Raw genomic sequence first — 72,089 nt, 5'->3', positions numbered from 1 at the left:
TAAATCACACATTCCCGACAGTGACAGGAGAAAGCTAAATTTTCGCTAATACTCAGCAAGTCCATACAGTGTTAGAAAATGTAGATTCAGCCTCCACTCACTGCACAGTCGCATAGTTTCTGTGTCGACAAACACAAGTGCGTTCTCTCTCCCTGGTCAGACTTCTTTCCATAGTGCTAGATTAAGGCAGCGCAATGCTTAAGACACTGGACTCGTATTCTGGATCAGTGGGGATAGAATCCCTGTGCAGTCACCCTGCATTATAGTTTACTTGGTTCTCCCGCGTCACTTAACGTGTATGTTGAAATCTACATCTACATTTATACTCCGCAAGCCACCCAACGGTGTGTGGCGGAGGGCACTTTACGTGCCACTGTCATTACCTCCCTTTCCTGTTCCAGTCGCGTATGGTTCGCGGGAAGAACGACTGTCTGAAAGCCTCCGTGCGCGCTCTAATCTCTCTAATTTTACATTCGTGATCTCCTCAGGAGGTATAAGTAGGGGGAAGCAATATATTCGATACCTCATCCAGAAACGCACCCTCTCGAAATCTGGCGAGCAAGCTACACCGCGATGCAGAGCGCCTCTCTTGCAGAGTCTGCCACTTGAGTTTGTTAAACATCTCCGTAACGCTATCACGGTTACCAAATAACCCTGTGACGAAACGCGCCGCTCTTCTTTGGATCTTCTCTATCTCCTCCGTCAACCCGATCTGGTACGGATCCCACACTGACGAGTAATACTCAAGTATAGGGCGAACGAGTGTTTTATAAGCCACCTCCTTTGTTGATGGACTGCATTTTCTAAGGACTCTCCCAATGAATCTCAACCTCGTACCCGCCTTACCAACAATTAATTTTATATGATCATTCCACTTCAAATCGTTCCGCACTCATACTCCCAGATATTTTACAGAAGTAACTGCTACCAGTGTTTGTTCCGCTATCATATAATCATACAATAAAGGATCCTTCTTTCTATGTATTCGCAATACATTACATTTGTCTATGTTAAGGGTCAGTTGCCACTCCCTGCACCAAGTGCCTATCCACTGCAGATCTTCCTGTATTTCGCTACAATTTTCTAATGCTGCAACTTCTCTGTATACTACAGCATCATCCGCGAAAAGCCGGATGGGACTTCCGACACTATCTACTAGGTCATTTATATATATTGTGAAAAGCAATGGTCCCATAACACTCCCCTGTGGCACGCCAGAGGTTACTTTAACGTATGTAGACGTCTCTCCATTGATAACAACATACTGTGTTCTGTTTGCTAAAAACTCTTCAATCCAGCCACACAGCTGGTCTGATATTCCGTAGGCTCTTACTTTGTTTATCACGCGACAGTGCGGAACTGTATCGAACGCCTTCCGGAAGTCAAGAAAAATAGCATCTACCTGGGAGCCTGTATCTAATATTTTCTGGGCCTCATGAACAAATAAAGCGAGTTGGGTCTCACACGATCGCTGTTTCCGAAATCCATGTTGATTCCTACACAGTAGATTCTGGGTTTCCAAAAACGACATGATACTCGAGAAAAAAACATGTTCTAAAATTCTACAACAGATCGACGTCAGAGATATAGGTCTATAGTTTTGCGCATCTGCTCGACGACTCTTCTTGAAGACTGGGGCTACCTGTGCTCTTTTCCACTCATTTGGAACCTTCCGTGCCTCTAGAAACTTGCGGTACACGGCTGTTAGAAGGGGGGCAAGTTCTTTCGTGTACTCTGTGTAGAATCGAATTGGTATCCCGTCAGGTCCAGTGGACTTTCCTCTGTTGAGTGATTCCAGTTGCTTTTCTATTCCTTGGACACTTATTTCGATGTCAGCCATTTTTTCGTTTGTGCGAGGATTTAGAGAAGGAGCTGCAGTGCGGTCTTCCTCTGTGAAACAGCTTTGGGAAAAGGTGTTTAGTATTTCAGATTTACGCGTGTCATCCTCTGTTTCAATGCCATCATCACCCCGGAGTGTCTGGATATGCTGTTTCGAGCCACTTACTGATTTAACGTAAGACCAGAACTTCCTAGGATTTTCTGTCAAGTCGGTACATAGAATTTTACTTTCGAATTCACTGAACGCTTCACGCATAGCCCTCCTTACGCTAACTTTGACATCGTTTAGCTTCTGTTTGTCTGAGAGGTTTTGGCTGCGTTTAAACTTAGAGTGAGTCCTTGAACAATGGTACTCCAGATTTCCTTCCCCATTCTTGTTCAAACACGCGTATGATTCATTGCTAATGATAAAGCTATCAGAAAAGAGAAAATTTTCTTTATATTGGTTTTGCAATAAGTTGCAAGAGAGACTCTGAAAGAAGGAGTGAGTGACAAATTGTTTTCACTCTCGTTTCTTTCTTTTGGCTAAGAGTATAAGAACAGAATGACACAACTCTCGATGAATAAACAAAGATGAAGTCTTAATTGTGTCCACTGATAATGGAAGTAACTTTGGTGAATTAGATATCGTGTAAACATGATGTCCTGATGTGATGTGATGTGACGTGATGTACTGTGATGCCAAACTTACTGACCGCGCTAATGGACTTGAAGAGCAGCTTGTGAGCCCATAACAAGCCGGCCGGCTGGTCGATACTCCTTCTCCTCCATGTGATGTAATCCAAACGATTTATGGGCACACAAGAACACACAATCTCGACGCCCTGCTATAAAGGTGCTAGTTCCACAGCTGGTGCAGTGGCGTCTACAAATATTATTCTGGCTTGTGTGATTTAGAATTTCCTCGGTAAACCTTAACTCTGAATAGAAATAAATTCTCTACACAGCCTTTGTTGCGTCATCAAGAGGTGTTGGAATAATAAAACAAAGTAATGGTCTCAGCTCATAATGATCTCAGTTTTGTCCGATATTACACGTAAACATGTAAAATGGTCTGTGGGTGTACGTGCGACAGAGAGAGAGAGAGACAGAGAGGAAGAGGGAGAGAGGGATTTCGTACTTGCCGAGCTTTCTTCTGTATGATCTTTGACGAAACTCTGCATAATATACATGTAGTGCAAGCTGTCCGACATCTCAATATTGCCTTCAGCGTAGAGCACTACTACATATATACAATACTGGCTGAGATCCCGACGTTCCCCAGGTATGTATTTATTCTAGTCATCTATTAAGCCATCTCCTCTGCCCCCCTGCTCGTTTTCTCTCTGTCTATCTCCTCCTCCCTCTCCAGTTCCATCTACTCCTACCCTTCTCTCTGTCAAATCAGAGAGATTAGAGCCCACACAGAGGCATTCCGAGAATCTTTGTTTCCACGGACAATACGTGACTGGAATAGAAGGGATAACCGATAGAGGTACTCAGGGTACCCTCCGCCACACACCGTCAGGTGGCGTGCGGAGTATGGATGTAGATGTAGATGTAGGTGTCCTCGTCCCCCTCTCTCTGTTCATCTGCTCCTCACCAAGTCTCTTGCCATCTCTTCGTCTCCCACCTCTCCATGTGCATCACCTCCCCTTTCCTTTCCTTTCTGTGACAATCTCCTCCTCTTCCCTCTCTCTGTCCATTTCCTCCTCTTCCCTACCTCTGACGATTTCCTCTTCCCCCTCTGCCTGTTTATCTCCTCTTTTCCCATCTCTCTGCCTGTCTCTTCCTCCTCATGTCTCTGTCCATTTTCTGCTCTGTCCATCTACTCCTCTCGCCTCTCTCTGTCCATTTCCTGCTCCCCTATCGGTGCCCATCTCAATTTCCTCTTTTATGTAACTATCTCTTGCTTCCACCTTGCCAGCTCTCCATCCCTCGTCCTCCCTTATCTCCAGGCGTTATCACACTCACCCCACCCCAATAGGAGGCTGGTGGCTCTTACCCCAACAGTATTTCTTTCCAAACTGCAAGTAATATGTGTAGCAAATTTGGTTCATTTCGTTCCAGGAGTTTAGGATGAGCTTTCTGCTCATAACTTTTCACACATGTTTAACATATTTCATGAGTATTTGTACACATATTTTACTAGTATGTCTAGTGAATTTTGCCCAGCAGTTTTTATTTTCACGCAGCCAGGGGCGAAGATAATTTTTTCTTCTCGGGATGGCTGGGGGGGGGGGGGGGGGGGGGGCGAGGAAGGGGGATGGCAGTTCGGTTCAAGTACAAGATGTTCATTCAGATCAATATTGCAGAATACCAGTAGCTGAATTTTCATAAACATTACTAAATATTCTGGTATGATGGTGGTAGATAGAAGTCGTAGTGCCAGGTTGAGAAGTATGCAACAAGGTCCATGAAACATTTTTATTGAGCACACAAGCACATGAAGTCTCAACTGACATACCAGAATCAAGAGACGCTACCCTCCCCCACCCCAGATAGCCATTCAATACAATACATAGCTTGTATGGACCTCAAAACCCGTCCACTAAAGCAAAATACAGAAGAAAGGTCCCAACAGAACTAGATGCGTACCATCTCGAATTAAACAATATGATATGCATATCTGATGACGAACTACAGTTTCAAATACTGAAATTTATTCCTGTAATTGAACTTAACTGTAGTAGGTTTAGGTGTAATATCTAAAGTGATACATGAAAATTTGTTCCGGATCAGTACCCGAACTGAGATCTCTCGCCTATCGCGAGCAGTCGCCTTACCACTGAGGCAATCTGAGCGCACCCCCCACAACGACCATAACTGCCGTATGTCACACGCCTACCTATTTCTTCTCATAAACTACTGGCCATTCAAATTGCTACACCACGAAGATGACGTGCTACAGACACGAAATTTAACCGACAGGAAGTAGATGCTGTGATATGCAAACGATTAGCTTTTCAGAGCATTCACACAAGGTTGGCGCCGGTGGCGACGCCTACAACGTGCTGACATGAGGAAAGTTTCCAACCGATTTCTCATACACAAACAGCAGTTGACCGGCGTTGCCTGGTGAAACGTTGTTGTGATGCCTCGTGTAAGGAGGAGAAATGTGTACCATCACGTTTCCGGCTTTGATTAAGTTCGGATTGTAGCCTATCGCGATTGCGGTTTATCGTATCGCGACACTGCTGCTCGCGTTGGTCGATATCCAATGACTGTTGGCAGAATATGGAAACGGTGGGTTCAGGAGGGTAATACGGAACGCCGTGCTGGATCCCAACGGCCTCGTATCAGTAGCAGTCCAGATAACAGGCATCTTATCCGCATGGATGTAACGGATCGTGCAGCCACGTCTCAGTTCGACGACGTTTGCAGCAGCATGGACTATCAGCTCGGAGACCATGGCTACGGTTACCCTTGACGCCTGCGATGGTGTACTCAACGATGAGCCTGGGTGCACGAATGGCAAAACGACATATTTTCGGATGAATGTAGGTTCTGCTTACAGCATCATGATGGTCGCATCCGTGTTTGGCGACATCGCGGTGAACGCACATTGGAAGCGCGTATTCGTCATCGCCATACTGGCGTATCACCCGGCGTGATGGTATGGGGTGACATTGGTTACACGTCTCGGTCATCTCTTGTTCGCACTGACGGCACTCTGAGCAGTGGGCGTTACATTTCAGATGTTTTGCCACCCGTGGATCTACCCTTAATTCGATCCCTGCGAAACCCTACATTTCAGCAGGATAATGCACGACCGCATGTTCCAGGTCCTGTACGGGCCTTTCTGGATACAGAAAATGTTCGACTGCTGCCCTGGCCAGCACATTCTCCAGATCTCCCACCAATTTAAAACGTCTGGTCAATGGTAGCCGAGCAACTGGCTCGGCATAATACCCCAGTCACTACTCTTGATGAACTGCAGTATCGTGTTGAAGTTGCATAGGCAGCTGTACCTGTACACGCCATCCAAGCTCTGTTTGACTCAATGCCCAGGCATATCAAGGCCGTTATTACGGCCAGAGGTGGTTGTTCTGGATACTGATTTCTCTGGATCTATGCACCCAAACTGCGTGAAAATATAATCACATGTCAGTTCTAGTATAATATATTTGTCCAATGAATACCCGTTTATCATTTGCATTTCTTCTTGGTGTAGCAATTTTAATGTGTATATTTTTGAATCATTTACACACCCTCGCACATCTTGTGATAACCTTGCAGATTTTTAGAATCAAGAGAACGAAAAGTCATACACTACCATTGTTATTTTCGTCACAGGCCCGTCTTCGCTTTATGTATAGGATGAATCAAAATTGGCTCTAAGCACTATGCAACTTAACATCAGAGGTCATCAGTCCCCTAGACTTAGAACTACTTAAACCTAGCTAACCTAAGGACATCACACACATCCGTGCCGAAGCAGGATTCGACCCTGCGACCGTAGCAGCCTCGTGGTTCCGGACGGAAGCGCCTAGAACCGCTCTGCCACAACGGCCCTCGTGTTGTAGGCTACGATAGTTTCCGTCGTGTTTCAGTGCCTTATTCTACAGTACTGTCAACCCTGGGTACGTATTATGGTGTTTTAACTTCTTCCAGACACGAATTCACTTATGTGTTTACTGTTATTGCGCTGTTTGTACTTACAAATGGTGTAGTACATTTACATTTTCTATCTTCCGGCACTTATTACCAATAGAAACCTACTAATTGACAAGTGAAATGGCGGATATGATATTCTGCTATGGTTTAGCAAACGGACGTAACCTGTGAGCCCATGCCCTCTAATTCTTGAACAATTGCTGTACCCATTGATGTACAGCACTTTCCGTCCGGGCCATAAGGCCACAGGATCATCATTGCAGACGGCGGTTCTGTCAATGGCTGTTGGAGAATTGTGCCACAGATCCCCTGTTCACATTCAAGATCTGACACAGACGTTTCAGGACTGCTGGATTGGTCGAGAATGGGGGAGTGGGCTTGGGGGTGGGGGGGGGGGGGGAGAAGAGGGGAAACACACCTTGGCCTGCCTCTTCCCAGACCTCAGTCCCCTAAACTTTTGGTTATGGGGACACTGGTCAGAGGGGGGGGGGGGGGGAGAGGGGAAGCACACCTTGGCCTGCTCGTTCCGAAATATCAGTCCCCTAAGCTTTTGGTTATGGGGACACTTGGAGGAATTGGTCTACACCACGCCAGTCGACGACGTGCGAACAGCACACGGTCGCGTCTTCAATGCGTGCCAGCAAGCACAACAAGAACCGCGTATACTTCAAAGGATGCGTAATTCCTTACGCCGAAGGGCAGAGGAGTCCATTGTCATGAATGGACGCCACATTGAACACCTCCCGTACACCTCAGATAGTATGCATTTCCAGATCAACTTTTATTGGTATTAAGTTTTCTTGCTTCGGTATGTACTGCCACCTCTCAAGGTACTCAATACTTTCGTTTGAACACACTGTATTTATGCAAGCAAAATCTCATTTTTTTATGTTTCTGCCGCCATAATGGCACACTTGCCCGTCGTGAACTTTGTAGAAAATCACAACCTACTAGCTGCAGGCCAGGGCGGTGTAGCGCGGGCGCCTCCCGTTTGACAGGGACGATGCCGTAGCAGCCTTAACGCACTCGTACGTGGGATATGTTATACATGTGGTCTAGTAGTAAAATACGAATTTCATGAAAGATACAAATATTTGTCAACAATTTGCTAATAAATTATTGAATGGCTGGGTTCTGACGCAATAGCACTAAAAAACTGAACTAAACTCCATCCGAACAGGTCTTTGAAGACCGTGTCATCATCAGCCCACAGGTGTCACTGTGGATATGGAGGGGCATGTGGTCAACACACCGCTCTCCCGACCGTATGTCAGTTTACGAGACGGAAGCCACTACTTCTCAATCAAGTAGCTCATCAGTTTGCCTCAGAAGTGCTGAGTGCACCCTGCTTACCAACAGCACTCGGCAGACCGGATGGCCACCCATCCAAGCGCTAACCTAGGCTGACAGCAGTGTTATCACTGCGGTAAGGCTGTTGGCCAGTGAACACTAAAACTACACATAAATTTTTTTCACTACCGGCCATGACCTGAAGTCGTACACGAAGCGTCCCTACACCATAACGCCTTAAGTAACACAGATGTGCTTCTCCTAAACATTAGAAGAATGGTAACTCTTTCCAGGTTGGCAAAGTACTCGCCGATGACTGTCAGACGGGGTGGTGTAGAGACGCGATTCGTAGTTGAAGACATGCGGCACCATTCAGCAGTCGTAATGGCTTCCCGGTCACGGTACCAAATCAAGCGTAGTCTTTTGTGTTGCGGTGTTAAAGACAGCCGGGATCCTCTAGCCCAGGTGCTTCCAGTCTCCGACCAGCACTGCACGATGAGACAAAATATTGCATGGAATCCATAACCTGATCTCGAATGGCAGGCGCGGATGTGCCGGGGCTACGACGTTCTTAATGCACAATTCGGATATTCTCCCTCGTGGCGGTCAGACTTCGTCGGCTGGAATCTTGACGACGAGGATGCTTGCCCTCACGTTTCCGTGCGGTCCAACATTGGGCCACTGTCGCACCCGAATGCCCCACAAATCTGGATTCTGTCTGTTCGACCAGCCAGATAAACGCCTACCCACAACGAGGCCACTTTCAAATTCTGACAGCTGCTGTGACGCTCTCTTATACGACTACGTGGCATCCCCGTGTTCTTCATAGTAATCTCTCAAAACATGATACAGTTCACGCCCCTGATACAGGGTGATTCACGAAGATATGCAAATATTTTGATACATTACTCAATAAGTAAAACTAAAAAAAAGGTTCATATAAACATAAGTCCGCAAATGTTTAGTTGCGGAGTTACGGCTAATAAAACATTTTGAACGAAATTTAGCAATTTCGCTATCATGAAGCCATCGCAAAACTGTACGAGTTTAAAGTCAAGCACGGTTTCCATTTATTTTGTTGTCATTGGTCTGGTGAATGTAATAAACCATGTCCCAGAAATGTATCTGCAGTAGTTTTCTAGAACATCCAGAGAAGCGAAGATTATTGTACACTATGTGATCTAAAGTATCTGGACACCTGGCTGAAAATGATTTACAAGTTCGTGGCGCTGTCCATCGGTAATGCTGGAATTCAATATGGTGTTGGCCCATCCTTAGCCTTGATGACAGCTTTCACTCTCGCAGGCATACGTTCAATCAGGTGCTGGAAGATTTCTTGGGGAATGGCAGCCCATTCTTCACGGAGTGATGCACTGAGGAGAGGTATCGATGTCGGTCGGTGAGACCTGGCACGAAGTCGGCGTTCCAAAACATCCCAGTGGTGTTCTATGGGATTTCGGTCAAGCCTCTGTGCAGGTCAGTCCATTACAGAGATGTCACTGTAGAGTAACCACTCCGCCACAGGCCGTGCATTATGAACAGGTGCTTGATCGTGTTTCGTGTTGAAAGATGCAATCTGTTGTGAATTGGCAGGAGCCAATTACGGGGTTTGGAGGAAGCCGAAAGGCACGCGTTTAAGCTCACGCAGGCGGGCGTGAGGTCTGGAACATTACAAGGAAATGAGAACTTAGAAAAACGGACGCAGTTGCTGTAATACTTAACTTTAATCCATAATTGTAGAACATCACTCTTGATGATACAGAATTATAATCTCAATATAAACTGATAATGGCGCCTTGCTAGGTCGTAGCAAATGACGTAGCTGAAGGCTATGCTAACTATCGTCTCGGCAAATGAGAGCGTATTTGTCAGTGTAGCATCGCTACCAAAGTCGGCTGTACAACTGGGGCGAGTGCTAGGACGTCTCTCTAGACCTGCCGTGTGGCGGCGCTCGGTCTGCAATCACTGACAGTGGCGACACGCGGGTCCGACGTATACTACCGGACCGCGGCCGGTTTAAAGGCTACCACCTAGCAAGTGTGGTGTCTGGCGGTGACACCACACAATCTCCATTCCCGAATTGCTCTTCAAGAGTGGGAAACAAGAAGGTGTTTAAAATATCAATGTAGACCTGTACTGTCATAGTGCCACGAAAAACAACAAAGAGCCGGTCGGTGTGGCCGTGCGGTTCTAGGCGCTTCAGTCTGGAACCGCGTGACCGTTACGGTCGCAGGTTCGAATCCTGCCTCGGGCATGGATGTGTGTGATGTCCTTAGGTTAGTTAGGTTCAAGTAGTTCTAAGTTCTAGGGGACTGATGACCATAGATGTTAAGTCCCATAGTGCTCAGAGCCATTTGAACCATCTGAAAACAACAAAGGTTTCAAGCCCCCTCCAAGAAAAACACGAACACACCGTAACACCAGCGCCTCCGAATTTTACTTTTGGCACTACATAGGCTGGCAAATGACGTTCACCGGGGCATTCGCCATACCCACACCCTGCCATCGGTCGCCGCATTGTGTACTGTGATTCGTAACTCCACAAAACGTTTTTCCACTGTTCAGTCGTCCAATGTTTACGCTCCTTACACCAAGTGAAGCGTTGTTTAGCATTGACCGGCCTGATGTGTGGCTTATGAGCAGCTGCTCGACCATGATATCCAAGTATTCTCACCTCCTGCCTAACTGTCATAGTACTTGCAGTGGATCCTGATGCAACTTGGGATTCCTGTGTGAAGGTTTGGATAGATGTCTGCATATTGCACATAATGACCCTCTTCAACTGTCGGAGGTCTCTGTCACTCAACAGACGAGGTCGGCCTGTACGCTTCTGTGCTGTAGGTGTCCCTTCACGTTTCCACTTATCACATCGGAAACAGTGGAGCTAGGGATGTTTAGGAGTGGGGAAATCTCGCGTACACACGTGTGACACAAGTGACACTCAATCACATGACCGCGTTCAAAGTCCGCGTTCAAAGTCCGTGAGTTCCGCGGAGTGCCCCAATCTGCTCTCTCGCGATGTGTAATGACTACTGAGGAAGCTGATACGGAGTAACTGGCAGTAGATGGCAGCACAATTCATCTAGTGTGAAGAACATATGTTTTTCGGGATGTCCGGATACTTTTGATCGCATAGTTTACGTCATGCCCTAGCACTCTTTCCTGCCATGGTAATTGATAATGTTAAATCTGATTTACTTCTCTTGCTGACTCACCTTGTTGTGGATGTGATATATCGTTGTACAGAATGGTTCCGTATTCGAATTGAGAGCCTGCCGAAATGGTATTTACTTGTGGAGAGGCAAATGGCAATGGACAGTGAGCAGCGAGGTTGTATCAGGAGACTTATCCCTGCTGACAACAACCACAGAATTCAATGTTTACAAGAGTGTTCGGCCGTTTGTCTGAGACAGGGTCGTTTCAGGAAGCAGGAAACCATGAAGGACGTACCCGAAATATTCGGACACCATACTTGGAGGAAAATGTGATTAACACCAAGGAATGCGACTGCCGAGTCAGTACCGGGCAGTTGCCCCGCCAGAACAGGGTAAGCCAGACGACAGTGTGGAACTTTCTCCATGACAGTTGTTACTGCCTTAACGGGTTACTACCTTATCGTTTACAGAGTGTGCAGGCCTTATTAGCGACAGACTTACCACATCGGAAGCAGTTTTGTCACTGGTTTCTTCGCCAGGCACCCATGATTCCGGGATTTGTGACATCAATCCTATTCACAGAAGCCACATTTACGAGGAGTGGTATCTTCGACATTCATAACAGTCATTTGTGGCATAGTATGCGGAATCTCCGTGGTATAGTGAAAGGGAATCATCAACATAGGTGCAGCCGGAACGTGTGAGCTGGGATAATTGGCGACCGTATTTTGGGACCAGTTTTCCTTCCACGTCGCCTAACAGGCCGGAACTATGGGCGTTTCTTACGTGTGACTTTGCCTCTCCTGCTGGAAGAATTGCCATTGATGATTTGAAGGGTTATGTGGGTGCTACATGACGGTTCTCCAGTCCACTTCGCCATTAACCTCCGGGCGCATCTTAATCTTGTCTTCCCTGGTCTATGGATCGGACGAGGGATTCCAGTTACACGGCCTGCTCGTTCACCGGCTCTCAACCCGTGCGATTTCTGGTTATGGGGCCTTCTCAAAAGAATCGCATATGCAGAGCCCGTTGCAGATGTGGAGACACTGGATCAGCGTATTCATGCTGCATTTGAAACTGTTTGGATACAGTCTGGACAATGTGAACGTGTGAGACAGAACTTGCTTCAGCGTGGACACGTATGCTTTGAGGAACACGGAAACCATTTTCAACACATGCTGTAACTGTGGCTGCGTGGTACAGCACGTATTAGACCAAAGAGGACCATAGACACGGGTTCACAGGTAGATGCCGTGTTTCTTGACTTCCGCAAGGCGTTCGATACAGTTCCCCACAGTCGTTTAATGAGCAATGTAAGAGCATATGGACTATCAGACCAATTGTGTGATTGGATTGAAGAGTTCCTAGATAACAGAACGCAGCATGTCATTCTCAATGGAGAGAAGTCTTCCGGAGTAGGAGTGATTTCAGGTGTGCCGCAGGGGAGTGTCATATGTCCTTTGCTATTCACCATATACATAAATTACCTTGTGGATGACATCGGAAGTTCACTGAGGCTTTTTGCAGATGATGCTGTGGTGTATCGAGAGGTTGTAACAATGGAAAATTGTACTGAAATTCAGGAGGATCTGCAGCGAATTAACGCATGGTGCAAGGAAGGGCAATTGAATCTCTATGTAGACAAGTGTAATGTGCTGCGAATACACAGAAAGATAATTCCCTCATCATTTAGCTAAGCAGGTCAGCAACTGGAAGCAGTTAATTCCATAAATTATCTGGGAGTACGCATTAGGAGTGATTTAAAATGGAATGATCATATAAAGTTGATCGTCGGTAAAGCAGATGCCAGACTGAGATTCATTGGAAGAATCCTAAGGAAATGCAATTTGAAAACAAAGGAAGTAGGCTACAGTACGCTTGTTCGCCCACTGCTTGAATACTGCTCAGCAGTGTGGGATCCGTACCAGATAGGGTTCATAGAAGAGATAGAGAAGATCGAACGAAGAGCAGCGCGCTTTGTTACAGGATCATTTAGTAATCGCGAAAACGTTACGGAGATGATAGACAAACTCCAGTGGAAGACTCTGCAGGAGAGACGCTCAGTAGCTCGGTACGGGCTTATGTTAAAGTTTCGAGAACATACCTTCACCGAAGAGTCAAGCAGTATATTGCTCCCCATACGTATATCTCGCGAAGAGACCATGAGGATAAAATCAGAGAGATTAGAGCCCACACAGAAGCATACCGACAATCCTTCTTTCCACGAACATTACGAGACTGGAATAGAAGGGAGAACCGATAGAGGTACTCAGGGTACCCTCCGCCACACACCGTCAGGTGGCGTGCGGAGTATGGATGTAGATGTAGATGTAGAATCTCTGTAATAATGTATGACTGAATAAATGGTCTCCAGCATGGAAACCACGCATTTCCGGACATAAGTTCGGTAGACCTTTTTCGCTCCGTATCCTCTGATCGATAAAGTTCTAGAGTTTGTACACTGTGGAAAAATTGACTCTGTAGAAACGTAGCGCAGGGAGACTCAGACGTCAGCGGGGGGCTGGTGCCGACCGCACGTGGTCCCATCCAGCTTGTAAGTAGGCTGTTTTGGTTTTTATATTGGTAACGCCAAGTAGCGCTCTGTATGAAAATCACTGGCTGTGCTTTGTGCACTCTGTCGCTGGTTTGCATTGTTGTTTGCTATTGTAGTGTTGGGCAGCTGGATGTTAACAGCGCGTAGCGTTGCGCAGTTGGAAGTGAGCCGCCAGCAGCGGTGGATGTGGGGAGAGAGATGGCGGAGTTTTGAGAGCCGATGATCTGGACGTGTGTCCATCAGAGACAGTAAATTTGTAAGACTGGATGTCATGAACTGCTATATATTATGACTTTTGAACACTATTAAGGTAAATACATTGTTTGTTCTCTATCAAAATCTTTCATTTGCTAACTACGTCTATCAGTAGTTAGTGCCTTCAGTAGTTTGAATCTTTTATTTAGCTAGCAGTAGCGGCGCTTGCTGCGTTGCTGTAGTTCGAGTAACGAAGATTTTTGTGAGGTAAGTTATTTGTGAAAGGTATAGGTTAATGTTAGTCAGGGCCATGCTTTTGTTGGGATTTTTGAAAATCAGATTGCGTTGCGCTAAAAATATTGTGTGTCAGTTTAGTGATGATCAGAATAAGTAAAGAGCGAAATGTCTGAGTACGTTCAAATAACGTAAGGGGTTAACCAGCACTGTAATTCAATAATTTTTCTAAGGGGACGTTTCAAGCTGAGCGGGGTGACGTAAAAATCATGCGAAGGTAATTGGCGAGGAAGGTGCGGTATCGCAGTCGGTGCTCCATTTCATTGCCGGCGGTTCGTAAGTAGTGCCAGAAGTCAAGGCGTGATTTATCACCGTCATTATGCAGGGAAGTGATCGTCCTTCCCTTGACCCACACAAGAGCGTGACTCTTGATGGCGGGGATATGAGTGTCCTCAGGATGGATGAAAGTCCTTGGGTCAAACGAATCCGACGGAACGCGGAGTTAGCAGGAAGCGAACAGTCGACCCAGTTTGCAGAAGTCATTGGTGGCAGCACAAATCACGTGGCAGTCATCATCGTCCACGAGGTGGTACCCAACAATCCGATTGCGTGAAGACATTGATTTGTGGCGCATTTTGTACAAACAACATGATAACATGTTGGAGGGAAGTAAAGGCTGGTGGACATGGCGCCAAACCGTGGACCACCACGTCGATGGATGTTTGATTTCTACGTTGTTGACAGATATGCAGCGCAGTAGTGGAGTGTAGAAACCTGTGGTTCGAGGAAGGCCCGTGTTAGACGAGTGAGAGCGTTACTGAAGTCGATGATGAAGTCAGAAACGTGTGCCATATAGGGCTGATGTGCCTACTGATACCGGCGGTGATATGGTTGTGGGCGTAAAGATATCCAGCAAGCTTCACGTACGGGAGGCGCCCGTCACAAACCTGGTGCATGGTGGTCACGTACAGTCGTGTTCAAAAGTATCCGAACGATCTGAATTGCATTTCGCCTGATTCGCATGCAACCCACATAACGCAGCTCTCTAACAGGTCCTCTAATCGCTCCTTCGTACAGTCGTTTGACTATAGAAAATGGCTCCAACAATTCACCACTAGAAAATTCGGCTCTGTATCGCAATAATTCAAGATCTAATGTAATACCATGATACTACAAATGTCAGGGAACGCCTTATCACAGATAAGACTGTCCTTAAGGCTTGTAAGCTCACATTTATTGCAATAAATGACATACCTGAAATGTTACCACTCTAATTATTACGTCAGATAGGTAATGCATGGAGTAAGTTCGTCGTATTCATGATTTCCTATTCAAAGTAACATACCGTACATGTTATTTAACACCAAATGATATTAAAAATTTACGTTAATCACGAGCAGCTAGTAGAGAATATGTATGAACTTCAAATGACACGACGAACCATCTCGTTCTGTATTTGGATTCAAACACAGGTCATGCAGACTAAGATTTCGTGACTGACGGAAACTAACAGTAATTCCTGACTAGGCATACAGAAAGTGATATACCACGATTTTAGACAGTATCAGTTAGCAAATATCAACTTTAAATTACATAACGTAAACATTTTTAACCGACGCGAATTCCTACCCAGCATCTATTGTCCCCGTTAACGAGCAACGAGAGATGTTAAATATTGCTTCTTCACAAGTAACTTACTTGAAACGCCGTGATGTAAAGCTTTGTGTTAGACAGGGATTCGAACCCAGAACCTAGTCGGATTGTTATCGAAGCACAATCAACTGTGACATATCGGATTTTCTAGGCAGTAGCTAGATGTTGTAACTGAAATGACGAGACGAAACATTAATTTTTTCCTTCCCAGGACTCCAACGCGGAACCTGTCGCTGCTATTTATTAGAGAAAACGAACGTTAAATATGGGTTTGTTACATCAGCAGCGACATGTGAGCATGTTTGAACTAGAGAAAATATGACGAAGAGTTCAATGCTGACTGGGAATCGAACCCCACACATACCATTGTTGACTACACACAAAGAGACGTCAGCTACAGAATTTTTCTCCACCAGCTGCTCGGAATAACTTCCTTGAACTTAGCGTGATCTCTCAAATATTTCTGTGTCTCACTGGGAATCAAAAACGTCAGATATCGTTAGTGTTGACAACGAATGAAAAGGCGTTAAAAATCAAAATTATTATCCATCAGCAGATAGGTGTTCTCATGCTAGAGCTTGATAATACATAATGAAAACTTTAGTGCCGGGCCAGCATTCGAACCCATTCACGTGCAATATGTGGAGATGTTGAGGAATCTGCAGTTTTGAACAAACAACAAATTGTAGTCGAGCTGAATTGTCTCGAAGGGACCAAATTCCGCATTAAGGGCGGTCTGAGTTGCATTCCAAGTTCAGAACCAATTTTATCGACACACAGAAGCTCAAATAAAAGATGGAATATGGGTCCTGTGACTCTACATAGCATTTGTTTCGTCACTATAAATAAGTAACTAGTATAAGAAAGGATACTGGTGACTGAGTTCCCACCTTCCCTCACACCTGACTTTCTTGTGTTGCAACCTAACGACTACTTGGTAGAGAAGGAATATCATGTTTAATGTGAATTTCAGACCACAATGCCATTATACCTTCTTCACTTGGCGTAGCCAGAAGAGAATAGAATCTGTCTCTCCCTGTTAAAAATAATAGACGGAAGTTGGAATCAAACCCGGACCATCATCATAGCAACATATCATCAGTCCAACATACCACCAAATCGTCTTCTGTGTGCCTCATTTTTCTTTCATAACACCGTTGCGGCACACTCGATGAGAATTCTGACACACAGGCACCCTGTAATGGTTGGCAGCATGTACAGTACATTCATTTACTTGGTTGACCGAATCGCCATGAACTACCTCCCTCGGCTCCCCAGTGCATACATTCGACTCTATTTTGTAATCACCGAAATAAAATCATATAACTGCCACCTACACAGAACTGCCAACAGTGTAGGATGCAGAAATTTAAAGAGGAAGTGTTCCTTTCCATTTGAGCTACTCCATTGCGTAATCTGTTTGTTGAAAACGTCGTGCAGTGCAAAAGAAAAACTGTAACTGTCTGTCTATCAGAAGTCTAGATCCAGCCATATGTATTATCTCATAGCACTGTGGAATGCAGAGGTTCTGGAGGAACTATTGTTGACTCCTGGAGCTGCTGTAGGTAGGTGACAGCTAGTAGCGTCACGGTAAGCGTCACACGCCGTAGATTAGATGTCGCGAGTTCCATTTCATTTGCTGCTACATTTTTTACAACGCAATTCTGCTGTCTGCTGAAGTTACCAATTTAATGGAACTTTGAACATAATTACCTTCACTTCTCAACACAAAATAGCCACATGTGGAAAAAGGGCTAACTTCTGCGACATTTTGTTCTTTTCAGGTTTAATAGACGGCCAGGCAGCAGATGCATCTCGAAGCTTTTGTATTATGTATGGGGAGAGCGCATCGTGCCAAACTAGTCAGATAAGTATTTTCTACATTAGCTGTCGTCTGGTAGTGGCATTTTATTCTTCTTCAAACTTTGTTTGACAGCTTTAACTCAGAATAAGTTTTCTACATGCATGTAATGAATAAACTGCATGTGCAATGTCAGACTGTTATAGATCACATCAGAGAATTCGCATATATCGTTGATGATTAATTTCTCTCTCATGTTTAGTGTTGTTTTAACAACACTAAAAGAAACCTTAGGAAAATTGTCACTGTATTAAAAGAAATGAAATACCCTTGATAACCTTACAACGAAAGTCTGTTTTGTTAAAACTGAGTATCTGTACACAAGCGTGCCTCTATCGGCACGAATTAGTAAAATACTACTCACTTCGATTTCGATTGGGTCTGTGTTTAAATGGTATGCTGTGTCATACTCAACAGGTATGCAAATGTGGCATTTCATAAATAAAGTTATGTATTCCTAGAGACCCAAAATTTGCTTGTCAGCAGCGGAACGAGGAGTTACCTGCTGTGCAGCACTGTAAGGTTTTCACCATTGCACTATGAGCTGAAAGTATTTTCTTGCGATTTCGTTACCGATGTTTGATCTGACTGCTTGTAGTTCTTTCTCAGAAGGGATAAAAACGTTACATTCAGCGAGATTACAACCGCGAACCACAACTAACGCTTTTTTAGAGGTCAGCACGTCACCACAGAGCTAGCAAAGAGGTATGTGTTGCGCATTTCTCTTACGAGGCCAGTAGAGTCTAGAACTCGTAAACCGCTATTTAAAGGACCAGTTTAGTTGCGATTTACACATGCAATGACTTTCCTGGGCTGAAAACCGTAAATTTACAATCTTTTGTTACACCTGAAGCGATAATAACTCAGATTATGCAATGGAAATGACAGGAGAAATCAAGTGAACTTTGAGGCTTAATTCCCTGCACACCATGAAGTAACTCGTCGATCACAGAGTTGCCAAATATACCTTGCCTTGTTGCCAAATCTCAGTTACAGTACTAGCAGGAAGAAGACGAACTGATGTGATCCTACAGTGGGCTGGGAAGTGACCACAGCTGGCCTTTCAAAGACGCGGCTGTGACGGCCTGCAATACGTAATGCGTCTGCTTCGCATTGCTGTAACCAGGTTTAGGGACTGGAGCGTAGTTACAAATAATACTCAGAAATGACTGCAAACTAAGCATTATAAATCAGTCGCTCTCATAGTTGTTTTTATATTTCTTTCGTAACTATACTCAAACCGAAGAAACTTATTCACGGACGTTTTCGTGCCTCGCCGATACTCGAGCACACCAAACAAATAAAAATAAAAAAAGAATGAGTGTGTGTGTGTGTGTGTGTGTGTGTGTGTCTGTGTGTGTGAGAGAGAGAGAGAGAGAGAGAGAGAGAGAGAGAGAGAGAGAGAGAGAGAGAGAAAGAGAGAAGAGAGAGAGAGCGAGAGAGAGAAAGGGAGAAGAGAGAGAGAGCGAGAGAGAGAAAGAGAGAGAGAGAGAAATAAAGATAAAGAAGAATGAGAGAGAGGGTAAAAAATTGTTGTAAGGAAATTGAATAACGGTATGTAAAGAAATCTTTCATTAAAATAACACGTTCCACATCATTACGAAGTGTCGTATTCATGATCTATAGAACAAGTATTAATCCAATCTAATCTAATCAATCATATTGCTCACTAGCCTTGAAGTGTCATGAATTACCGAAATTTTCGCCAATATCAGTAACCAAATCTAAACTTGGAAATAAAAGACGACACTTTTTGAAATATACCGGGGCTCCTATCAAGACCCTTTCATCCCTGTTAACTAACCACGAAAGATGTCTGATATACCTCCATTCAGAAGTAACAAAGTGTGTATGCATTTAAAGATGAAGTGCATGATGTGAAGTTCTGTGACAGAGGTACGTACCCATCACGTAATCGGTTTGTTAACTAAGTAAAATCAAATGTTTCGTTTCGGTTTGAATCTAAAATAAGGATACAAATTTTTGCGTCTGAGCGACAATCGAACCGCACTCCTATCGTTCTTCTTTATCGTCCACGAATATAGCTTAAGTATCAATTGCTAACTCACCAGCAGTAAGATGTGTGCGTGTTTGACCAAAAATTGTTGGCAACACTTGAACAGGCATTAAAAATACACTTTAATTTTCACTAGCAGGTCGGTGTGCACGTACGTGATAGAGCTTGAAATGAAATTATGAATATTTTTGTACTGGATCAGGAATCGGACCCACATACTTACCTTTAGAGGTGACATAGAGAAGATTGCAGTCTTGGAAAGAGGAACGAAATGATTGAACTATCCTGTTCCGAGAGATTCAGATCCTCGAAAGAGGAGATACGAATTCGAATCATATTCCAGCACCAAATTTTTCAACGTCTCTAGTTCAATGAAGTACAAGTAAAATAAGAGCCATGTTTCTTTAAACGGCTATCGGTTCATCAAATAAAATAAAATTTTGTGATGTACGTAAGTTTACTGGCGACAGTATTTCTGTTTACAGTGACCTCCGCCTACGTCATTTCCCAAAGGAAACCGGCTCTGTCCAGTTGGGCATGAAGGAACGTGATGTTTAATGCGGATTCTTTATTATAACGTCTTCCTCTTGAGGTTACCAGAACTAAAGTAAATCTGTTTGTGCCTCTTAAATGTAAATGCTTGTACCGACGCACTGCACTTGTGATAGTTCGTTCCACCAGACCACATTTCCCAGTCCCAGGAGTGTGCTGTAACGGATGATGTACTTATCTTACAAAATTAGTCACGGTGGAAAAAATGAGAGTTTATTATGTGGTTAAGTAGAAGGAAGCTTGTGACGCGGATATTATGCTATTCTCACGTCAGCACTATGTAAAGACGCTACTAGACATCATAGCCTTGATGTGAAGCCATTTTGAAATTGTCACTAATTCAGGAAATATCTTAATTCGAGAAAATCTACTGTGAAGTGTGAAGTTACCGGATAATTCAATTATTACCGTACTTATTATTATCACTTTCTTCATACTGCTGCTGGAACACATTTGCTTGGAGATCATTTAATGCCTTTTAGTCATTATGGAAGTAGTTGCCCATAACAAGTTCTTTCCCTGTCTACGGTATTCTTTTCATGTTAATATCAAACATCAGCAATTACTCGTAGATTACATCGAAACTAAAGTAATTGATGAAGACATAACTTGCTAACAAAAACGCGCTGCCTTTCTTCATTCACTTGCGGCTAGAATTGGCTGCCGAATACTTCCAAACCAAAAGCCAAGTGATCTTACTGCCTCCCGAAATACGTCGCTGTCAGTTCTTCCATATGATTTGGTCGACGTGACCTGTTTCAAATTGAGTATGACAGAGAATGTTACAGAAAATCAATTGTATTCCTTTGAAATAAACAGAAAGATTTTCATTCTAAGCTATCCAAGTTCAAAATTTTCGGAATATTAGTTCAAATTTAATATTCGCTTCTATAATGTAGGAAAGTATTTCACAGTTGCAAAACCTGCATCCGACTCATTGTCCTTACACTTAGTCGCTGACCATAAATTCTAGCTCAGAGTGACACCAATTTAAGTAACCTAATGTAGCGAAGACTGCTTCCCAGTGCTCTTTCTCATCGGAAAATATGCAATTCACTCATTGGGCTCCATTAGTAAAGTGTAACAGTAAGTTCTGTGTGTATGCAATGCATACGGGTTGTAGAATTTAGTGGTGCTCTCTGTTCCACTTCTGTATGCAATATGCCTGACCCAAACGGGCCCTTTATCATTACAGGCCCTGGGCGGTGCAACATCATACTCACAACAGCAATGTGCTTACTTACATTACAAAATTTTATTTTATTTGATGAACCGATAGCCATTTAAAGGAAAATGGCTCTTATTTTACTTGTACTTGATTGAACTAGAGGCGTTGAAAAATTTGGTGCTAGACTATGATTCGAATTCGTATCTCCTCTTTCGAGGATCTGAATCTCTCCGAACAGGATATTTCAATCATTTCGTTGCTTTTTCCAAGACTGCAATCTTCTCTAGGTCACCTCCAAACGTAAGTATGTGGGTCCGATTCCTGATCCAGTACAAAGAGAGTCATAATTTCATTTCAAGCCCTATCACGAGCACACCGACTCGCTAGTGACAATTGACGTGTATTTTTAATGTCTGTTCATGTGTTGCCAACAATTTCTGATCAAACACGCACACATCTTACTGTTGGTGAGTAAGCAATTGATACTTAAGCTGTATTCGTGTACGATAAAGAAGAACGATAGGAGTGCGGTTCGATTGTCGCTCAGGCAAAAAAATGTATACCCTTATTTTAGATTCAAACACCTAGCAGCTGGTAAGAAAACCGATATGTAACATTTGATTTTACTTAGTTAACAATCCGATTACGTGTTGGGTTCGTACCTCCATCACAGAACTTCACATCATGCACTTCATCTTTAAATGCATACACACTTTGTTACTTCTGAATGGAGGTATATCAGACATCTTTCGTGGTTAGTTAACAGGGATGAAAGGATCTTGATATGAGCCCAGGTTTATTACAAAAACTGTCCTCTATTATTTTCAAGTTTAGATTTGGTTACTGACATTGGCGAAAATTTCGGTAATTCATGACACTTCAAGGCTAGTGAGCAATATGATTGATTAGATTATATTGGATTAATACTTGTTCTATAGATCATGAATATGACACTTTGTAATGATGTGGAACGTATTATTTTAATGAAAGATTTCTTTACATACCGGTATTCAATTTCTTTGCAACAATTTTTTACCCTCCCTCTCACTCTTCTCTATCTTTATTTCTCTCTCTCTCTCTCTCTCTCTCTCTCTCTCTCTCTCTCTCTCTCACACACACACACACACACACACACACACACACACACACACACACACACACACATTCTTTTTTTATTTTTATTTGTTTGGTGTGCTCGAGTATTGGCGAGGCACGAAAACGTCCGTGAATAAGTTTCTTCGGTTTGAGTATAGTTACGAAAGAAATATAAAAACAACTATGAGAGTGACTGATTTATGATTCTTAGTTTGCAGTCACTTCTGAGTATTATTTGAAACTACGCTCCAGTCCCTAAACCTGGTTACAGCAATGCGAAGCAGACGCATTATGTAATCCAGGACGTCGGAGCCGCGTCTTTGAAAGGCCAGCTGTGGTCACTTCCCAGCCCGCTGTAGGATCACATCGGTTCGTCTTCTTCCTGCTAGTACTGTAACTGAGATTTGGCAACAAGGCAAGGTATATTTGGCAACTCTGTGATCGACGAGTTACTTCCTGGTGTGCACGGAATTAAGCCTCGAAGTTCACTTGATTTTTCCTGTCATTTCCATTGCATAATCTGAGTTATTATCGCTTCAGGTGTAACAAAAGATTGTAAATTTACGGTTTTCAGCCCAGGAAAGTCATCGCATGTGTAAATCGCAACTAAACTCGTCCTTTAAATAGCGGTTTACGAGTTCTAGACTCTATTGGCCTCTTAAAAGAAATGTGCAACACATACCACTTTTCTAACCCTGTGGTGACGTGCTGACCTCTGAAAAAGGGTCATTTCTGGTTCGCGGTCCCAATCTCGCTGAATGTAACGTTTTTATCCATTCTGTGAAAGAGCTACAAGCAGTCAGATCAAACATCGATAAGAAAATCACAAGAAAATACTTTCAGCTCATAGTGTAATGGTGAAAAACTTACAATGCTGCACAGCAGGTAACGCCTCGTTCCGCTGCTGACAAGCGAAATTTAGGTCTCTAGGAATACATAACTTTATTAATGAAATGCCACATTTGCATACCTGTTGAGTATGACACAGCATACCAATTAAACACAGACCCAATCGAAATGTAAGTGAGTAGTATTTTACTAATTCGTGCCGATGGAGGCACGCTTGTGTACAGATACTCAGTTTTAACAAAACAGACTTTCGTTGTAAGGTTATCAAGGGTATTTCATTTCTTTTATTACAGTGACAATTTTCCTAAGGTTTCTTTTAGTGTTGTTAAAACAATACTAAATGTGAGAGAGAAATTAATCATCAACGATATATGCGAATTCTCTGATGTGATCTATAACAGTCTGACATTGCACATGCAGTTTATTCATTAAATGCATGTAGAAAACTTATTCTGAGTTAAAGCTGTCAAACAAAGTTTGAAGAAGAATAAAATGCCACTACCAGACGACAGCTAATGTAGAATATACTTTTCTGACTAGTCTGGCACGATGCGCTCTCCCCATACATAATACAAAAGCTTCGCGATGCATCTGCTGCCTGGCCGTCTATTAAACCTGAAAAGCACAAAATGTCGCAGAAGTTAGCCCTTTTTCCACATGTGGCTATTTTGTGTTGAGAAGTGAAGGTAATTATGTTCAAAGTTCTATTAAATTGGTAACTTCAGCAGACAGCAGAATTGCGTTGTAAAAAATGTAGCAGCAAATGAAATGGAACTCGCGACATCTTATCTACGGTGTGTGACGCTTACCGTGACGCTACTAGCTGTCACCTACCTACAGTACCTCCAGGAGTCAACAATAGTTCCTCCAGAACTTCCGCATTCCACAGTGCTGTGAGATAATACATATGTCCGGATCGAGACTTCTGAGAGACAGACAGTTACAGTTTTTCTTTTGCACTGCACGACAGTTTCAACAAACAGATTTCGCAGTGGAGTAGCTCAAATGGAAAGAACACTTCCTCTTTAAATTTCTGCATCCTACACTGTTGGCAGTTCTATGTAGGTGGCAGTTACATGATTTTATTTCGGTGATTACAAAATAGAGTCGAATGTATGCACTGGGTAGCCGAGGGAGGTAGTTCATGGCGAATCGGTCAACCAAGTAAATGAATGTACTGAACATGCTGCCAACCATTACAGGGAGCCTGTGTGTCAGAATTCTCATCGAGTGTGCCGCAACGGTGTTATGAAAGAAAAATGAGGCACGCACAAGATGATTTGGTGGTCTGTTGGATTGATGATAAGTTCCTACGATGATGGTCCGGGTTTGATTCCAACTTCCGTCTATTATTTTTAACAGGGAGAGACAGATTCTATTCTCTTCTGGCTTGGCCAAGTGAAGAAGATATAATGGAATTGTGGTCTGAAATTCACATTAAACGTGATATTCCTTCTCTACCAGGTAGTCGTTAGATTGCAACACAAGAAAGTCAGGTGTGAGGGAAGGTGGGCACTTTGTCACCAGTAACCTTTCTTATACTAGTTATTTATTTATAGTGACGAAACAAATGCTATGTAGAGTCACAGGACCCTTATTCCATCTTTTATTTGAGCTTCTGTATGTCGATAAAATTGGTTCTGAACTTGGAATGCAACTCAGACCGCCCTTAATGCGGAATTTGGTCCCTTCGAGACAATTCAGCTCGACTACAATTTGTTGTTTGTTCAAAACTGCAGATTCCTCAACATCTCCACAAAATTGCGCATGAATGGGTTCGAATGCTGGCCCGGCACTAAAGTTTTCATTATGTATTATCAAGCTCTAGCATGAGAACACCTATCTGCTGATGGATAATAATTTTGATTTTTAACGCCTTTTCATTCGTTGTCAACACTAACGATATCTGACGTTTTTGATTCCCAGTGAGACACAGAAATATTTGAGAGATCACGCTAAGTTCAAGGAAGTTATTCCGAGCAGCTGGTGGAGAAAAATTCTGTAGCTGACGTCTCTTTGTGTGTAGTCAACAATGGTATGTGTGGGGTTCGATTCCCAGTCAGCATTGAACTCTTCGTCATATTTTCTCTAGTTCAAACATGCTCACATGTCGCTGCTGATGTAAGAATCCCATATTTAACGTTCGTTTTCTCTAATAAATAGCAGCGACAGGTTCCGCGTTGGAGTCCTGGGAAGGAAAAAATTAATGTTTCGTCTCGTCATTTCAGTTACAACATCTAGCTACTGCCGAGAAAATCCGATATGTCACAGTTGATTGTGCTTCGATAACAATCCGATTAGGTTCTGGGTTCGAATCCCTGTCCAACACAAAGCTTTACATCACGGCGTTTCAAGTAAGTTACTTGTGTAGAAGCAATATTTAACATCTCTCGTACTTCGTTAACAGGGACAATAGATGCTTGTTAGGAATTCGCGTCGGTTAAAAATGTTTACGTTATGTAATTTAAAGTTGATATTTGCTAGCTGATACTGTCTAAAATCGTGGTATATCACTTTCTGTATGCCTAGTCAGGAATTACTGTTAGTTTCCGTCAGTCACGAAATCTTAGTCTGCATGACCTGTGTTTGAATCCAAATGCAGAACGAGACGGTTCGTCGTGTCATTTGAAGTTCATACTTATTCTCTACTAGCTGCTCGTGATTAACGTAAAATTTTAATATCGTTTGGTGTTAAATAACAAGTACGGTATGTTACTTTGAATAGGAAATCATGAATACGACGAACTTACTCCATGCATTACCTATCTGACGTAATAATGAGAGTGGTAACATTTCAAGTGTGTCATTTATTGCAATAAATGTGAGCTTACAAGCCTTAAGGACAGTCTTATCTGTGATAAGGTGTTCCCTGATATTTGAAGTATCATGGTATTACATTAGATCTTGAATTATTGCGATACAGAGCCGAGTTTTCTAGTGGTGATTTGTTGGAGCCATTTTCTATAGTCAAACGACTGTACGAAGGAGCGATTAGAGGACCTGTTAGAGAGCTGCGTTATGTGGGTTGCATGCGAATCAGGCGAAATGCAATTCAGGTCGTTCGGATAGTTTTGAGCACGACTGTACATAGACGCCGCTCGGAGTGGCACTTTGACAAGGCCGAAGGCGACCTGGATGCTGCGTCCAATATCTGATGGCAGTTTGATGTGGACCATCTTGGACGTCATATGTTGATTGAGGTATTCGACACTTTATAAGAATCGAGTTGGAGGAGGAGATTTTGTCGCATTGTCATGCGGATAAATTAATAAGTACGCTGAAAATTAGGGGCAGTGGAGCGGCGCACCATCAGGGTGAAAATAATAGCAAAGTATCGTAGGTTCTGCACGCACTGGAGAGGTGCTAAGTCGTCGTGTTAGAGGCCGCGTCCAATGGACATCGCCGAGGCTTTAGCGACATGCATGGTACTGTCTGCTGCAGCTCCGTACACTGCTATCAAGTTGTCTCCCATTTGCGTTTTGAGCAGCGAGCGGACTAAGAGGAGAAGCACGTCCGCATACGCACGACAGTAAAACTTCTGCTATTGCAACGTGAGACATGAAAGGTACCTTAGCTAAGGAGATGGTTAATCGCTCTTTTCACCGCTGAGAGATTACTTGTGCTCGGTATTCTTCATTATTTATTCATCCTTATAACACATGCCCATCAAATAGGGTCTTTTGTAACAGTTTAAATTTCATGTACATTTATTACCTATTACACTTTTGTAGCAGACATCTGATACTCTCATTAAATGCTCTGATCTCTTCAGCATGAGCTATCCTGACACTCTCCGAACCTGCACGGAACCAAACACGCTCCTCAAATGGTAGGAGAGAGTTGCTGGGAACAGTGAGTGGATGTCATAGGGACGCACAACAACCAGTACTTCCAGCATGGCTGATACGTAGCACATCACCTGGCCTTGGCCGGAGGGTTGAGCGTGGGAGGAGCACGTGGCTGTCTCCATTGTTCCGGCCGGTGCGGACAGCTATTGAGCGGGTGCCAGCGCCGGCGGTGGATATGCTACCTTTCATATAATGAGTAACTTCACGTTTACGAACTGCGCTGAATTGCAACGTGGATGTCCTAGACTGGAGTCCCTACTTGAACTAAGTTTGTGTTTTAAAATGCACATTACTGAGTGAATCCTTCAGACTGACAGAAAGCACTCACGAAAATGATTGCAGATATATTTCAGTAACGAATATAAGATTATGCAACTAAATAATCAAGATTATAAGGTAGTGAATAAATTTATGATGAGTGTATCAAAAGATGTACTGTCCGAATGGCCGAAAAGCGAAAACTCAATACAAGATAAAAGTAATTTTAGGAGAGAATACGTGCACACTAGAAAGATAAGCCAAGGGCATCTGACCCGTTATTGTAATTTTCTGAACAGAAAACATATAGGTACATAAATAGTTGCTGGTGCTGAAATTTATATTTCGAAGTATGTCATTTTGGAAAAATTTCAGTTCACGATACGAAAACTTTCAGATTAAAATTATTTTCGCCTTCTGTGAAGTAATCCATGCAAAATGAGTTGTAAAACTGCTAAATTTATCGTTTTCATTTGTAAGGTAACGTGTTGCTCACCAGATACCCAGCGTGTGGAGTTTTGTTGACTCTTAGCAGCAACACTGGTACAGTGTAAAGAAAAATAACGTCTTTCCAACTCTCTTCTTGAAGAAATTCAAACAGGAAACGCTTCATACAATAAATTCTAGTTTTAAGTAAAAAAAAAATTTCTGTCATCACTCTGTACCTTAAGAAACATTGTTTGTTACTCATGGGACCCACTGCTGAATACAACGATAATGAGAACATTTCCATAAATTAAAAATCGAAGTTAGTATTAAATACTGAATACAAGACACAATTATTGTTGTTCATAATCGTTCACATGCTGTTAGCTAAATTTATATTCCACGGCTGTGTGAAACATGATGCGTTAACAATTTTCCTAGTTACTAATAGGTTCTCACTAAAAGCAAGACTGAGTTTATGCTGCATAACATGCAGATATTTATTTACATAATTGATTACAATTGACAGAGTGTAAAATTAACTTCGAAATAAACATACAGGATGCAAGAAGAATAATTTCTAAATTTACAAACCCTGTAAGCTATTAGTTTGAAGATGCTTTTATAGAAGAAGCAGAGAACTTAGGGTCAAGCGTTATAATTGGCCTTGGAATAAGAGAGAAATATAAAAAAGACATGGTGACAAGGATGACGGAAGAATTCAATAGCCTACGAAATTTGAAAATTAAATGGACAGCACTTGAGCAGTATATCAAACAGAAGGGATGGAAGTTGGAACCCACAATCTCTCAAAAATTACGTGACATATCAATCTCGTTGACTTATTCGTCACAAGAGTGGTAAACTGATTCCATTTTGTAAAACTAATCAGAATACTTGAAGAAGATACACAACTATTTCATCAAAATACCAGTGTGTGTGTGTGTGTGTGTGTGTGTGTGTGTGTGTGTGTGTGTGTGTGTGTGTGTGTGTGTCACGGCGGTGGGGGACGTGAAGCTGGGTGAGAGGCGGAACGAGGGATCTAGAATCATGTTCAAAAGTAAATGTCCAATCAAAATTTCAAATGGATTTCTGTTGAGAATATATAAGGGAGGAATAAGAGAGTCGTGGATACTGCCTAAAGGATGGGCAGTGAAGGCGCTTGTACAAAAGTATTACTGCTGGACATTATGGGGCGTGTCCACCCTTCACCTTTGTCGTGAAATGACAGTTGTAAGCAGCGAGTTTCATTCTAACACACTCTTTAGTTACAAGTCACAGAACATTTACAACAAAAGAGTTTACAACAAGTCATGTCTGCAAAAGTGGGTATTGCAAATTAGAGATACAAATGTGTTGAACACCTCAATTTCCAGCGTCCCACCCACCCTCGTCAACCTCCAGGCTGGGATGACAAGCTGAACCGGACGTACTGTCTTCTGTCCTCTCCGCTATACACAGCTTTCCATTTTCCCTTTCCTCCACATGTGTCTCGGGCGTCCGTCCTCTTGAACCAACGCCAGATCACCCAGTCGGAAGGCAACAGATCTAGCAATGTGCTTCTAACTTCGTGGTATCACCTAAGCTCCTGGTCCACCTTTGCCAGGAGTCGTCAGCCAGTTCCTATCGTAGTTTACATCCTTTGGGCAGATTGTGGGTGACAGTAGGTTCTGGTCCAGTGGGCAGTTTTAACAAGCCATCACCAACCAGAAATAGTGCTGGCGTCAGAGGTTCTGTATCATCACCCAGAGAGATTGGCCTCGAGTTTGCTGCGGCTTCAGTGATGGCCAGAGTGGTACAGAGTTGTTCTGTAGTTAGTCCTGATCGTCCCAACACCCTCTGTAAGCTTCACTTGACGGCGCCCTTCATCCTCTTCCACCATCTTCCCCATCAAGACGCTTGTGACGTAATCAATTTCCAAGCGATCCTGTTATTGGCGAAGAAGCGATGGGTCTCTCAGGTGGTCACTGAGTTTCATAGTTCCAACATTTCTTTGTGGAAGAGTAAAAGGTCTCTGCGTTGTCGGTGTAGATTGTGTGCGGCAGTCGACGTCTACAAGCCCATTTCTGTGAAACCATCAAAAATGTGTCGATGTTCATATTAGAGCAAAGTTCTAAATGTATTGCACATGTTGCTGCACTTGCGAAGAGAGCTGTACAGGCCGTTTCCATGGTCATGCATATCTTGATGTAGAGAGGCCCTGCAAAGTCTATGCCATTGACAGTAAAGAGCTTAGATGGTCTCATTCGATCTGCAGGTGGAGGTGCTTCAATTTTTTGTGCTATTGGATTCTTCATGATCTTGCATGGTAAGCATGTATACAGGACCTCTTCAATGGTTTGAGGACCTTTAAATATCCTAAATTCTTTCCAAAGTTCGAATAACACTATTCTGACACCAAGATGATGAAGATCAACGTATTTGTAAAAGGTGAGGTGTCTCGTAAAGTGATGTAACTAATCTACAAGTATTGGATGTATTGTTCCCAGACGGATGAGTCCATCTTGAATGAATAGATGAAAGTGTCCAATTTTAGATTCTTGCTAGGTCGGTTCACCGTTCTGGAGTGCATGAAATTCCCGCGTGAAACATTGGCGTTAGACTGTTTTAATCCAGTAAGCGCTTGCACACGTAAGATTGATTTTTGTGAACTCTTCAGAAAGTTTTTCTTTGTAACAAATGTTATGTGTGAAGCATAGGATCCAACTTGTCGTACGATTTGATCTTCAGCAGGAACTGATTTAGGAAATGCCTATGAGCCAAGAGGCAATGCCATCACAGGTTTTTTTACATTCTTCCTTTCTTGCGGGAGATCATGACTTATGCTTGGAGTACCAGATGGCCAACTTCTTCTGGGCGTGTAAGCTATGGTGGTTCCTTCCACCAAACATGTGAAGATTGGACTTGATTACAAATAAGGCCCTGTGTTAGGTGACCCGCTGTGTTGTCACGTCCAGAGCAATGTCTCCACTGACTAGGCGACGTGTGTTTATGAATATCTGTCACTCTATTGCAGATAAAAGTCTTCCATCGATTCGTGTAACTGCGTATCCAGTCCAAGGTCACCGTGGCGCCCGTCCACAAAGTTGCCCGAGCAATGTTGTACCTTGCAGTTGTGAAGAAATAAATTAGCTTCCAAAAGTTCACCTAGAAGTTTCAGACGTGACAATATTATCCTTTTGACAGGTACAGGTCTGTTCTTGCTACAGTCTAAGTGAATCATTGTGATGTCGTGTAGAACACTGTGGATGAACAGAGCTGCCCCATACGGTCGTTCCGAAGCTTCACAAAATACTTGAGTTAGGACATCGTGATCATTAGTAGTTAATATCCATTGCGGCATACGTAGAGATATAGAGGTACAATGGACACCCAAGTATTCCATCATTTTTACCAGATTGTTGGACAGCAATTAACTACAGTCAGTTCCCCTACACCAGGTTTCTTGGACCAATAATTTTACCATGAGTCACACTTGACAGAATAATCCTAGTCGTAAAAATTGGCTGTAGGCTGTAACAGTTTGTTTTGGGTAGTAGGTCTATCAGATAAATTTTCTGTGACGTCATCCATGTTAACGTATAAACTGTCGATTGTTGTGTCCCAGTATACGCCTAAAACTTGAGTAGCTGCAATGATCTCTCAGCTTCCGGTTTTTCATATGTTCTGTAACTAATTTGAAGTAGTGGCCCATTGCACTAATACACTGAAGCGCCAAAGAAACTGGTATAGGCATGCGTATTCAAATACAGAGATATGCAAATAGGCACAGTATGGAGCAGCGGGCGGCAACGCCTATATATAGCAACAAGTGTCTGGCGCAGTTGTTAGATCTGCTGCCACATTGGCAGGTTATAAAGATTTAAGCGAGTCTGAACGATGGGACACAGCCTCTCCGAGGTAGCAGTATGTACCGTGAATATCTCCGACATCGCTGCGCCCGGAAAAAGATCCTGCAAGAACGGGACCAGCGACGACTGAAGAGAATCGTCCGTGACAGAAGTACAACGCTTCCGCAAACTGCTGCAGATTTCAGTGCTGGGCCATCAACAAGTATCAGTGTGCGAACCATTCAACGAAACGTCATCGATACGGACTTTCTGTGCCGAAGGCCTACTCGTGTACCCTTGACGACCGCACGACACTAAGCTTCATGCCTCGCCTGGGCCCATCAACACTGACACTGAACTGCTGGTGACTGGGAACATATTGCCTGGTCGGCCGAGTCTTGTTTCAAATTGTATCGAGTGGATGGACGTGTACGGATATGGAGACAACCTCATGAATCCATGGCCCTGCTTGTCAGCATGGGACTGTTCAAGTTGGTGCAGGCTCTGTAATGGTGTGGGGCATCTGCAGTTGGAATGGGACGCCTGATACGTCTAGATACGACTCTGAAAGATGACACGCACGTAAGCATTCTGTCTGATCATCTGCATCCATGTATGTCCATTGTGCATTCCGCTGGACTTGGGTAATTACAGCAGGAAAATACGACATCCCACACGTCCAGAATTGCTACAGAGTGGCTCCAGAAACACGCTTCTGCGGTTAAACACTTCCGCTGGCCACCAGACTCCTCACACATGAACATTATTGAGCATATCTGGGATGCCTTGTCCACAGCTCGTGGTCGTGCGGTAGCGTTCTCGCTTCTCGCGGCCGGGTTCCCGGGTTCGATTCCCGGCGGGGTCAGGGATTTTCTCTGCCTCGTGATGACTGGTAGTTATGTGATGTCCTTAGGTTAGTTAGGTTTAAGTAGTTCTAAGTTCTAGGGGACTGATGACCGTAGATGTTAAGTCCCATAGTGCTCAGAGCCATTTCTTTTGGGATGCCTTGCAACGTGCTGTTCGGAAGAGATCTCCATCCCTACGTACTGTAATTGATTTATAAGCAGGCCTGTAGGATTCATGGTGTCTGTTCCTTCCAGCACTACTTCAGACATAAGTCGAATACATGCTACGTCGTGTTGCGGCACTTCTGCGTGCTCGCGAGGCCCCTACACGATGTTACGCAGGTCTACTAATTTCTTTGGCTATTCAGTGTACAAAGTTCAATATTTTCATGAGGGCTGTTAGTTCACAATACATAATACGGCTAATGAATAAGGATTTTGCCTAACTGAGAAAATCATGAAACACTAGCTTTCAGTTTTAAACTTCTGATTTGAAAAACTGACATCATAAAGAAAGACTGGATATGAATTATGTGTAATGAAAATAACAAAGTAATATTCGCCTATGTAACGAGTAAGTAATATCACACGGCCAATGGACAGTTATTGTGTGTAGATGTTCCTGCGCTTGATTCGGGGTGCATTTAAGAAACTTGTCTATTGTTAATGGACAACTCCAGAATTTATATCGTGTAGGTACAAGCCAGAGGATTGAATATTATTACAGTTATGAGTCAGTATTCTGAACTTATGGTGAGTACATAATATTTTGAGTAGAAACCCCTGTGCAGAGAAGTACTGTTTCCGTTCTACGTCGGTTTTCATTCAGAAGGTTAACTCATTCACTTCTGCTTGAAGACATGAGTTAGGCGTGACGCAGTACAATTATTTAGTGGCAGCTGGAAAGAAACATAACGAAACATCCACTTTAACTTAAGCACATTTTTTTGTATGAACGCCGGCCGGGGTGAACGAGCGGTTCCAGGCGCTACAGTCTGGAACCGCGCGACCGCTACGGTCTCAGGTTCGTATCCTGCCTCGGGCATGATTGTGTGTGATGTCCTTAGCTTAGTTAGGACTAAGTAGTTCTAAGTTCTAGAGGTCTAATGACCTCAGAAGTTAAGTCCCATTGTGCTCAGAGCCATTTGAACCATTTTTTGTGTGTGAACACTTAAACAGTACGTGTTTACGTTCTTCCAAAACAAAAATAACCCACCGTACAGTACGTGCAGACAGCACTGACGCATTACAACAGCGGCTCGATGTGGCGACCACCTACGCTGTTCCAGACACTGTGCCCTACGAAGTACGTTCTGTTACACACTCTCTCCATTCCACTTGGTGTCTCTTCAGTTTCTAGTGCAGCGGCCAGAACTCGTGCCAGCAGATGTTTCTCTGTCTCTGCAACAGTTTCGTAGCAAGGCAGACGTTAAGTGACATCAGGTGATCGCCTGACGCAGTACACGTCATCCCGTCTACCCTACTTCATACCAGGATAAGTAACTACAATTTTCTCTTCCCGCTGCAAACTTGTTCGCGTTACACATCTGAAATGAAACCGTCGTAGAACGGATACGGTACGTTTCTGGACATGGGTTCCTATTCAAAATATTATGTACTCACACCCCTCTACAAGTTCTACAAGTTTGTTATTGTAAATTCCGAACTCCCTGTAACAGATAAAACGTTGCAATGAATCTCCTTAATTGAAACAAATTTATAATTGTGGAGGAAAACGAGAGCGAAGAAAGATTGTTCAAAACCATAGAGAGTTGGAAAAAGGTCCTCGACAAAGAATTGTTCACAACGCAGAGTCTGAGATGTCCTCGGATTGTGTGGGAGAGGACTTATCAATAGGGGGCCAAATGATTTTTTATTGGCTTTCTGGACATCTTCATATAACCATCTCACTAGTGGAATGTCACTTATGACGATATGAACGTTAGGACAACACAACATCTAGTCTCCGGCGTAGGAAATCTTCTAACCTGCCAGGAATCGAACCCTGACCCCTTCGCTTAGCAATTCGCCACGCTGATCGTACAGCTACCAAGGCGGACTACCAAACAGTTCCAGACACAAACTTCAGTGTGTCAACGGATTATCGATAACGACACTTCAGTGCTAAACCTCCTACCGTTTGTATTATTTCCATCATGTTCATGGGGTTTCAGCTGCCACAGTAGCCACATCTGGAGTGATGTAAATTCATGTGCTGCACTCATATCATCAGCAAAGACTCTCTGTCAGCTCGTGGATTGGTGCAGCATAAAATCATCTGATAGGACTTTATTTGTTGCCACCCAGTTTGAACAGTACTCATTATCTGCTGTTCCTTTGAGATGTAATGCCAAAGTTGTTTGAGACTGTGTCTATTGCTATCCATGAGAGAATATTATTTCAAGATAATACTGCACGATCCCACTTCGATATTATTCTCCATGACCACTGGCATAGCTACTCTCTTTGTGAGATTGAAAGGGGCAGTACTGCCCCATGGAAGATTTTTTCATATTGTGTTACACGAAGTTATCAGTTTACGAAGCCCAGTAGAAACTAAAGACGAAATTATTATTTTTTTTATTTTCCATTGAATTCTCAAGAAGAACTAAAAAGTAAACACTTATTTCTAACCCTTAGTTCCTTATATCAGAGTACTCAATGTAGGATCTTTTAGCACCTACATAATGTAAACTCTAAAGATGTGAAATAGCCTCTTAATTTGACACAAGTGGCATACGAAAAACTATGAGAAATCCAACTACTGAGCATATTAGCAATATAACTGGATTGTACTGAACCATGTAACTGTTTCCTGAGAGGAATTTAATTTCAGCATCTTCATTTTTCACCATCTTGACAGTAATCTATTCTCCTAAACTCACTCTGATATATGGTCAAGCCACAAGTACTTACCAAGTGGTACACATTCACTATAATTCTGCATCTCCTTCCCTACCTATGTGTTCATTACTGCCACCGAAACTGTTTTAGATTTCTCCTGTGGCAGGAATATCCCTTAGTAATCAAGCACTGATGTTTTCAGACCTTCGGTTTTTCTTCTCTGTTTTGCTTTCATATAGACACTCAAAACGTAATCTGCGAAGTTGCTGGCAGTTGTTCAGATGAAGCCAGAGTTGACTATTGTATGATATCCATGATTAGTAGCATGCAGAAATAAATGCTATGAGCTGTTTGAGTTTTCTTCCTAATGTTGTAAAACTGTTGATAGCATCAAACGGACATTTAAAAGTGTTATGCTCGTAGTAAAAACAAAAAATTAAATGAGGAATTTTGTATTAATGTAAGATCATAGTTTGCTTTCATTTTCATGTTCTCGCGGGCCTTACAATAGAAGGCTGTGACGACAATAGAACTGTTGTGCAGTCAGCCGCAAATGACGGTTCTCTAAGTTTTCTCAGTGGTATTTTGCGAAAGAAACTTCGTCTTCCCTGAAGAGATTCCCATTTGTGTTCACGAAGCACTTTCATAATACTGATGTTTTGATCGAACCTACCGGTAATAAATCTAGCAGCTCACCTTTGAACTGCTTCGATGTCTGCCTTTAATCCGACATAGTGGGCGTCCCGAAAAACGAGCACTACTCAAGAACGGGACGCACTATTGTTCTGTAAGTGGTCTCGTTTATAGATAGGCTACACTTTTCTAAAATTCTCCCAATAAACCGAAGCTGCAGACCTTAAGTTCTCACTCCACTTCACAATCCCTGGTTATTAATAAGTAAATATGAATAATTATACATAAAATTAATTATTATTAATTAATTAATATTGTTCTCATTAACAATAACAATAAAAACATGCGTTTATGTAAGATGGGGCTGTCGGTCAAAGATCCTGTATTAATGTGTTTATAAATCTTTCCAAAGGGGACACACGAGGCAATACTGACCTTGTGACTTTGCATAGAACGCAGATTGAAGAAAGACAAAGTCATGTTTATAGTACTATAGATTTAGAGGCAACATTGACTAGAACACACTTTTCGGAACCGTGAAGATTATCTACAACCTGCACAGAAACCAAACTGCAGTTAAAAGAGTCGAATGAGATGAAACTCTCTCTGTTCGAACAGGCCTCGGAAGGCCCAATGGTACAACCGACCAAGGTGTCATCCACAGCCTACTGGCATCATCCGAGAAGCGTGGGATCAGCACCCCGCTCTCCCGGCCGTTGTCAGTTTTCATGCCCTGGAGGCGCTACTGCCAGATCAAGTAGCTCCTCAATTGATATCACGATGCTGAATGGAGGGCAAGAGCGCATGGCGGCCCGGATGGTCTCCCATCCAAGTGCCAAACACGCCCGACAGTGCTAAACTTCGCTCATCTGATGAAAAGCGGTGTATCCACTGCTGCACCGTCATTATCCGAATAAAATGAAAGGGAAGAAATAATTGAGAAGGGAGTGAGACAGGGTTGTAGCCTATCCCCGATGTTATTCAACCTATACATTCAGCAGGCAGTAAAGAAGACCTAGGAGAAATCTGGAAAGGGAATCAATGATCAGGGAGAAGAAATAAAAACTTTGAGGTCTGCGGTTGAACAGATTGCAAAAAGTGTCTCGAAAAGAGGTTATGAAATGAGCAGTAACAAAAGTAAAACTTGGATAATGGAATGTAATCGAATTCAGCCAGGTGATGTTGAGTGAATTAGTTTAGGAAATGAAACACTAAAAGCAGTAGATGAGTTTTGCTATTTGGGCATCAAAGTAATTGCTAATCGACAAAGAAGAGAGGACATGAAATTCAGATTGGCTGTCGCAAGGAAACCGTTTCTGAATATGAGAAATTTGTTAACATCGAATGTAAATTTAATTATCTTCTGAATTTATTTGTCTGGAGTGTAGGCTTGAACGGAAGTTAAACGTGGGCAGTAACTGTTCAGACGATAAGAGAACAAAAGTGTTTGAAATTTGAAGCTACGGAAGAATGCCGAAGATCAAATGGGTAGTTTGTATCATTAATGAGGAGGTACCTAATTGAAATGGGAAGAAAGGAGAAAAGAAATGTAAAGCATAACTTTACTGGTGGAAGGAATTGGTTGATAGGACAGACCGTCATCCATCAAGGCACTGACTGTTTTGTGTGCACTGGAAAGAAGTGTTTGTGTGTGTGTGTGTGTGTGTGTGTGTGTCTGTGTGTCTGTGTGTGTGTGCGTAGCGCGGTGGGGGTGAGGGGGAGTGGGAGGGTCTCCTAGTCAAATTGTACTATAGTTTTCTTTTCTTTTCTCCCCGGTTCGATTGACTACCTCCTCATTCATTATACAGGGTGTTACAAAAATGTACTGCCAAACTTTCAGGAAACATTCCTCACACACAAAGAAAGAAAATATGTAATGTGGACATGTGTCCGGAAACGCTTACTTTCCATGTTAGAGCTCATTTTATTACTTCTCTTTAAATCACATTAATCATGGAATGGAAACACACAGCAACAGAACGTATCAGCGTGACTTCAAACACTTTGTTACCGGAAATGTTCAAAATGTCCTCCGTTACATGCATCCACCCTCCATCGCATGGAATCCCAGATGCGCTGATGCAGCCCTGGAGAAAGGCGTATTGTATCACAGCCGTCCACAATACGAGCACGGAGAGTCTCTACATTTAGTACCGGGGTTGCGTAGAAAGAGCTTTCAAATGCCCCCATAAATGAAAGTCAAGAGGGTTGAGGTCAGGAGAGTGTGGAGGCCATGGAATTGGTCCGCCTCTACCAATCCATCGGTCACCGAATCTGTTGTTGAGAAGCGTACGAACACTTCGACTGAAATGTGCAGGAGCTCCATCGTGCATGAACCACATGTTGTGTCGTACTTGTAAAGGCACATAATCTAGCAGTACAGGTAGAGTATCCCGTATGAAATCATGATAACGTGCTCCATTGAGCGTAGGTGGAAGAACATGGGGCCCAATCAAGACATCACCAACAATGCCTGCCCAAACGTTCACAGAAAATCTGTGTTGATGACGTGATTGCACAATTGCGTGCTGATTCTCGTCAGCCCACACATGTTGATTGTGAAAATCGAGGAAGTACAGTACATACTGACGAAACTAAAATGAGCTCTAACATGGAAATTAAGCGTTTCCGGACACATGTCCACATAACATCTTTTCTTTATTTGTGTGTGAGGAATGTTTCCTGAAAGTTTGGCCGTACCTTTTTGTAACACCCTGTGTAAAACTGAAGAGGGAAACCAAGACTTGAGTACAGTAAACAGGCCCAAATAAATGTAGGGTGCAGAGGTGAAGAGACTTGTGGAGAGCCGTATCAAACAATTTTTTACAACGGCCCACAAAAACCAATACCACCTCCCGCAAATAAACGAAATATATGAACTTTTATTTTATGTCAAGCTTCAGTGTGACGCAAATAATACAGTAAACTATGGAAGTTATGAGTTAATGAATTAAATGTGTGTGTTTAATCTTATTTGTGACAATGTTGTCTGTTATCTTACTAAATAAAGATGTCCTTAAGTAAGGATTCTTGACCCAAAATAGTGAACAGTTTCTGTGCACACTTAACACACAATAATAAGAATGGTCAGACAGAATTATTGTAAAACGTTTGGTGAAAAGAGATCTTGCTTAATCTGTTTACAACGTCTGATAAGGTTAATCTTCCAGTTGATAACTGCGGTAATCAGCTGGAATGACTCCAGATGAGGCTCGATTTCCAAGATACGCAATATTCTTTCTCTCATTACATCAGTCTTAACGGTACTACTGTTTACTAATAATCATTCCATTTGCTGTCATTTAAGACTTAGGGACCTATTGAAAGGATAGCTTCTTAGACATTCAGTTTACTGTATTACTACTGATAACTACTGTAACAGTCTCGGTGCCTTCCGATTCTCCCAGCCAGGCCAGGACAGGGAAGCGACGAGCCACGTGCCGTGCCGCCAGAGCTGACTCTGCTGCTTTAGCGCTGATGGTGCTGCCTACACAGCCGACCAGTCAGCTTCTGCGCAGTCAGATCAGGCGAGGTTTACCTGTAGCGGGCCTGGGAGGCTGCTCCTTCTAGAGATTCCTGCCCTCAACCCACGAGATCGTGACGGACAGACCCAAAATACTGACACCCAAGAGACTGAAGTTTTCCTTATGCCTGCCCTACGCAGAGCCCATTCCCCCCGTTTTGAATAAACCAGTTGTGTGTAAAGTATACATTCTTATTAATACTAAATCCTCAAAAATCTGACGCCCACTGCCAACCTTGGCCATTCTGTACACTGGTGAGCTGAAGAGCAATCACTTAAGCCTATTCGTGCCTACCCCAAAAGACTTCCAGAAAAACCCAACAAGTGTGAGTAGGAATAGCGCTCTGACTGTAAAAAAAAATTTAATCTATTTAAGATAGTTCATTTATAGGTTTTGGTGAGTGAGTTTGCGAGTAACAAAATATGCGACGTAAATGGCCGTATCTTTTGACTGAAGTGATTTAGAAATTTTTTAAAACGCCAAGGGACTATAGACTTTAGTACAAATTTCAGTATGCTTCTACACGTTCCTGAGAAAAATAGGTCTCAACAGACGGACAGACAACCAGACGAACAAAAGACGGTCCTATAAGGGTTCTGTTTTCACCGATTGCGGTAAGGAACCCTAATAACATTTTCTCGCGGAATAGAAACCTCAGAATTTCTGCAGATGATGCTGTTATCAATAACAAAGTATCGTCTGAAAGAAGCTGAACAAGTATTGAGTCAGGTATTGTTAAGATTTCAGAGATTGACAACTTTCCTTAAATACTCAGAAATGTAAAAAGGTGCATTTCACAAAACCAAGAAAACGTAGTATCGTATGATTATATCAATGAGTCACAATCGCAATCTGTCACCTCAAACAAATACGTGGCTTTAACAATTCGTTGGGATATGAAATGGAGCGACCACTAAGTCTCCGTCTCAGGTAAAGCAGTTGACAAATTTCCGTTCCTTGGTAGACTACTGGGGAAATGCAATCAGTCTACAAAGGAGACTCCATTCAAAGGAGACTCATCCTGGAATAATGCTCAAGCATATGGGACACGTACCAAATATGCCTAACAGGAGACACTGAACGAATACAGCGAAGTGTAGCACGATTCGTTCAGTCCTTAGGAGAATGTCACGAAGATACGGAAAGGCCTGAAGCGGAGTGGCCAAGTGGTTCTAGGCGTTACAGTCTGGAGCCGCGCGACCGCTACGGTCGCAGGTTCGAATGCTGCCTCGGGCATGGTTGTGTGTGATGTCCTTAGGTTAGTTAGGTTTCAGTAGTTCTAAGTTTTAGGGTACTGATGATCTCAGAAGTTAAGTCCCATAGTGCTCAGGGCCATTGGAACCATTTTTTAAAACACAGAGCAAGGACGAAACGCGAGCCTCACGAGTCGTCAGGTGTTTACAACATACACATACACATACACTCACATAACATTTCGAATTTAAATTCTTAAAATTTCTTACAATTTAAAAAAAATAAAAAAATAAATTTGAACGATTCTTAAAAATTTTCAGTAATCTAGAATCGTTCTAGCAAAGGCACCAATGAAGAGTAGGTAAGGGGTCAGCGAAACTGAACCACACTATTCATTTAAGTAATCAAAGCTAGCCAAAATTACTTTATGACTTAATTCATTTTGAAAATTAAGTGGTTGATTTGAAAATTATCTTAATGTACGGTAGATCTCCTACTGCTCGAAGATATTGACAACGTTACCCTTGCGTCCCGTACGCAAAACTAAAAAACGTCATGTAATACCAGAAGCTGAGTGACACGTTCCGGATATATTTGAACGCAAGGCATAACTGGAATACCAACCAGAAATTTGTTCCCTAAACATAACTTCCAACGACCTTCCAGTTTGATCCATATATTTCGACTGAATCATCACTTGTGATGTTGTAAGCACCTGACGACTTTTGTTGTTCACGTTTCGTCCTTTCCCTGTATTTAAATCTCGGTGTATTATTCCTAGGAATGAAACGTGCGGGAACAATATCTTTGTAGTCAACTGTATACCCATTGCATTTGAAACAGTGCCGTAGTACTGAATACTATGATAAGAAAAGACCCTAGGGCCATTCCCACCGAGCGAGGTGGCGCAGTGGTCAGCGCACTGGACTCGCATTTGGGAGGACGACGGTTCAATCCCGTCTCCGGCCATCCTGATTTAGGTTTTCCGTGATTTCCCTAAATCGCTTCAGGCAAATGCCGGGATGGTTCCTTTGAAAGGGCAAGGCCGATTTCCTTCCCCATCCTTCCCTCACCCGAGCTTGCGCTCCGTCTCTAATGACCTCGTTGTCGACGGGACGTTAAACACTAATATCCTCCTCCTAGGGCCATTCCCCTTCCCAGGGAGTAATGAAGATGAAATACCCTGTTGATCCTGGGCCGGAGCAGTCCTACGGCTCTTTCCTTTTTTTTCTTTTTTAGAAGGCTCTTGCCATTACTCGGGACAAAATGTACGTGGTTTCCATTAGAATGTCCTATGAACTAGATGGCCCTATATTCGCATTCATATGCTAGTTTACATAATGAGGTGTTATGTAATCTATAAAGCATTGACCGGAAAGCTGCCATTTTGTACTCTAGAGGGTGATAGGAAGAGCTGTGAAGAACCAAATTCGTGTTTACTGGTTACTATAAATGCCATTCTCCAAAGAATTCCCTAACGTAGTGTCCAGAAATAGGATGTTACCATTTTTGGACAAGCCAGTCACTATGTCAGGGAATCCTTTTGAGAAACGACATTCATAGGAAAACAGCAACCACGGATTTGGCTATTCACAGCTCTTCCTCCTACCATCTGGAGTGTAAAAAGACAGGTTTCTGGTCAGTACTTCATGGATTACGTAACGCTCCGTTACATAAAGTAGCTTATGGACGCTAATATAGGGCCATCCAGTTCGTAGCAGGTTCTAATGTGTACCACGCTGATTTTGCCCCGAGTATTAACAAGAGCCTTTTAAAACAGGAAAAGAGAAAGAGCCGTAGAACTGCTCCGGCCCAGGATCAACAGGATGTTTCATCTTCACTACTCCCCTAGGATCTTCTCTTGTCATAGTATTCTGTGCAACTGAACGGTTTCAAACAGAATGGGTGTACAGTTGGCTAAAAAAGATATTGACCCAGCACATTTCATTCTTAGAAATTATGGACTGAAGTTTAAACACAGAGCCGGCTTCTGTGACCGAGCAGTTCTAGGCGCTTCAGTCTGGAACCGCGAGAGCGCTATAGTCACAGGTTGGAATCCTGCTTCGGGCATGGGTGTGTGTGATGTCCTTAGGTTAGCCTTGGGAGTAGACGATAATCCTTGCTGGAAGATGAGATTATGAGACATCAAGAATGGACGTCGAACAGATGTGCAAAACTATAGACCTATATCTCTAACGTCGATCAGTTGTTGAATTTTGGTTCAAATGGTTCAAATGGCTCTGAGCACTATGGGACTTAACATCTATGGTCATCAGTCCCCTAGAACTTATAACTACTTAAACCTAACTAACCTAAGGACATCACACAACACACAGTCATCACGAGGCAGAGAAAATCCCTGATCCCGCCGCGAATCGAACCCGGGAACCCTGGCGCGGGAAGCGAGAACGCTACCGCACGAGCACGAGCTGCGGATCCTTAAAGATCATCGGATGATATTTACGCATCCGTGTATGCGCCGCGTCTCTCGGGGCTATGTTTTCATAACCTGCTAGTTCATGTATGGCAGTCGCAGCATTCCGTTCCGGCGCGGCTTCGACAGATGTACCGTTTACTCTATATTTTGTCTTTGCCCCTCCTTCATTTTTTTCGGTGCTTTTTATAATCTACTCTCTCGTTCCATTTGTTAACAGGTTCGTGTTTCACGCCACATTTCTAATCCATGACTATCGGTTTATGTGGAACTTCCCGAATTTTAAAAAAGGGTTGGGATCGGTCTGTAAAAGAGGCTTGACTACTATAAGCCTTGTGGCCACTTTTTATTACTGTGATATGGTCTTTGCGTACCACTGTCCACGGTCTCTTTCTTGTTTTTACACAGATTTGCGTCTGAGGATGTAATTTCAATTACGAAACAGGCCGTGCCTTTAATAAAGGATTTAGAACAGCTGTGGTGGATTTTATTCAATACGCTTCTGTTTTTTATTGTCTGAACGGCTTATCGCCACGTTTCACTCGCGTACAAGCCTGCATTTAAGATAAATTCGGACTGAAAAGACTTCCTAACATTTAAATTTATTATCAGTGTAAGCAACTTCACAGTACACTTTATAGTGGTTTGCGTAATATGAATGTAGAGGGAATGCTCTGTTTTATCTTGCGTTTCAAGGGCTGGCTGGACAGTCCTGGCGATATGTGCTGTCATATGTCCTCCGAGTTCATTAAGTCATGCGCGACGGCGTCAGTGTTGGCAGACTGTAAACAGTTTCTGGTTTCCGCATCGCTGAGCGCCGCCTGGCGGGGTAAGGCGTTGCTATCCGCTCACATTGGCCGGGCGCGACAGTGCGTAGAGGGAAGCCTCGTAGCGGACGGTCGTGGAATCGGATCCTGCTCCGTCACACGGCGCCCACGCATCGCCAGCCGGCTTTGTTCCGCCGCGACATCATCCTCATCGCAGCCTGAAGGTGGAGGTAGTGAGTGTTGAACTGTTATTGTTCTAGGCCACCGCGAGACTGCTGAGCCGCAAAACTGAATAAGAAGACCCGAGAATATCTATTTTAAGTTTAGCTTTATTTGCAGCTTAACAGTGTCACGAAATGGTGCCTGGCTAGGAAATACGGAAGCGTCCGATACCGCCCGTCTGCTTTGACCCATGACGTCACAAATATGGCGGAAACAAAAACACACACACACACACACACTTTCCACAAGAAGCCTAATGACACTAACGGGACAATCGCGGGAAATGAAGTGTTTTGGGTGGGGGGGGGGGGGGGGGGCAAACTAAATATAAACAAATTTAGACGCCTTGCGTAGCTACAACGTGTAAGTGAAGACAGCCATGTATGAATCCCCACCCACCTCCCCAAGGGTCGTAACCCCTGCAACCCATAGAAGATAAAGATGCTTCAGTAGCTGATTAGTGTTTTTTGTCTTTTTTTAAAAAAAATCTCATGGGATAGAACGAACAGATCAGAAAGATAAATATAATAAACTAAAACAGAAATTGGAGGAAACAGATAATTAAAATAAGAAATACGCGTTTTTAAATTTAAAAAAAAATCTCACGAGATAGAACGAACAGATCAGAAAAGTAAATAAAATAAGATAAAACAGAACTGGAGACAGCGACACTCAAACCAAACTCCGCGCCGTCATGACGTCACACACGACAATACCCTTACGTCACGGGTCAAAGCCGACGCGTGGAATCGGACGCTTCTGTCGACCCCTTACCGGTACAGGTATACGACAGAATCATCAGCAAACAGTCGCAGATTGCTGCCCACCGTATCCGTCAGGTCGTTTATGTATAAAGCAGAGTTTCACATGACCTATGCTTTCTAAACCGTTGCTGATTTGGGGACGGAAGCTTTTGTCTCAAGAGACTTCATTATGTTTGATCTTAGAACGTGCCTAAGAATTCTGCAGTGGACAGATGTTCGGGATATTGGTATGTAATTTTGCTGGTCCGTTCGTTTACCTTTCTTATATACGGTAGTCACCTGTGGTCTTTTTCCGTCGCTTGGAACTTCGCACTGGCTTTGAGATTGGCGATAAATGCAAGCTAAGTAAGGGTCTGACGAAGAGTACTTTGTATAAATCGGACTTGGGAGTCCATTCGAACTTGGCGACTTTCCCTGTTTTCAATTGTATCAGTTGCTTCTCAACACCAGGGATTATTTCTGTATCTAGTGCGACGGTTAAACGATGGTACGACTGTACGATCCTCCTTCGTGAATGATGTTTTAACCGTGATATTTAAATATTGAGCTTTCTTTTTTCTGCCTATTACACCATTTTGTTTCGACGAGTGGCTGCATAGAATCCTTCGACCCACATACTAATTTAGCTTCGGACAGAATTTTCTCAGATTGTCGCCAAGATCATTCGTTAAGGTATGACAGGGGATGTTGTATGCTTCACGCAACAGTCTTTTAATACACGTCAGATTTACTATTAACTGTTGCCTGTTGCCACTTCTTTGTTGTTTTTTTGACCGAGAATGTAACAATTTCTGCTTTCTCAGCATTTTCCTGATTTCGTTATTAAATCAGAGCGGGTAATTTCCGCCTCGGCACATACGTCTCCAGAGCACGATTTACAGTCGGGTTAAATCTGGCCACAATTCCTCTACGTCCGTCATATCGGAACTAAATGATGTCCATTCACTGCTTAGTAGGATGCTAACAACTGCTAATCTGCTCTTTCTAGCATAAAAACTCTCCCAGTATTCTTAATAGATTTGTTTACTTTGGAAATCGTCGTTATGTCATGATCACTGATACCTGTCTGACACTATCCATAAGGTCCGACTTCTTTGCACCTAGAAGGTACAGAATATTTCCATTGGGTGTGGGTTGTCGAACTATCTGCTGAAGACAATTTTCGGAAAATGTGCTCAGAACTAAACTTTCTGTCCATACCACCTGCAATGAATCTACAGAGGTCCCAGGCTATATTCTGTAAGGTAAAGTCGCATTTCCGCGTTTCTGAGTGCAGACTTCCTTTGAATGATTCTACTACTGTTACGGCGGAATCGCGTGGCCGGTAAAAACATACGATGATTATCTTTTCACCTGCGCCGGTTACACCCATCCACATGAATTTTGCAGTCAGACCTCTATAGGCACAATAATTTTGTCCGCTGCCGTTAACAGTCCCTCACCTATGGTGTCTAACCTGACTTTTCGATATACGTTCCACGCCTCGCTAAATATTTCACTGCTTTCTATTTTGGGTTTCATCCAGCTTTCGGTTCCGAGTGTAATTTGAACGCAACAACTTTCCTGTAGAGCGTTAAATTCAGGTACTTTGTTACAAATATTCCGGAAAAACTTACCGTTAAAATTTTGACAGTCTAAATGTCAGTATTTTGTACGCGGTCTGATTTAGCCCCACGCGGTCGACGAACGAGCATTCATCAGAAGACCTTAAACTATCGCATAGCCTTCTTCCTTAAAGAAAAAAAGGAATGTGCGCTCCGCACGTACTCTATCCTACCCGACTACCTGCTTGCTCTATATAGTGCAGTACAACACTGACTTGTCATGGCGAGTCCTTCAACTCTCCACCCCATAACGCAAGTCCGTAAATCTTCAGCCAAGATTTTCACAGAATCGACAGAGCCTCTGGTTCAGACGCTCCACTCGGCTCCATAATAAAGGACTCGATCAATTCTAGCTAAATTATGAACTCTGTTTGAACCCCGTGAGAGAAGCCAGCAGTCTTCATCACTTCCGCCAGCTTCACCCATGAACGGGGGATGCCCTCAGAACCCATGCTACACGCATCACTGATGTCGACATGAGCCTCAGGTTAAAGATGACTGCACTCTGTACCCTCGATATTTAGTTTTTACTATTGATTTAATGACTTGTTTAATTGTAGTGTGGCACTATGCTATTTCTGTTATTAGTTTACTATTTCTGTGAAATGGGGGAAAATTTTTAGAATATAGGTAGAGACAAGAAATGGTTACGACTAGCAGGTGTGATAGTAAATGGAGCAACACAGGTGTTACTAGTTGCCAGAGTGGCTACTATTTCTAATGTTATTTAATTAATGATTGAACTATACGTTACTCACTTTAAATACTGATCCACGAGAAAGATTTTTGTATATAATTTTAAACATTCTGTACAAATTGTCGGAATTACAATGAATTGAAATAGTTATGAAAACGGAGCCACTGCCACCTACGAGACAGAGGCCGTAACTTGAGAGAGCAACAGTGCCGTGACTTGGCAGAAAGAGTGGCCAAGTTTGCATCATGTGTTAAGGTTCTGCCTGTTCCCGCCTCTATCGTAACGCTGCGAGAGTTTCCTTGTTTGCCCTCAGTTCTGCGTGAGTAGTCGTTGTCCACGTCACATCGTGGTTTGTCTCTCGCCGCCTCGTGTTTGTTATTCCATTTTGACGCGGCGTTGTCTTGGTTCATGTTGACGTCCATGTCTCCCAGGAGCGTTCCCGCAGTTTTAGTTCTGACAAGTCCACGCATCATGTGCCTCCCAGTTTGTTAGAAATTCATGTTTGGCTTGTAGATACGATCAAGGTCACTTCAGATCAGGTTCACACGTCTTACTTAGGTTCTGAATCGTTTGAGTTTTTAGTCAAGATTCTAGGCTCGCTTTGCAGCACGGACAAGAAGTCCCTTTCATTCGTCGCCATGGCTCTAATATTTTGGTTATTGTGGCGAACGCGGAGGTAGAATACACGAACGACTGACGACAGTTTCCTCAAGATAGTTCTGCTTCCGTTTGGGGATATACGGAATATATGGAGCGAACGCTGGTGCGCTCAACATCGTTTGCAATTTCATAGCGGAGTCCGATCCGTGGACATGGGTGTCAAACTGAATATTTGAAGGGACATATAATTTACACAGGACAAGAAGATACTTGTCTTATATGTAAGGAGAGTGGACACTTCCGAACAAATTGCTCGTGTCGTGTTACGGTCTTAAACTCCACTTACTAACAACGTAAGAAGCTAACTTTAACGGACCTGGATTCCCAAGTGTCAGCCATTGTGCCTAACTGAGTTTCTGAGGGGCGAAACGAGTCATTTCGTGATGGTCCTAGCGCATTTCCGCCGTTACCTCCCGTAGGCACTTTGCCACTGTAGCTTCCGCGCCGGCACCACCTCCACTTCAAAACAAGCGTAGACGGATGCAAGATGGTGAGGAGTCAGATGATTCCTCTTCGCTGCTCCGCTCTACTGAACAGATTCCAGTGAGGAAGCCTCTCATCTCCCTGAGTTTAGATCGGATGATAACATGTCGGTTACTGTCCAAGATTCGAAAGCGTCCCGCAATCCCTCCGACTTGACTCCCTAGACAGAGAGCGCCCCTTCGGAATCACGCGAGGATAGACATGTTCCGGAGCTCCGTAATATATCTATGGACTTGCCAGACATCCCTGAGTCTGTAATATATTCCTACCATTCTTCTGCGGCCCCGTATGGGGAAAGAACGCCACAAACCGTAGCTGTTTAGAACCTGATCGGTCCAAATGTGCAAGCGGGACATGTGATGGTAAAAGACGTACCGTCAGTTTTCTTTTTCGTTGATTTCTAGGAGCCGCACCACCCACCTGTGAAAGAGTGGGGTGTATCCTCTGTACCTGATGCTGAATTTCCGCACGATTCCTCCCCCCCCCCCCCCCCAATCCCCTTCTCCACTCACATTACCCCATGAGGCAGTCGCCTTCCCCAACAGCCTCGTCAGTGTTTTCTACCTCAGCGTGCGGCATCGCAGAAAAGTAAAAGCAGAAAGAGGGTGGGAGAGAGGGTTCCACCTCTCTACAGTCAGATTCATTCGTTGACTCTGCCATACATTGTTAGCGGTCATTTGCAAGTAACTAACTGCATAGTTTTTGTACTAAATAGATGCGTGCCTATACCTTTCTTACTTTGAGTGTGAACAGAATTAGTTCCAAGCTTAGACTTACGGTGTTGCGACAGTTCATTTACGATTCGCCGGCCGTTGTGGCAGAGCGGTTCTAGGCGATTCAGTCGAGAACCGCGCAGTTGCTAAGGTCAAAGGTTCGAATCCTGCCTCGGGCATGGATGTGTATGATGTCCTTAGGTTGGTTAGGTTCAAGTAGATTTAAATTGGCTCTAAGCACTATGGGACTTAACATCTGGGGTCGTCAGTCCCCTCAAGTGGTTCTAAGTCTAGGGGACTGATGACCTCGGATGTTAAGTTCCATAGTGCTCAGAGCCATTTGAACCATTTTACTTAGGTTCAAGGGAAGACGTGATATTTTTTGCAAGAAGTGCTATTTGACAATTTTTCTCTTCCCAGTTTTTCTACTTTCTTTAATGTGGCTCCTGAACTATCTACTGGTACAGCGTTATTTTACATACAGAAAAACCCATGACTGACTGATTTCTAAGTTCTTTATATTGGACGAAGAATAAGCTGCATTTCTTGTGACCTTAATTTAATTCTTTTTTATTCCTCTTAGGAATATGGTAGTTCCACAGATCACGCTCGTTTTCATAAAAAGTATATACTTCATTTATTTGTAAAACTCCGCAGAAACTTCTGTTACGCGAAGATTTGGTTTTGCGTCCTGTGGATGAGACCCATAATTTTAATTTCAGGAAAGAAATAGACGATTTGGTCCGTTCTTCCCTAATACGAAATCGGTGGATCTGTCAACATTCCACTCTCGTGTACGCACTTTACAGCTACTTCCCGCAGCCGATTCGATGGCTTTTATCTTTCTGACACTTCATGTGGACAGCTGTTAGCGATAGACGTGATACCAGCTTGTTTCACTGATCACTGTGCCGAAGCTGCAACTTTAAATCATGTGCTGCAACCAGAAAAACTATATGGCCTGCTGCTGATGCTGAACACATCCCTCATAAAGGCCCCTTCCATCGATATTATCGTTAGAGAGGTTTGAGCTCGTAGCTTTGGTTCGCAGGACCGTTACCCTTGTCTTATGGAATGGTGGTCATGGCATGCCAAACTTTTGCTCCGGAAATCATTAATGCATTATGGCGCTGAGAGAGAGCGAGGTATCTCTGTCGGACGCAGGAATTTTATTACTCAGTCTTGCGTCAACTTTATGACGGTGCCAGACAAACTCCCTTACGGATTATGAAAGTCCTCCATGTTAAGGCGAAGCATTTTCGGTTAAATAGGCAACAACTGGAAGGACTCAGGGTGCGATCAAAATCCCGCTCCTTCCCACAGGATGAGCTGACCACCTTACATCACCTTACCCGGTGGCGGAAGCGTCGAAAACGAGCATGTATCACATCCCTTACAAAAATTGTCACATACTGACATCCCGATGTTACATTTCTAAAGCGATCTATAATTACTTAAGACCTTTACGATATCCGTGCTACTGATGCGTTTCTCCCTGATGGATTTAGTCCTCTCCTGGACTGTGGGGTTACTATCGCATTAAATGACTTTCTAAGTAATTTTACTTGTGTGGTGTCCAAAATTAAAGCGACAAACGGAAATAATTATGAGCTTCACTTCACAAGGCAAATCACAGAACCTTAAAAATAATATATCTACTTGCGAGCCTAAGAGACCGAAAAGACTAAATCTCGTCATTTAGAATTCCAGACTGTCGCTATTTGACAATTTTTCAGAAAATTATGTCACGTAAATACTTTACGAAGTCTGGAAGCCTCTCTGTCTCCAATATTTCGTTCGTTTTAATGTTACGTAGAAAAAAGTGACTTCTTGCAAACCTTTACGATTTTCTCTTTCCGTTCAGCGATGGTATTCTACACGCTGCAGTTGCAGTCGATAATTGTCTGTTACACTTAAAACGTTCCTTTCGGCCGTGCCTCGTCGTTTCCGCAGCGTAGCGCTGACTCTCACGCACGGCCGCTGCCAGAATACCCGCACTCATAACGTACATCGCGCGGAGTAAGTTACGCGATGCGCAGAGTGCCAGAATCCTGGAAACTTAGCCAAAAGTTTAAAATCTGCTCCAATATGGGCATGATGGGGGTTTTGACCCTTCTGATAACGATTTTTATATCAAAATTTAAAAATTCAAAATAGCGTATCCAATATGACGAAAATAATCTGGAATAAATTAATGGACAGGCCATGTAAGCGCCAAACGGAAAGCGCCACCGCAAACACTAGATGGGAAGCGAAAGCACTCTGCCTGGCGCGCTTTTCGAAGAGCCGGACACAACTACACCTCAACCTCCCCCCCCCCCCCCCTCCCATAGGTGACCGATTGCGATTACATCTCAATGCCTGTCTACCATGAGCGGCAGCAATATTTCGGCGCGCCCCATTCCAATTCTTCTTAATCAGACATGGGGTTACCCGCTCGGGGATTAGGTCTTGAATCCGTCACAAGTTCGACAAGCGGGAATTGACCAGATAGGCGAACAATAAAGAAGCTGAAGAAACTTTCAACGCCTCGTGTACCGCCGTATTAAGTGCGAAAAGTTGATCCACGGTAAATTGGAGTCCCACCTACTCGGACTACCTTGATGGTAAATTATAAGGGCTGATTTCAAGTTCCTATTCACCCGCTTTTTAAAAGATCCCTGAGGGTAGTATGGGGTAGTGGTTCACCATACGAATGAACTTTGCCACTCCCCGCTTAACCTTATGAGGGGGACAAGGCGCGCAAGGCTTTCGTGCGATCCTGATCGATCCGGACTGACTGCCCCGAAACGATATGGCCCAAAAAGGAAATTTGTGGTTTCGCCTGCGTAACCTTAGGTGGTTTGACTGTTAGAACGGCCGTCTGGAGCCTAGCCAGGACCTGAAGCAAATGTTCTTCAAATGACCTACTATAACTAGATCGCCTAAATAATTGCAGACGCACGTAACTTTAAATCGCCCAACAATAAACGGGTCAAAACAGCAGCCCCAGTACCAAGACCGAATGGAACGCGATTGAATTCATACAGATACCAATCGGTACAGAAGGCAGTAACATGCTTACAATTTTCAGTCAAAGGAATCTGATAATAGGCCTGATTCAAGTCAAGTACAGTAAACCAAATCGCGCCAGCAAACCAAATAAAGGAGTTGTGGAGGTCGGGAAAGGGTACTGATTCCAAAATGACTTTCTCATTATAACGTCGGTAGTCTACTACTGGCCTTAAATATCCCCCCCCCCCTTTTATGTTTGGGGACCAGAAATATCGGGGAGGCATACGGAGATGTGGAGGGACGAATAACGCCCTGGTCTAACATTTTACGTACCTTCCCTCGTAGTATTTTCATTTTGGGAGGAGACAACCGGTAGGGGGACTGCCTAACAAACGTCATCGGTCAAACGAATGTCATATTCCAGAATGTTACTCACCCCCAGTTTATCTCTCAGTAAATCCGGAAGCTCTACTAATAACTCGCGCACCTGCCGACCTCGCTGGGGCGAAAGGTGGCTAATATCCCCTTCATCAACAGAAGCTATCGGAAAGGCAAGGACCACCGACGACAACGCCTCCCAACATTCACAGAGACCAAACTTCTACAGAGGAGCAAACTTACAGATGAAAAGCCCACCAAAATAACCCAACACCAGCTGCGTTTTAGAACTAAAGTCACAGCCACGTACCAGGTTCACTTGCAAAAGCGTCACGAGAGCGAAGGTGATTGGCCAAGAGAACTGCCCTACCGAAACACTACCCTTAACCACCCCACTAGAGTCAACACATGACCATTAGCGACACATCTCCGAAGCGGGATGTTCTCGGGTTTAAGTTCAGTAAGGTGGCCGAACTCCAAAAACCAAGCCTCACTAAGTAAGGAGTACGTGCTACCAGAAGCCAACAAGGCGCAAATGGATTCGTGGTTAAGTTGAACACAAATATAGGGAAGACGCGATCTGGACTCGGCTATGACGGCACGCCCACAACAAGCTGTAAATTTACCAAACAAGGTGCGTCGCTTTCCCTTATGTCATTTGTTACTCCTACTACAACGGGGAACAGGACAATCCCTAACTAAATGACCACCCTCACCACAACGAAAACATCGCCTTGTCTCAACCCCGGTGGTTCTACCCCGACCGCGCTCCTCGGCCACAAGTTCTTTTACGGGCCTAGAAACCCTAGCGCCCCCTGTTTCCTCTAGCAACTTTAACGCAGACGCCGTGACTATTTCTCCACGCAAATCCTCCCATGTAACCGGAGGGGATTTGAAGGTAAAATGCAATTCATCTTCAGCAGCCATCGCTTGATGGCAACTTTCACCCTCTCCACATACTGCTGTAGGCTCTCGCACTCCCCTGTACCCTCCAAATGTAGTGATACTAAATGCTTCCTAAACCCGCAGTAAGTCTCTCAGTAATAATCTTCTGCCTAAGCTGAAGCAAGGACATCTGTTCAGCGAGAGCTGTGGAGACAAGATCTCTAAGACCCCTTTTGGCTAAAGGGTAGAGTAAAGCTAGAAGGGTGGAGTGCGCTACCCCAAAGGAGTGGGCGTGCTGTTCAAAGTGAACCAGCAACCGAAGTACCTCCTCGATCTTACTCAAAGAATCGACAGTTAACTCTCCTATATCCTTCAAAAGAAGTCCAATCGGGTTAGATAATTTAGCAGAAGGTTCCAAACTACCTTCCATCTTCTGGTTTTGAACACTAGGCAAGACCCCCGCCTGGGCCCGATCCGGTTAGACCTGCCCACTGAATTCCTCAGAATCAAACTCTAAATAAGCTAAGCTTAGCTGCAACGCAGCCACCTTCTGCTGCAACTCCGAAACGATCTTACGATCAGCGTCACTCGAAACTATTTGCTCCAAGTCAGAAATCCAGTTAGAATTATGCACCAAATGTGCACGTTATCTAGTAAGTTTCCGGCTAGGCTAATCTACTGAAAACCAACTAAGAGACTTTTCCAACTCACCCATCGCCTCAACGGCCGCGGCTACGCCGGCCGGCAGACCAATGACTTCCTTAGTAACAACAGGCCACTGCAAGGAATCTCGTAAACATGTGGTCAGCTCTGGAACCGTGCCCTCCTTGTCAATCCCATGAATTTTAATTTCGTACAAAAGCTGCTCGCGCCGGAGCAATCCTAAGCCCGGGCACTCCCTCGCCGCCATCACACCCTGGAATATACACTTTAAGTAAATGTGAACAAATAAAACAAAATATTAATAAATACTAACTAAAAAACTTCCACCAGCAAGTAAAGAGGATCAGGTAGCGAACGTACAACCACGCTCTGCTACCAGTAATGAACCGTCAATTAGGGCGATTCAGAAACATCTAGAGTACACATTTTATTCCAAAACGTTATCGTGGAAGTGGGGGCCAGGAGGTGCTGGTGAAATAACACACACTGCTAAAGATACCTGTTCATTTTAAACTTTCTCAATAATAAAATTTTAAGTCTGGCACTTGTTTAAAAAAATAATTTCAAATAGCTTGACAGTTTTCATTATGAAAAGATTACCAGGCATGATATTAGCAACTTGCCAATAATAAGATTTTAACTTCACACACACACACACACACTATAAAGACAACAGTAAAAAAACCCTTTCTAAAAATAGCTCTATGTAAAGGATATTGCAAGGTTTGACGTTAACAGCAGTAAGAAATCTAACTAACCGAAGGACATCAAACACAACCATGCCCGAGGCAGGATTCGAACCTGCGACCGTAGCAGTCGCGTGGTTCCAAACTGAAGCGCCTAGAACTAGAAACGCTCGGCCACGGTGGCCGGCTATCGAGAACGTTTTGAGATTTTTTGAACAGTGTTTCCCCTTTATTTATTTTATGTATAAAATATTAGCCTGTGCCCGTCTGAAGGTTCATTAGAATATCGTGTAAAAATTGGTTGAAGTAAATCGGTCAAGGAATTTGAGATTTTTGGTTACGACGTTTCAATTTTATGTATTACGTGTTTTCTATATATAGTATATATTTAAAAAATAGGTACATGAAAACAAGCTCTTTTTCGAATGCAACTTTGTATCAAAATTTTCGAGTTTTGCGAGCACAAACATACGCAGGATGAATATTTATATGTTATGTAACTGACGAACCGGCCGGCTGCTAATGGTTAGCATTAAGTATATACGGCCAGACGACTTACAGGAAAGACAGATAGATAGACAGAGAGAGAGAGAGAGAGAGAGAGAGAGAGAGAGAGAGAGAGACATCCAGATAACTTTCTTAACGACCAGTTAGTCAGCTGACCATAATTTTTTTAGCATTTTTGATCGTATGTTATGTTTAGGTAAGGTAGTAGAAGAGACTGTGTTACAAAATTGGCTGGTTTATGACTAAAGTGCGTGTTAACGGATATGCAGGCGCTTATAGTAAAACAGTCTGAATGTACCATGGCATTACTCCCAAATCTCATACGTAACCTGTCCCACAGGCAATCTTCACACTGTATGTTTGATCCAGCACTTAGCGGGTATCTCATATGGCAGTCATTTAGTATTTAATCGTCTCGTGCATTAATTTCAAGCTTGGTCAGTGTACACCCTCAGGAGTTGCAGATGTATTCCGTCTCATCCCTTAGCCATTATACTAAATATGGACCTCGTACTCAGCACATTTACTTCATTTTCGTCATTGCTACTGCCCCTGTTTACAGTAACCTTTGACGCAGGGCATGGATTTGCCCTATCCACATACGCACTACTACGACCCATTCTTATTTTTAATTTGATTGTAGCCGTCTATATACTTTTTATATTATCATTTCGATTGATTCCATAATAGACACCTCGCACCAGATAAGGCTTGCCCTTGAATTAGATTTTGAAGTACTGAAACGCAACAAGTTATTACGAGATGACATTCGTTGCAGTAAGGCACGCAGCCTTCTAGTACGGTGGCAGCAGGATAGCTACTTTTTTTCGCTCTGTTCAGAGCACAGTTGACGCTGCCTGCTGTGAGAACTGCATATCGTAAGATCCAGTCGATACGAAGATTCATCCCCTCTACGAATCTGAATCCATATTAGTTATTATCCAATTTTGTTCAAATTTGGTTCACAGCCTTTTGTTATTAATGGAATTATGCTGTCAAAATTTCAGATTTTTGTTTACTACGGTTCTTTAGGTAAACAGAATTACCTAAAACCCCCAAAACATACGCTTGTTTTTTAAAATCCAAGTTAGGAACAATAACCGATTGACTTTCATTATCATATTACGTAAAACATTGTGTACAAATGAACTGTGGGGAAGTTATGTTGCAACCAAGATTCAGGTGACGTATGTCGGTGTGTGCTTGCTTGTGTATAAATGTGGCCAGAATGGAAGTGAGAGGCGGAATAAGTTCATCAATTTGATGAATATTTCGCACTTCGTTTTTTTATTAAACAAAATACAAGAAATTGTAGTTTTGCTGATATTAGTGATTGGATAAGGCAAGATTTGCAGCAAGAATGATCTGGAAAAACTTCCTGATTGGTCGTTTAGATCAACAGCCAATCAGAATTAAGCTGTTCCCATGCGAAAAGTGGAGTGGGCATATAGGAGAGTATCTCGAGAAGAGTCGCTTGCTAGCAGGTTGTGGGGCGGCGGATGGCTATTTTTTGTTATATAAGTGTTTGAATGTAGAAACACTTCCCGGCCGATTAACCATATGTGGGGCGGCAGTTAGAAAATTTACTGTTGTATAAATGTTTGAATGTTGAAACACTTCACGGCCGATGCACCATATGTGGGGCGGCTGGTGAAATTAATTGTTTATATAAATGTTCCTGAATGCAAAACCAGTTCCTATTATTTATGTTTTTTTTTTTGCCGTTCTCAACACTGGCTCTCTAACTACAATATCGGCAACCAGAAAGTGATTAGCAAAACGTGAAGCCTGTAATTAGAATTCCTAGTGCCCACTTCATCTGAGAAATACACTTATAACTACAGCTTATAGCTCTGAGGAATTAGGAGATTGTCTGGGATTCATAATCAAAAACGATCGTGAAAAAAAACGTCTGTATTCTGAAAGTCACAGATGAAAAAAAAGAATCCACACAACCTGACTAACAGAGCAGTTCAGAGTCTAATGCGCTGATGCAACTATAACTGTCCAAATTAAATGTTTAAATGAATGCTCGCCACAATTTGATGATTAGGTTCATCAAACGCCACGCTAAATAATGGTAGAATGTTTGTCCCGCGGCGGCACGTGAAAATACGACAATACGCAAACTGAAGATAGATTATTAAAGTCAACCCAGAATTAACACTTCACTCGAAAATGATTTCATGATTACGCGTATCTCGAGTAACTTAATACGGCATCCGAGGCTGTTTGTAGCAATGATACCAACGCGACGCGACTCCCGACACAGATGGCGTGCTATTCAGCGTCTGGAGAGAACTGGGGCCTTCCTTCCTCGCGCAGCGTTCTTATATACACTCCTGGAAATTGAAATAAGAACACCGTGAATTCATTGTCCCAGGAAGGGGAAACTTTATTGACACATTCCTGGGGTCAGATACATCACATGATCACACTGACAGAACCACAGGCACATAGACACAGGCAACAGAGCATGCACAATGTCGGCACTAGTACAGTGTATATCCACCTTTCACAGCAATGCAGGCTGCTATTCTCCCATGGAGACGATCGTAGAGATGCTGGATGTAGTCCTGTGGAACGGCTTGCCATGCCATTTCCACCTGGCGCCTCAGTTGGACCAGCGTTCGTGCTGGACGTGCAGACCGCGTGAGACGACGCTTCATCCAGTCCCAAACATACTCAATGGGGGACAGATCCGGAGATCTTGCAGGCCAGGGTAGTTGACTTACACCTTCTAGAGCACGTTGGGTGGCACGGGATACATGCGGACGTGCATTGTCCTGTTGGAACAGCAAGTTCCCTTGCCGGTCTAGGAATGGTAGAACGATGGGTTCGATGACGGTTTGGATGTACCGTGCACTATTCAGTGTCCCCTCGACGATCACCAGTGGTGTACGGCCAGTGTAGGAGATCGCTCCCCACACCATGATGCCGGGTGTTGGCCCTGTGTGCCTTGGTCGTATGCAGTCCTGATTGTGGCGCTCACCTGCACGGCGCCAAACACGCATACGACCATCATTGGCACCAAGGCAGAAGCGACTCTCATCGCTGAAGACGACACGTCTCCATTCGTCCCTCCATTCACGTCTGTCGCGACACCACTGGAGGCGGGCTGCACGATGTTGGGGCGTGAGCGGAAGACGGCCTAACGGTGTGCGGGACCGTAGCCCAGCTTCATGGAGACTGTTGCGAATGGTCCTCGCCGATACCCCAGGAGCAACAGTGTCCCTAATTTGCTGGGAAGTGGCGGTGCGAACCCCTACGGCACTGCGTAGGATCCTACGGTCTTGGCGTGCATCCGTGCGTCGCTGCGGTCCGGTCCCAGGTCGACGGGCACGTGCACCTTCCGCCGACCACTGGCGACAACATCGATGTACTGTGGAGACCTCACGCCCCACGTGTTGAGCAATTCGGCGGTACGTCCACCTGGCCTCCCGCATGCCCACTATACGCCCTCGCTCAAAGTCCGTCAACTGCACATACGGTTCACGTCCATGCTGTCGCGGCATGCTACCAGTGTTAAAGACTGCGATGGAGCTCCGTATGCCACGGCAAACTGGCTGACAGTGACGGTGGCGGTGCACAAATGCTGCGCAGCTAGCGCCATTCGACGGCCAACACCGCGGTTCCTGGTGTGTCCGCTGTGCCGTGCGTGTGATCATTGCTTGTACAGCCCTCTCGCAGTGTCCGGAGCAAGTATGGTGTGTCTGACACACCGGTGTCAATGTGTTCTTTTTTCCATTTCCAGGAGTGTATAATGACTGAAGTGCACTATGCTACTTACATTGGGAATACAACATGAATCACTAGTGATATGTTGATTATCCGCACGTCGGTATCCCATCTGTGCACAGTGGAAACTTCCTTACATAATTATTAGTATGCGCCCTGCAGTACGCAGTGACCTTTTATAAAATTAAAGAGTTTAAATTAGAGCGGCTAGTCTAACGCACTCCCGCTGTGGGTCTGGGGTAAGAATAGGCCCAAGGTATTCCTGCCTGTTGTAAGAGGCGACTAAAAGGAGTCCCTCCCCCTCAAGGGGGTAGTTTGCATCTGCGTCCAGAGGTGGACGGTTCAACGACTTACATTTGTGGTTATTTTGGTTTTTCGCTTATTCTGGTTTCTTCCTTCCTTTGTTTGTTTCCTTTCTTTGTTCTCCCTGTCTCACTGTCTTCCTTATTTTTTACCTTGCCTTCTTCTCCTTGCCTTCTTGTCCACCCTATGGTCTCCACCTCAGTGTTTGAGACAGTCTGTCCTTTATCTCCCTCTCTCCCCCTTTTTTTTTTCCTATTCTTCTTTCCTCCCCGTGTGTGCCTAGAGGCCAACCCACGCGTTCACACGCACAGCCAATGATGGGGTAATGCATAATTCCCCGCCCTGGGTAGACAAGTAAGGCACGCGCGTACTCCCTGATAAAGGCCAGGCCCAGGGAGAGGCGATTGCCTGAGCTGACACCCCCGACCATGCCGATTGGTCCCTCCGTCCATTACTCAGGAGGTGTGACCTGAGGTGTAAACATTCACCTAAGGTGGGAGCGCCCTCTGAGAGGGTCCCCACAAGGAAGGAGCCCGCCATCTGAGACTCTGGCAATCATGGGGGATTCATCCGCAATGGATTTCTCTTCTTCTCTCGCGACTTCTGCCCAAAAGCAGAAACTTGTCCAGCCCCAGTGACAAAAATGCTACTGCCTGCCCCAAAGTTCCTCATAGTTTCTAGATCTGAGAACGGAAAAGATTTTTCATCTGTCAACCCTTTCATTGTTCAGAAGGGTGTAGATGCCATAGCCAGACCTGTCAAGTCTTGTACAGTTAGAAACTGAGAGCGCCTTTCAGGTATAAAAACTCCTTCGGGCCACACTCCTGTACACATTCCCTGTCCGGATGGTGGCTCACCACACTTTGAATTCTTCGCATGGAGTGGTATATACTAGATCACTCGACTTGCTGAGCAGGGCGTGACGGCTGTCCATAGGGTCATGAAAAGGGTCAACAATGACCTTGTACTGGCCCGGACCCTTTTCTTGACCTTTGATAGTGTTCAGCTGCCGTCGCGCATCAAAGTGGGCTATGAGGTTATTTCTGTTCGCCCCTATGTCCCGACACCTACGCTCTGCTACCAGTGTCAGCATTTTAATCACACCCACCAGTCGTGTTCTGATGCAGCTAAATGCGTCACTTGTAGCAGGGACACCCATGAGGGTGACTGTCCACCTCCATCTCCTCATTGTGTGAACTGTCAGGGTGACAATGCAGCATCCTCCTGCAACTGTCCCATCTACAAGGATGAACGCTGTGTACAGGAAATTTGGGTCAAAGAGAAAGTGTCCACCTCAGCTGCTCACAAGCTATTTGCTAGTAGGAAGCCAACGCTGCTGCCAGTGGGGAAATACAGTACTGTCCTCACGTCTCCTTAACCTACCAGGGAGTTGTTGACACAGACATGTGATCTGACCTTTAGTGCTACAGTCGTTCTTTCGGCGAGCGCTAAGATCGCCCGGTCAACATCTCCTCTTCCTCCCATCGCCCCTAAGACACAAGCACCTTCATCAGCTTCTGCCAAGACTAAGACCCAGAAGTCAGATGCACGGGCCTTCAAGAAGGAACCGTGCCGTGAGGACTTCCTACGTACCCCGAACTCCCAGCCATCGACCAGTACTTCAACTAAACAACCTTCCAAGAAGGCTCATAGGAAGCATAGTTCTCCTTCTCCACCACGGCGCGTTTCTTCTCCTGCACCACCCAGCGGTTGCTGCCCCAAGCTGTCATCCGTTTCGCCTGGCCGCACCACTGGTAGCCGAACATCTGGCTGTTCACCGGCGGAGGAAGCTCCCCCTCCTGGCCATCTTAACACGGTGGCCAACGAACCTATTTAAAAAATGGAGGATGACTCTCCACCTATTGATGGCGGCAACAGTGCTCGCTCGAAGCCAGGCCCTCAGTGGCCTTCGAGGTGACCCCTTCTTGCTTCTCCTTTTTCTTTTTCTTCTCATGAAGGCACTTCTTCATTGGAATATTCACAGCATTCACTCCGACTGCAACGACTTAAAGTTGCTGCTATGCTTGCACTGTCCACTCATAGTAGCTCTCCAGGAAACAAAGCTACGCCCATGTGATCGAATTGACTTCGCACACTATGCCTCTGTGCGTTTTGACCTACCCCTGTGGCAGGTATTACAGCTTTCGCAACCAACGGCCGCCCCATCAGGAAAGAGGGAAGGACAGGGAAAGACGAAAGGATGTGGGCCCTAAGGGAGAGGGCAAGGAGTGGAAAGACCCACCTTAGGGGGAAAAAAGGACAGGTACACACTTGCACGCACACACACAAGCAGACATTTGTAAAGGCAAAGAGTTTGGGCAGAGATGTCAGTCGAGGCGGAAGTACAGAGGCAAAGATGATGTTGAAAGACAGGTGAGGTATTAGCGGCGGCAAATTGAAATTAGAAATTAGCAGAGATTGAGGCCTGGTGGATAACGAGAAGAGAGGATATGCTGAAGGGCAAGTTCCCATCTCTGGAGTTCTGACAGGTTGGTGTTAGTGGGAAGTAACCAGATAACCCAGATGGTGTAACACTGTGCCAAGATGTGCTGGCCGTGCACCAAGGCATGTTTAGCCACAGGGTGATCCTCATTACCAACAAACACCGTCTGCCTGTGTCCATTCATGCGAATGGACAGTTTGTTGCTGGTCATTCCCACATAGAAAGCTTCACAGTGTAGGCAGGTCAGTTGGTAAATCACGTGAGTGCTTTCACACGTGGCTCTGCCTTTGATCGTGTACACCTTCCGGGTTACAGGACTGGAGTAGGTGGTGGTGGGAGGGTGCATGGGACAGGTTTTACACTGGGGGCGGTTACAAGGGTAGGGAAGGTGGTTTGGGGATTTCATAGGGATGAACTAAGAGGTTACAAAGGTTAGGTGGATGGTGGAAAGACACTCTTGGTGGAGTGGGGAGGATTTCATGAAGGATGGATCTCATTTCAGGGCAGGATTTGAGGAAGTCGTATCCCTGTTGGAGACCCACATTCAGAGTCTGATCCTGTCACAAGTGGGGCACTTTTGGGGTTCTTCTGTGGGAGGTTCTGGGTTTGAGGAGATGAGGAAGTGGCTCTGGTTATTTGCTTCTGTACCAGGTCGGGAGGGTAGTTGCGTGCCGCGAAAGCTGTTTTCAGGTTGTTGGAGTAATGGTTCAGGGATTCTGGACTGGAGCAGATTCGTTTGCCATGAAGACCCAGGCTGTAGGGAAGGGACCGTTTGATGTGGAATGGGTGGCAGCTGTCGTAATGGAGGTACTGTTGCTTGTTGGTGGGTTTGATGTGGACAGATGTGTGAAGCTGGCCATTGGACAGGTGGATGTCAATGTCAAGGAAAGTGGCATGGGATTTGGAGTAGGACCAGGTGAATCTGATGGAACCAAAGGAGTTGAGGTTGGAGAGGAAATTCTGGAGTTCTTCTTCACTGTGAGTCCAGATCATGAAAATATCATCAATAAGTCTGTACCAAACTTTGGGTTGGCAGGCCTGGGTAACCAAGAAGGCTTCCTCTAAGCGACCCATGAATAAGTTGGCATTCGAGGGGGCCATCCTGGTACCCATGGCTGTTCCCTTTAATTGTTGGTATGTCTGGCCTTCGAAAGTGAAGAAGTTGTGGGTCAGGATGAAGCTGGCTAAGGTAATGAGGAAAGAGGTTTTAGGTAGGGTGGCAGGTGATCGGCGTGGAAGGAAGTGCTCCATCGCAGTGAGGCCCTGGATGTGTGGAATATTTGTGTATAAGGAAGTGGCATCAATGGTTACAAAGATTGTTTCTGGGGGTAACAGATTGGGTAAGGATTCCAGGCGTTCGAGAAAGTGGTTGGTGTCTTTGATGAAGGATGGGAGACTGCATGTAATGGATTGAAGGTGTTGCTCTACATAGGCAGAGATACGTTCAGTGGGGGCTTGGTAACCAGCTACAATGGGATGGCCGGGATGATTGGGTTTGTGAATTTTAGGAAGAAGGTAGGGGTGCGGGGTGTTGGTGCGGTCAGGAGGTTGATGGAGTCAGGTGAAAGGTTTTGTAGGGGGCCTAAGGTTCTGAGGATTCCTTGAAGCTCCACCTGGACATCAGGAGTGGGATTACCTTGGCAAACTTTGTAAATAGTATTGTCTGAAAGCTGACGCAGTCCCTCAGCCACATACTCCCGACGATCAAGTACCACGGTCGTGGAACCCTTGTCTGCCGGAAGAATGACGATGGATCAGTCAGCCTTCAGATCACGGATAGCCTGGGCTTCAGCAGTGGTGATGTTGGGAGTAGGATTAAGGTTTTTTAAGAGGGATTGAGAGGCAACGCTGGAAGTCAGAAATTCCTGGAGAGTTTGTAGAGGGTGATTTTGAGGAAGAGGAGGTGGGTCCCGCTGTGACGGAGGAGGGAACTGTTCCAGGCAGGGTTCAATTTGGATAGTGTCTTGGGGAGTTCGATCATTAGGAGTAGGATTAGGATCATTTTTCTTCGTGGCAAAGTGATATTTCCAGCAGAGAGTACGGGTGTAGGACAGTAAATCTTTGACAAGGGCTGTTTGGTTGAAACTGGGAGTGGGGCTGAAGGTGAGGCCTTTGGATAGGACAGAGATTTCGGATTGGGAGAGAGGTTAACTACTGAATTAGGGTGTTGTGGTTCCAGATTGTGTTGATTGGAATTTTGAAGTTTTGGGGAGAGTGGAGCTGGAAGTGGGAGATTGAGTAGATGGGAGAGACTGGGTCTGTGTGCAATGAGAGGAGGTTGAGGTTTGCTGGAAAGGTTGTGAAGGGTGAGAGAGTTCCCTTTCCAGAGGTGGCAAACCAGGAGATTGGATAGTTTTTTGAGGTGGAGGGTGGCATGCAGGAGGATGCTCTCAACAGCCGGTGTGGATGTGGGAGAGGAAAGACAGAGGACTTTTATTAAGGATAGGAGTTGACGGGTGTGTTCATTGGCTCAGTTGATGTGTAGGTGAAGGATTAGGTGGGTGAGGGCAATGGATTGTTCAGTTTGGAACTGGTATAGGGACTGATGGAAAGAAGGGTTACAGCCAGAGATGGGAACTTTAAGTGTGAGGCCTTTGGGGGTAATGCCAAATGTCAGACAAGCTTGAGAAAATAAAATATGGGAGTGTAATCTGGCTAGGGCAAAGGCATGTTTGCGGAGGGAATGTAAATAAAACTTAATGGGGTCATTGTGGGGATGGTGTGAGGGTGACATGGTATTAGAAAGTGGAAAGAGTAACATGAGGTTGAAATGAAAATAAAAATATAAATATATGAGGAGAGATAAAGGTGAACTAGAAAGCAACTGGAGATCTGGTGTGAAAAAAGGCGAAAAAGTGTTGGTTATAGCTGGGCTTGTTGATCCTGTGGTGAACAGGGGGAGGGATGGGGGGATGTGGGTTTTTTGGGGGAGAGGGTGGGGAGTCGTTCCAGTCCCGGGAGTGGGGGGACTTGCCTTGGGGGGAGGGAGGGGCGGGTGTGCGCTCGCACACACACCCGTGTCCGGCCGCATGTGCACAGACACAAGCAGACATTGCCATGGATGCACAAGAAGCAACTATTATGAGCTTATTACAGTATAGTAATGCCTTTGACACTGTCAGCTTTGACATTTTACTTGCCAGACTTAGCATTCTCAATTTCTCGGCAAGTGCAGTGCAAAGGTTTCACTGATATCTGACATCCCACCAGCAATACATCATGCGACAATGGAGGCAGGTAGTATTAGGCAACCCCCAGGGTTTGTGTCTGTGTATGTGCGGTTGGATATGGGTGTGTGTGCGAGTGTATACCTGTCCTTTTTTCCGCCTAAGGTAAGTCTTTCCACTCCCGGGATTGGAATGACTCCTTACCCTCTCCCTTAAAACCCACGTCCTTTTGTCTTTCCCTCTCCTTCCCTCTTTCCTGATGAAGCAACCGTTGGTTGCAAAAGCTTGAATTTTGTGTGTCTATCGACCTGCCAGCACTTTCGTTTGGTAAGTCACATCATCTTTGGTTTTAGATATATTTTTACCACGTGGAATGTTCACTGATGTTGCAGTTTTCTATAACAAAGTAGCAATGCCATAAGACAGTAATGATTTGCCGAATGAGCTTCAGAGAATTGATGAATAGTTGGCAGTTGACCCAGAATGTAAATAAATGTAACATATTGTTCTTACATAGAAAAAGAAATCCACTATTCTGTAGCCACACTATTGATGAAAAACCACTGGAGATAGTATCGGCCACAAAATATCTAGGAGTAACTATTCAGAGCAACCTTAAGGGGAATGACCACATAAAACAAGTAGTTGGAAAAGCAGAAGTCAAACTTAGATTCATATGAATAATCTTAAGGAAATGTAACTCATCCATGAAGGAAGTGGCTTGCAAGGTGCTTGTTTGACTGATTGATGAGTATTGTTTATCTGTCTGGGATCCGTACCAGATAGGACTGATAGCATAGATAGAGAAGATCCAATGAAGACTAGCATGTTTCATTACATCATCACCTTGTTGCATGAGAGTGTTATGGAGATGCTCAACAAACTCCATTGGCAGATGTTATGAGAGACACATTGTGCATCACTGAGAGAGATTTACTATTGAAATTTTGAAAGAGCGCTTTCTGGGAAGAGTCAGACGACATATTACTTTCTCCCACATACATTTCATGTAATGACCACCAGAAGAAAATTCAAGAAAGCAGAGCCAATACGAGGCTTCTTTCCAAGTGCTGTTAATGAGTGGAGGACTCAGTTAGTGGTACAAAGAGTACCCTCCACCATACACCTATATGTGGCTTGTGGTGTATGATGTAGATATAGATGAACACTGTTTGCCCAAGTTATCAGTTACAATTTGTGGGCATAGACAGAAGATGTATACTGGCAACACACAATATCCTGTATCAGAGGATGCTCTACAACATGACTGTTATGACCTCAGTGCCCGTTTCCAGAATTGTGCCTCACACAAGTTTCTCAGAATTCTGCATGTTGCAACTGCCGTGTGGTTGGTTCTTACCAGCCACCTGGTCTTCATTTGTGCTAGTTTCTGTGATCTCAGCTTTTATTTTCAGTAACTGTCGCTCTTTTTAACTCCCCTTCCGTTTTTCTATATCTTTAATTTTGCAACCTGCCTATTCCCCCACCTCACTGCCCTCTCCAACACCTGTCTAGCATGTATAATGCACTTTACTTTCTGCTCTTATTGACTCTTGCATGATTTATTTTTCTGTAATCTCTATCTTGCTTAGTACCCTATTCTCCATCATCCCATCCATAAAGTCTCCCATGACCCTAGGTTCAGGGAAACTTTTCCATAACTATCACTGTTTCCTAAATCTCACCCACCTTCTTCCTTCATCACTCTACCTTTCCCTTCAGTCCTCCTGCCAGAAGAAGGAGCCAATGGCTCCAAATGCTTGTGTATTTCCATGATTCTTGTATGTGTTTTCTCCAGTCAACACTTGGCAAATAGATCTTGTATCTATCCAGTAATATTTTCAAACATTGGTTATTTTTGTTGACACGTTATCCCTACAGAACAGATTGGGAAGCTTGCATTTTTTTGAAATTCTGTGGTTGGAGAATATTTGTCAGTTCCTGAAGAGGCAAGCTGTTATACCGGTCTTCAGGTCGCCATGGAATATAACTGTTTAATATGCTATCAGTGATGAGGTCATCAGAGATTGGGGATGAGAATTGGGAAAGGAAGGAAAGAGAAATTGAGTGTGTCCTTTCTAAGTAACAATCCAGGCAATCACTATAAGCAGTGGAAAAAATGGGAAACCTAAATCTGGAAGCCCAAAGAGTTTGGGCCACCATTGGCCTGAAGATTTATTTAGGTAGTTACATTTTATTTGCATAGAGCCAGTGGAATGATGGATTTTGTAAATGTCATAAATAATAATACGACAGTAATTACATTAGCAAAATATTATGTTAACAGAATCTTCCTTCAGTTCTTGGTAGAACAACATTATAATAAATGAAAAGCACCAGTTTGTTTTTGCTCTACAACATTACTTTTGTTGTGTTAACCGGTTTTCGGCTTACAAGGCCATCTTCAGAAATTTACTGCGTATTTTCACCAAAGAAGTTGCAATGTTTACAAACAACATTGAAAGAGAAGCAAAAACATACAGCAAGCAACATCTTTGACAGTGTGGTGGTAGTGCATTGAAGACTGGGATGTAAATAGATAAAAATGGACTAAACAGGAAAAACTTTAACCCAAAATAGGAACAGCATGCCTACATAACAGTTTCTATTAATAAACAAAACTAATAAAATAAAAGTAGTACTTGACAAGGCTACATCAGGAGGTATAAAAAATGGAGAGTGATACACAAACCTATTAAAAGGAGAAACAATCATCAGTATGTTATACCCTTATAATCCTATCATCAGTGTCTAACATGCAGTGTCTTTTAGTTGCCGGCCGGAGTGGCCGTGTGGTTCTGGGCACTACAGTCTGGAGCCGAGCGACCGTTACGGTCGCAGGTTCGAATCCTGCCTCGGGCATGGATGTGTGTGATGTCCTTAGGTTAGTTAGGTTTAATTAGTTCTAAGTTCTAGGCGACTGATGACTCAGAAGTTAAGTCGCATAGTGCTCAGAGCCATTTGAACCTTTTTTTGTCTTTTAGTTACATATTATTCATATGATCTCTCAGTTCTTAGCTATGGCCTTCTTTTTTGGGGAACAAATGCACAGAAAATGAATGCAATTTTCAAACTCCAGAAAAGAGCCATAAGAACAATAACCAAAAATACTAGTCAAGCTCATTGTAAAGATCTGTTCAAAACACTAGGGATTTTAACTGCTCCATTTGAATACATTTGCCAGTCAGTTGTACACATCAAAAATAACATTGGTAATTACTGCACAAACAGCTCTGTCCATGACCATGCAACAAGATATAGACTCAACTTACATTTACCAAGAAAAAATAAACACAAAACTCAAAACAGCATTTTCTACCACGGAATAAAACTGTACAATAAATTACCAAAAGAGATTAAAGAAATTGCCAAAATACACTTATTTAAAAAGGCAGCTAAAAATTACCTGTTATGCAATACATTTTATACATTGAAGGATTACTTAGATAAAACAGAGTAGGGGTTTCATAAAAAATGTTATACAAATAAATAATAATAACACTGCAGGAGTAGATTTAATGATTGTCTCTAACTAGAATTCTGTAAATATATGTGTACACAAATTAGCTTATTTTAAATTGATATAAACTTATAAATACTTTGCCATGTCCTATGTCCTTGTAAAAAGACATCTACAGATGAATAAAGATACTACTACTACTACTACTACTACTACTACTACTAATGTATCTACTAAATACATAAGGAACTTAAGCAATATCAATAAGATAAACAGAAATAGATAGATGCAGGAAAATGGAGGCATCTGAGGGAACATACTGTAAATGCAGCCTTTGAGAGTGTGGCGGTACAGAACTTTGTAACAGTTTGCATTAAATAAATGAATCAAATAATATATAAACAATATTTGGTGAGACAACTGCAAGAGGTGTTAAACATGGACAGTAATACAAGTTAAGAGAAAGCCTTAACAATTGAAACAACAGTCTAGTCTCTTGTTAAATTTCCAAAAATGCTGAAACACTTAATTCTTTATTTCTGACCAAGAAACCAAATACCAATTTTTGTAAGTCTAGCTTCAAAATTGCCTTAATAGAAACATTTTTGAAAAAACCCTTCATCCCATATTTCACCCCCTTGATGTTGGTATTTCAAAAAATCCCTGCTTAAATGACACCGGCAATATAAGATCCACACCTCCAAATTTCAAGTTTCTATCCTATCTATCACTGGACTGGGCAATGATGAGGCAGTCAGTCAGGGCATTATATATAGAGATTGCGTTTGGATGTTTCACCATCATGTCTTATGCTAAATGGTTCATGTTCATCATCTTTGAACTTAAATTCATTCTTTAATTAGTTCTCAGAAAGCTTTACTTTTATTATCAGACTGCTCTATTGTTTTGTTGCTAATCCATTTCCTAAGATTAGTAATTTCAGTTTTAAAAGTTTTCTTTGCCTCGTTTCATTTCTCCTTCAAAAGCTGTACAGCATTAGCTTTATAAAGTGGGTTTAGATGTATATTTGACTGAGCCTAATCAGATTTGGGGGAGTTTCATTCTAGGATTACTTCCATTTTGGTAATGTTTAAGTACCTGAAGGGTTTCTCTGAAACAGTGGCAATAGTCACAACGTCTCATCAGGGTTTCATAGAACTTATTCCATTTGTCACCAGTTCCTTACACCTGGTACACAGAACCTCATTTCTCCTCTGATTGTATTTAAAGGCATTACTATTCAATCTATTCGGAGTTAATTTCAGCAGAACATCCTTTGTTATTTTTCTATAGCTGAATTTATGTACTCTACCACATGACAAAAGTGATCAAAATAATTTAAAGCTAGGCTACCTGACCTATAAAATTCCTGGTGGCTATAGAATAATCCATTTTAGTGGAGTATTTGTCATTTACTCTAGTACCTGATGCAACAGGAAGCTGAGGCTTCATTGCAGTTAACAAAAATATTGACTCTACTGATACTGAATTCGAATGTGACAGTGAATTTACCTGGTCATATCTAACAGGTCTAGATGAAATCAAGTTAAGTGTTGCATGTTTTTACTGGTTACCCAATTTCATTGTGACAGTTCTACAGTCATTCAAGAAAGTCTTCAGTCAGAAGCACCTAAATACCCAGAATATACAATATTAGTTTTAGGTGTCTTTAACCTACTGAGTATGGACTGGTACATACAGATTCATTGCAGGGGTACAGACAGACAATCTTGCAAAGTACTTTTGAACATATTTTCCAAAAACTGTCTTGAGCAGCTAATTCAACAGCCCACATGCTATAGGATTATTTTAGACCTTGTAGCTACAAACAGGTGTGGCTCTATTGATGGCATCAATATAGAGTCAGGGATTAATGATTATGATGTCATCTTAGTAACTATGGTTACTAAATGAATCAATCAAGAAAGCTTGGAGAGTGTTTCTGCTAGAAACGGCAGATACACTATGTGATCAAAAGTGTCAGGACACCCCCAAAATCACACGTTTTTCATATTAGGTGCATTTTGTTGCCACCTTCTGCCAAGTACAACATATCAGCAACCTCAGTAGTCATTAGACATTGTGAGAGAGCAGAATGTCACTCTGCAGAACTCACAGACTTCCAACATGGTCAGGTGATTGGGTGTCACTTGTGTCAGACATCTTTATGCAAGATTTCCACACTCCTAAACATAACTAGGACCACTGTTTTCAATGTGATAGTGAAATGGAAACAGCACAAAAGCGTACAGGCCGACATCGTCTGTTGACTGACAGTTTAAGAGAGTCACAGTGTGTAGAAGGCATACATCTACCCAGACCATCACATAGGTATTCCAAACTGCATCTGGATCCACTGCAGGTACTATGACAGTTAGGTGGGAGGTGAGAGAACTTCAATTTAATGGTCGAGTGGCTGCTCATAAGCCACACATCACGCCAGTAAATGCCAAACGATGTCTTGCTTGGTGTAAGGAGCATAATCATTGTATGATTAAACAGTGGAAAAACATTGTGTGGAGTGATGAATCATGGTACAAAATGTGGTGATCGAATGGCGGGGTGTGGATATGGTGAATGCCCAGTGAATGTCATCTGCCAGCAGGTGCAGTGGCAACAATAAAATATGGAGGCGATGGTGTTATTGTGTGGTCATGTTTTTCATCGAGTGACCTTGCACCTCTTGTTGTTTTGTGTGGCACTATCACAGCACAGGCTACATTGATGTTTTAAGCACCTTCTTGCTTGCCACTGTTGAAGAGCTATTCAGGGATGGTGATTGCATCTTTCAACATGATCGAGCACCTGTTCATAATGCACTGTCTGTGGTTACATGACAACAACATCCCTGTAATGGACTGGCCTGCACAGAGTTCTGACCTGAAACCTGTAAAACACCTTTGGGATGTTTAGGAATGCCGACTTCATTCCAAGTCTCACCAACCGACATCAGCACCCCTCCTCAGTACAGCACTCTGTGACGAATGGGCTGCCATTCCCCAAGAAACCTTTGAGCACCTCGTTGAATGCATGCCTGAGAGAGTGGATGCTGTCATCAAGGGTAAGGATGGCCAACAACTATACTGAATTCCAGCATTACCAGTGGAGGGCACCACGGACTTGCACCTCATTTTCAGCCAGGTGTCTGGACACTTTGGATCACATAGTGTAAGTAGTTGTTGGCATCCCCACTTAGATAATGAACTGACATCATTTTGTTCCAGTGAGCCATGGTGCCATTGAGTTAGTAGACTGGAGCCACTGACTCAAGAGTAGTACCAACTGTCCCTCGTGCAACCCTATTGTCAATATCTATGATGAAGAGTGGGCATCTGTGGGTTGTGTCCTTAGAAGGTCTTTGCTTGCCGATATAAACACGGGGTTCACTGGCCTGAGAAGGGAGGCACGAAGTTTGGAGATTGGTGGTAGCATTGCGACAAGAGATGGTCATGAGGTCTGAACGGCCAAAGCCGTGAGCTATGCAAGGAGGGCCTGCACAGAGTGAAGATACCAGAGTACTTCACTGGGGTCAGCATCAACTACAAGCAGCAGGCTGACATTTGTCGGTTGGTTATCAACATTAATGTCAGATGACCAGGTGTGGCCTGGCTGCTCTCTTCTACCTGGCTTTCATTGGCACACTCAGTAAGCACAGTGGATCCATGGCACTGCTTGCTGATAAAGGGGAGTCATGCTTTGGTAGCTGAGATGGTAGAGCACTTGCCCGCGAAAGGCAAAGGTCCCGAGTTCGAATCTCGGTCGGGCACACAGTTTTAATCTGCCAGGAAGTTTCAAAGGGGAGTAACATTCTGTAATACTCATGGTGATTTGTGTCATTGCCTACCTGCCCTCCTTATTATTTTCCAGTTAAGTGAACTTTTGGGAGAATTTCCCGAAGTACTTCATGACAGGTTGGGAGTCACAGACATCATTTGATACCATATTCATGTTATGGATGATGTGCTGGTTTGCCAGTCACCATATCACTTGTCACCTTCTTAAAAGATGGAGTCATAAGACCATCCACCTCCCCACTTTTCTTAATACCTAAAGATCAGGGG

Source organism: Schistocerca serialis, chromosome 3 (genome assembly GCF_023864345.2).
Source record: "Schistocerca serialis cubense isolate TAMUIC-IGC-003099 chromosome 3, iqSchSeri2.2, whole genome shotgun sequence".
Taxonomy (NCBI): Eukaryota; Metazoa; Arthropoda; class Insecta; order Orthoptera; family Acrididae; genus Schistocerca; species Schistocerca serialis.
This window is presented reverse-complemented; position numbering follows the sequence as displayed.